Source organism: Bos javanicus, chromosome 6 (genome assembly GCF_032452875.1).
Source record: "Bos javanicus breed banteng chromosome 6, ARS-OSU_banteng_1.0, whole genome shotgun sequence".
Classification (NCBI taxonomy): domain Eukaryota; kingdom Metazoa; phylum Chordata; class Mammalia; order Artiodactyla; family Bovidae; genus Bos; species Bos javanicus.
Window position 1 is genome coordinate 70,017,727 of NC_083873.1, and position 71,531 is coordinate 70,089,257.

Sequence of the window (71,531 nt, forward strand, 5' to 3'; positions counted from 1 at the left end):
CTCCACCCAACGAGAGAATTCGAAATTAGAGAAGGTTGGGAAGGCAAACGCGCTCCCCTCCCCCGCCCTCGCTGGGAAGCCCCACTCTGCCCAGGTCTGGTTCCTGGAGCGTCAGCGCCCCCTTTCCTTCGCGAGCAGGATCGTCCTCCCCCGGCTTAGTCTCCTGCCTGGCGCCCCAGGGCTAGGGTTGGGGGCTCCCCTCTTATCCCTAGTGTACCCGTACGGCCCGACCCACGCGGCGGGAGAAGGTGCGGGGAGAGTCAAAATTGTACGCTTCCCCTGAACGCGGAGGTGGCAGGCTGGTTGTAGAAGATTCCCCAGACGATCAAGTCTGAGCCTTTTTGTGTGCGTGATAGAAGCCAGGACAACCTCGCCCAGATAACCATGAAAACAAAGGCAAGACAAGATAAGTGCTTTAAGAGAGTAAAGGTCGTTCTGTCGGAGAAAGTTCCAAACCTACGGCAGACCCTCGACTCTGTACCCTACTTCAATTCTGTCTTTAGACAAAATCAAACCAAACTAAAGCAAACCCCCTCCCCGCCCAAGAAAAAAACCACCCATCATCTTCATATTAGACTCAACAGCTTGCCTAATCCCATTAAAGGATTAGCAACTATATGGCACTTTCCTTAAAAGACCCCAGGTTCAAAACAACGCAACGGCTCGGAGACCTCTCCCGACGGCCCGGATTCTAGGTGGGTTAGGAGTTTCTACAGAAAGAACACTTCTCGACTCCAGATTTATATTCTCTCTGGGCATTAACTGCAATTTTACGTGTTCCTTTTCTTCCTTTCAAAGAAAATACAAAGCAACGTAGCAGTGTAGGAAACTGTCCCCCGAAATCAAGAGGCAAACTCATTTTGGAAATGATGGGCAGTTTGTATTTTCACGAACCTCTTTCCCGGCAGAGCATCAACACCTCCCCCTCCCCCCCACCCCATCTGGTCGGCTTCTCTCCGCCCCCCAGTTGTTGTCGAAGTCTGGGGGTTGGGGCTGGACCCCCTGATTGCGTAAGAGCGAAAAGCGAAGGCGCAATCTGGAGGCTGGAAGATTCAGAGCGCACGGAGTTCGAGGGAAACTCTTATTTTGAAGAGGCCAAGGGGAGGGGGGGGCTTCATTTCCTGACAGCTATTTACTTAGAGCAAATGATTAGTTTTAGAAGGATGGACTATAACATTGAATCAATTACAAAACGCGGTTTTTGAGCCCATTACAGTTGGAGCTAGAGGGAGAGAAACAGAGGAGGGGACTGCAGGAGAGGGCTGCAGGCCGTGGACACACTTTTTCCTCCTCATGTAGGATTTTCATTGCGAATTGACATTGGAGGAGAAGGTAAGGGAGGAGAAAAAGGATTTTTGTTTCTAAAAGAAATCCCTAATCAGGCTCTTTGGGCTAGAAGTGAAGTAACTTCAAACTTTGGGCGATGAAAAAAAAATTGGAGTCGAATTCTAGTTGTATGTCCAGAGAGTAATTTATTTTGAATAAACTTCACTTGGAGGGAAGATAACCATAGAGTTCGAAAGTCTAGGGGTTTAAAAAAACACATTTTCCAGACCTATTTTTAAAAGCAGTATTTTTCTAACAACTCTATGGCCTCCCAAAGAAATTGTTGAGGCTTACATTTTTGAGGTTTCTTTTGGGGGTTGGGGGTGATATTCCTGTATACTGGGACGAGCACCAAGCAGTGTTGGGAGTGGGGGCAGAGGTGTTTGCCCTCTTCTTGGCATGGAGTCCTGGAAGGCTACAGGTTTTTAATGAGTATTTTCATTCCTCGCCCGCGGTTTGGCGGGACAGCACTGTAGCCGGCGGTGTGGAGCGCGACTGGTGGACCGAGGGAGGTGGGGAGAAACAAGCGCGGAGTGGGGAGCGGAAGAGGTTGAGGGGAGGGGAGGCGTGAAGGGCTCGGCTGGAGAGGGCCGGACCTGGGGTGCCCACCGGGTGCACATGGCGCCGACCCAGGACGAGTAATTACTGGACGGTGCTGCGCCCGGTAAGGGCCAGACTCAGTACAACCGTGGCGGCTGTGAGACGAGCGGAGGGGGCGCCGATTTGGGCGAAGGTTTGGGGATCAGTGGTTTGCGGGAATCAGTGAACTGCGAGGGAGAGAGGGCGCCAGCCCCGCAGCGCGCTCGGGTTGCGCGCTGTAGCGCGGGGGCGACGGCGGCGCGGGCTGGCGGGCAGGCAGGCGGTCTATGGAGTAATGACAAACACATTTGGCCCCGAGTGAAGAAGTCGTCGTCGCCTCGCATTCCAGCAACTGGGATTTGAGGAATTTCGAACTGCGCTCCAAGGGGCCCTCATTGTGCGCGGTGGTCTCCACCCCCAGCAATCTCTGCGCAGCCCCTTCCTCGGTGGAACCGTTTTTGCAAGCCCGGAGCTCTGCTGCTCCCAGTCCCGGCCGCAGGAAGGAAAGAAGGAAGGTCGCCAAAGAAAAAAAGTGGAGAACTTGTTGTGGGGGAAGTTAGGGACAACTCGGAACGGAGAAACTTGGTTCCCAGGTAAGACAGATACATGGGAGGCGAACCGCCCTCACTACTTGCCTCGGGGTACCCGTGCCCCTTTCCACACGGGGGTGCGGGGCACTCGCCTCCTGCACTGGCCCAGCGCTGCTTCACCCTCTCCAGTGTCCCTGTATCTATTTCACTCCCTGTGCCAGCCTCTATTCGCCCCGGAGGGGTCTCCTCGCGCCCCACCTTCTTCCATCGTCTGTCCCCATGGAAATAGGCTTTTATACATGAGATTAACTTCTCCAGATAGCGCCAAGGGAGCGGGCAGCTTCCCCTTGGCTCGGAAACGACTGGGATCAGCGGTTCAGTTCGGAAAGGGTCTCTGTCAGCTCAGAGCGAGAGGGAGTGTGGCTCGACCGCTGCCTAAAGGGACCAGGAACCTCGGCCTCCTGGCCAGGTGTGAAGTAGCCTGGCCAAGCGTCTCAGCCTTGTCTCTTCCGCAGCCAGAGTGCCCTCCCCACACTTTGTTCCCCCAAGCCCTGCTAGGACTCCAGGACGTGCAGAAAGAGTGCTTAGAAGAACTTGCCACTTACTCCATCTCCAAGGGTGAGAGACCAACGGAGGATGGAGAGGGAGCGCGAATGACCCTTATCAGGTCCGGACTGCCCCGCGCCCGGCCCGGCCGCCTAGAAAAGACCCGGGCTGCGCTGTGTGGGAAATGGCTTTTTGGCTCCTCAACCGAATTGCTCAACGTTTTGGACCGACTCGCCTCCGCACTGTCGCTCTCGAACAGAACTAGGCAGCTTTTTAGAGCGGGGAGAGACATCCGGGGCAAACGGGGCACGACAATCAGCCGCCCAGCTCACCAGACTAACACCCCAGAGACCGGCGAGCCTAGGGACCCCTGGAGGGGAGGAAGGGACTCCCCGGACGTGCGCACCTCATTCGGTGACGCGCTGGCTCTGGTTCTAACATTCCCTCCCACCCCCAGCCCCACCTCCATCTGACCCAACCGGGCCCTGATGCTGCTGCTTTGCTCTTTTACTTCTCTCTTTTTTCCTTTCCTTTTCCTTCTCTCTTGGTTTTCTCCTCTTCACAATCCTCTCGGGAAACGGGGCCCTTACTCCACTCCCCAACAGGCTCACTGACACCCTTGTGAGTCCCTGCTGGGGGCTCTTGAACAGTCTTACTTTGGGTTTGACCCAAGTGTAGCTGGACTCCAAAGCGACGGGTCGTGGCGGGTGGAAGACAGAAAGACGAGGTGGGAGAAGGCACCGGGAAGCTCCAGTCTTTAGACCGAGAGGGGCTCGAAACGGAGTCCCGGCTGCCGGCCCCAGGTCCGCTTTCCTCCCAGGGCGCGGACTGGGGAGGGGTGTAGGGGGAGGGGCATCGGGGCCAGGCTTTCCAGCTGCAAACGCGTCTGGCGCCGAGGCGGGCCGGTTTTGTGCCTCCTGGGGACCGGCCGTGGGCGGCGCGCAGTGCCGGGACGCGTTCTGGGGACGTGGTGGCCGGCGCCTTCCTGCAGAGCCCGGTGGGTGGGACTCCCTCTGGCCTCCAGGGAGCCGCGACTGTTACATGTTGTTGGTGGAGAAGTGGCAGTTCTAGGAGGAAAGCTAAAAGCCTGCTTAGTCGCCGAAAGGTGCGGCTCTCAATCTCCCTGGCCTCTAGTCTAATAGGGTCGGCGCGCAGCATCAGCCGTCGGGGTACGAGGGGAGAGGGGAAAGGTCTTGCGATCTTCTCTTCTGTGGGATGCAGAGCTGGGGCAGATTGCGTTTCCCCACAGTGCTCTAGGGCTCTGCTGGTGCTTGTATTTTGCTGAAATGGATCGGTGGCATTTTCCTTTTGTTTTCAGCTGAGCAGTGAACCAGGGGTCCGTTGGAAATATAGATTGAAAGGGATAGAGGACCTCGGAATTCCCCACCTATTGCAGTCTACCCCTTCCCCGCGAAAGAGGAGCGAGAGGCGCAGGCGGAGCGTGTGTGCCCAGGGCAACCCGGGCAAAGCGACCGTCGGGCGAGGGGGACGCAGTGGGTGAGGCTGGGTTCTCTAAAGCGAAGGGAGCGCAGCCTCAGCTCCACGCAGCCTTCTCCGCGCAGCTGTCCGCGGCCGTGGCGCTTTCAGGCCCATAGGAGGCGCTGGCGTGCGACTGTAACCCTAAACCCCTCGATCCTTCTCCCTCCACCCCGTCCGGCCCCCGTCTCAGGTCTCAGTCGAAAACAATGCAAACGCCGAGCGTCGAGTCTAGGGCGCAGCGGCCGCCGCAGCTCTAAACTAGGAGTGCGGCGGATGAGGACGCTAAACCGGGGGGCGGGCGGTCGTTGTCCCCAGCCTCAAGGTGACTGAGCGGCCGAGGGCGTGGACCGCAGCCAGCTCGGGGTCTGTGGGGGCGTGGTGGGGCCGGACCGTGCCAGCGCAGATCCTCCCCTGCGAAGGTGGGCGAGGCGCGGTCCCCGCTGCGCTGTCGGGGACCCGGAGCCAGAGCGACCGGCGGAGGCGAGGAGTGAGCCGGGTAAGATTCGCGCGGCTGCCGCGCCCTCTAGCGGGTGTCCGGCGCGCCGTCCGGCTCCCCGCCAGCCTCGGGAGGTCGGCGCCGCGGCGGGGTCGGAGCGCAGTGCTGGGGACCCAGGACTCGACTAACCTCGGTCACCTTACCCACTCCTGGAGCCTCAAAGTGACGCCTTGCAGGCACTTTGTCTGCCCTGGAGGCGCTGGGTGTGCGAGAGGGGCGGAGGTTCCTGGGTTTGGTGATAAGGGTGGGGGTGTCATAATAGTGAAATGTGGGCGAAGCGGAGGATATAGGGTCCTGGGCACTCCTTTGGAGGGATGGGGCGACTTTTGTTTTCTGGCCCTTCGAAAATCCTTCTGCCGCGCAGGCGGCCTGTTGCTGTTTGTTTGTTTTATGACCCCGCGTTATTGTGCAACGGGAACAGTCGTTTCCAATCAGCCCGCAATTCCCAGGCTGCGTGGCAGTCGCGGCCCCCGCCTCGGGGTTTACGAGGCGGTGACAGTGGCTTGCGAACAGACCCGACAGCTCGCGCCCGGCTGCGGCGTCGGGGACCCCACCTAGCGCGGCCCAGGTGGTCTGTCTCCCCTCAACGGGTGGAGACTGCGAGATGGGGAGAACATTGGCTAAACAAAACCCTGAACCACTCGAGCTACTCCCGAGTGGCTTTTCCTGCTGAACCTTCCAAACCTTTGCGACCTGGAATGGCAGCGCCATTTTCCTGGCTCCCGAAGCTCAGTCGCCCCGGACGACCCGCGGGCAGGGATGATGCTGACGGTGCTGGTGATGATGTCTGGCGAATTCTCTTGGGGCCCAGCGGAACGTTAAGCCTTTTCACCGGCAATTGCCCTGCTTCTATTCTACGGGCTTGGAACAGAGGGCACCACGAAACCCAAACGTGCCACCTAATTAAGTAGGAGATTGGAAGATTTGAGATATGTTAACACAGGACTTGTAGCAGCATTTACGTCCCCGCGAAACCGGAGGACTGCCTGTCTCTTGGACCAATACTGCCACCTGCTGGTTTTATATGAGAACTGCAACGATCCTTTGCTGGCATCGGCTTCGCGGAGATTTTAAGCAAGTCGTGGCATCAGCAAGACGCATTTTTCGGTCCAGTAGGACCAAGTTTTAGTTTTCTGTGAAGCTACAAGAATCACTGGACTGACAGCCCTTGTTTTATGGACTTTTGGGGTAGTCTTTCGCCATAGTTGTTAATCCTTTGTATTTACCTAATAAGCCAAGTGTTGGCCCACCACATCGGGTTATCAGAGCAGACCTGCGAAGAAGATAGGCCAGTTTTTGCGTTTCCTTTTACAGTGAAGCCCTAATGTTGGGGATTTGGTGAGCCTCAAGTGTAGTACAAGCTGCTGCACCTAAGGTTGTCCCATTGGGTGTCACACCAGTTTGGTGACAATCAACAGGAAGTGACATTTTAGACTCCCCTGGTTAAATATCTGGTACAGGGGAGCAGAAAAGTTTATGAGCTCAGATTGTCCCACAAAATGTTCCCATGTAAAAATACTCCAGCTCCCACCCAGCACTGGAATGTCTAATGGAACTCAAGAAGATAAAAACAACAAAACAGGTTCTGGTGAGGTGCAGATCCCAGTAAACACTCCCTCGCTCAAGTTGCCACCAGGGTGAACCAGCATTTGGAACGCTTGGACTGAAGTCACAGGAACGTTTGTCACAGGGAAGAAAAACAGCACATGTAATTTTCACAGTTAGAATTAACTAAGGAGAGCTGAAATTAACTGAACCTCGGAAATCTGAATCTTGAAGTCGTCAGTGGCTTTTGGGACTGTGAGAGAGTCTTCAGTGGCCTCTAATCATGCCAGGGTGGGGTGAAATTCAATATTCAGCGGCTCTGCAGCGGGCTGCATTGAGCAGTTGGTGATCCGGAAGCCAGCCCTCTGGGTTTGTGAGAAGAATGCCATGCTCTCTCTTCTGGAAATAGTGCCCTTGCGTTGCTTGCCGTCTGTTTACTCTCTAGCTTAGCATGTTGGTTTTGATTGTAGAGTCATAGTTAATGGCTCTTCACTTCTGTTTGCAGGGACGGGCATGGCAGTGTGTTAAAGAGAAAGAATAGTGGCTGCAAACAGATTTTTTTCTCTGTTTACATGACTGTATATATATATATATATATATATATATTGGTTCAGCTGGGAACAGTCTTGATAGCTACGTCAGGCTTCCCTGTATCAGAGTTCAGACCCAATTCTCTGCTAACACTGGTGGTGCAGAGCCAGTCAAGTGGCCTCTGGTTCCTGACTCTCTCAGTAAATAGATGTTGAAGTAGCCACTCTGATGTCCCTCTTGGCTAAGACATCTTTGGAACCTATAGAAAAAGAGGCAGCATGAAAACCAACAGCTGCAGTTTCTGCAGCCCTTTTAATTAAACTGTGTGGAATTTAGTCTTTATAATAGTGCATTAAGGCAAGCCAGCAAATGAGGTATTCTTAGTGCTGATTTACAGAGAGAGACTGAGGTTCAGAGAGGTTAGACTGGGTGTCAGATGTGGGATCAGAGCCTAGCCCAATGCCATTTCTATCATATCAGCATCTATTGAGAGAAGATACAAATGAGAATGAGGGGTGGAAGGGGAGGCCACAGCTACTTGCCTCAGAGTGAACACAGCAGAGACCTTTTTTTCTCCGATTGTTTCTCTAACTAGTGGCAGTAAGCTGTGATTATAGAGGATTGTGACAGAAGTCCAACATACAGTTGGCATGAGAGAAATGATTATGATTAAATTTTTTTGGATGAAATCCATCATTCCACCTTGTAAAGTGATTTATTCTTGCTGACTCATAGCATGCCATGTTTGTCTGAATCTGCAACCTCAATTATATTTGCACGTCTGACTTTTGGATGAGCGCTGGGATAGGGGTTATTGATTCTGGAGGAGCATTTATTCCCAGAGTAGAAAAGCAGTGGAAACAGCAATACCACTCCTAGAGATTCTCACTCCAGGGCCAAGAGGCAGGGAAAGCTCCGTTCTTCCCAGTTGTTTTCCATCACCTCCCTGTAGGGCTCACAGTCTGCAATTATTCACGAGTAAATTGTCTGAGTCACAGATGAGTAATGACATGAAACTTCACAACTACGCCTGGGTTTCTAGCCAGGGAACCACTCTTATCAGAGATGGGAGTTTGAAATGGTGAGCAAACACATGTTGATTTTCAGTATTTGCACCGTTATCGCTTGCTCGGAGGTCCTGTTTTCATTGCCCACTTTGTATGTCAGTAAGTAATCCTCTCTGGCATTGGGTCCCCCGTATCTGGATGCACAGAAGGAAGTCTGGTGGGGCCTGGCCAGGGCAAAATGCCCTTCAGAGCCTGCCTTGTAAAAGCAGCGAGCCCCTCTGTCAACCTTGGGAATGCTTTAAAAGTGCATCATTGGCAAGCCCCACTAGAGAAATGCAGCATATAAATGTGATAAAACCCAAGCTGGCTGTGGAGGGCTCCTTTGAAGTTCGCTAAGTGGATTATCAGTGGGAGGCTGATATTTATATGTACAAACACACAGGCCATGTGGTAAATCAGGTTGGCCAGCCTGGCTCTGGGGACCCTGTGCCTGTCATTGCAGCAGTGAGGAAACCCTGAAACCTCCAGCACATGCCAGGATCCTTGGAGACTGTCATCCAGCCAGCATTGTGCAGATTGCTCTCCGGTTCAGAGCGCCTTGTGCTTCTCTCGCTGTGGCAGTGAGCAGAGGAGGAAAGCAGGGCCCCAATTTGCATGAGGAAATAGTTGAGGGTGGGGGAAGCCCACAAGGCTGAAACACTGACCTTCCCTTGAGAGAGACCATATGGTGGCTTGGAGAGAGCGTGGTTTTTGCATTACACAGACTTGGTGTTAGAATCCTGGCTTTACTACCAGCTGTGTGATATTGGGTCATTTGCTAAGCCTCTCTGAGCCTCAAGTGGCACTTTAAAACATCAGATATTTCAAAGAGTTACTGTTAACAAGCATGGCATACACATGACCCTTTTGAGCAAATACTGGTTTCTTGTTCTGCTTTGGAGAAATCAGAATTATCATCATTTTTTTCCTGTCTAACTCCTCCCTCCCCATTATCAGCATTCCATCTTTCCCCTTTCTTCCTCCTCCATTTAACTGGTAGACTTTAATGAGGCAGAAATCTGATGTCTGTGAGTAGGCCAGTTCCCAGATTCAAGCGAAAATAAATGATCAGGCTCTACCCAAAACTACTAGGCTGTTATCTACTGGATCCTCTGCAACCGAAAAAAAAGGAGGAGGAAACAAGGACTAAACACAGGCATACATTGACTGTATTCTTCTGTTTTTTAGACAGTTTACTCAGGAATCATGCACACACATCTTCGTTTCCAGAGTCAGTTGTGGAACAAATTAAGTGCTATGAACTCGTTCCATTGCGTGAACTGGGGTTTTGAGCAACTCAGGGACCCAGTGTATCCCAAGCCCAGGCCTGGGTGATCTTTTTAAGGATCATCTTGTAGCTTGTGCCACTGCCCACGACTCTCAGTGGAGCTTCTTTATTTGAAACTTGGGTGCTCAATGGCCCCAACCCCTGCAGGCTCCTTCAGGTGGACCTCAGTAAGATCATTTTCTCAGTTACTTCGTGTGGGAAGTGAAGGGGGAGATGATAAAATGTGTGAGGTGTACGTGGAAAGAAAAGGATAAAGGGACCTTCTCAGAAGGTGGACCAGAATAGACTTCCATGGTTTTACTTCAGGGCAGCACAGGTCCCTCTTCATTTTTCCCTCCCTTACTTTTCCTTATCCTCTCTTTCTTGGCCACTGCTTTTCCCTGTTTGTGTCTTAGGGACATTCGGTTTCAATCTCTCTCTCCACTGCTCTCCTGTTCCCCAGAATTTGCTGCAGGAGATCAGAGTGGAGAACTTGCTTTCTGAAGGTACAGGGACCTGTGTGATGAATTGTCCAAATTTTATCCTGTGCTTTACTGTATCCCTGAAACAGGAATTTAGCCACACTTTTCTCTCTCATTTCCTCTCACTTCTTCACTTCCTTTACTGTTTCGCCTTCCACGCCTGTGCCCTGGGCTTTCTGTGCCTCGTTTAGCCTGACTCTAAGTGTAGCAGGTCCTGGGAGAGCTTGGACTGGGGCCCCAGGCCTGAGCCTACAGATCGGCGTATGATATCCTCTAAGTGACACTGGGTGAGTGCAGCTTCTGGTACCCTCTGTACAGAATGGCTCTTAAGTATTAAGACATTCGTTGGCAGTCCAAGCATCTTTTCCAAAGGTTGCTGAGGATGCGACCGTGTACTTTCTGTTAGCAAAGCACAAAGCAAATGACAACCCATTTTGAGTGAAAACAGCTCAGGTTTAGAAGTTGAGTAAATACACATGTTTATTTGTTTTTCGCAATCAATTTAAGTGTTTTAAGAGGAACCGTTCTTCTGTACTTTTGGACATATTCCAAGACAATAAAGCGAGACGTTTTGGAATTTGAAAGCTGCAGGCAATCAAAAAGGGTTTCGACTTTAGCTGGCTCCTGTCATGGTCTTGGGCCCACACAAGGCTATATAACTCCTTCTTCTTAGGCATTTTACTGTTTTAACTGTGAATCTTACTTTAACCAGGATGTTGTTGACTGAAATGATGTCGTTAACATTTTCCATAGCACAAAGCACAAAGAGAACTAGGCTCATGACTAGTTGTTTTATTGACTAACATTGTTTCTGTTTGACTTTTTCAGTTTTCCAGAACAATGGGGACTTCCCATTGGGCACTCCTGGTCTTAGGCTGTCTCTTCACAGGTATGGATCTCAAGCCTCTCTGAGTTTGTTGTCGCAGGGGCAATCCCCCCCCCCCCCCCCCCCCGCCCACCTAAGTTCTGTGCTCTGGGGGTGTATCGCCTATATTCCTGCAAACAGTCCAAAAGAGTAAAGAGAAACAAGATGTTATCTAGAAGGACTACACACATTCAGTTCCCCTTGCTGTGTTGCGCTAATGCCAAAAAGAATGTTCTCTGGTGGCAATTTCAGTCTGTGTCATCATGGCATTGACATGCTGTTAGGAATAATAGTTTAAATTTGCCTGCCACCCTCTTCCGTTTCCTGGGTCATGGGTTTCCAGGAGAGGTGGGTCAGAGAAATTAATTTAAGAATGCTCAAAGGAAACAAAGAGAGGAAATTTTCATCCAGGAAATCATACGTGTCTTAAGTTACACCTGCCTTAAATGGAAGATGCTTTAATTGCTGCAAAATCTTTGAGTCACCTTTGGCCTTGAAACTGAATTACTCACTATCTCACGCTTGGGGAAGCTTACTAACTTTTCCACCAGGAGGATGCCAGCAGGGCCACGTGTTGAAATATTTATTGGACTTTCTTAGTTTTCATCCAGATAATCATGAATTGCAGATGTTCACCATGACACCAGTGTTTTTTCTAGTCTGAGGAGTTAACTTAAGCCTATTAGTCTCTTTAGGTCTCACCTGGATGGATATGGCAACATTGAGCATGATCAGTGATTTAGGAGTTCTGAAGTCCACTCTGTATTCCTCACCTGCAGGACAATAGGGACTCAGGTGCACTTTTCACATCCCTCTTAACAAGCTGACCAATCAGAGTGCACACATACTGAAGTTGGGTGATTTCCCGCACCAGGCTTAGAAGGGGATTAGTGATCTTGAGTGTGTAATTTAGTCATAATATCACTTCTACCAGTTTTATAGACAGGGGAAGCTGAACTGACATTTTAGGTTCTAAGATGAACTGAAGAGTTTTCACTCTTGGGCTTGACTTATTCTTTTTGAATTGAAATCCACATCCTCCTACTTTGGTTTTGGAAGTCATTAGAGAGGAGGCACGCCAGAGTATTGTGAGAAACGGAAGACGCATGCTTCTTGAGCACAAAGCTGCCTTGTGCTTTGTTCAGTCCGTTCCTCTGTCCATAGGGAACGCAGACAGTAAAGAGCCCATATGAGCTTGAGCTTATGCCATCTTGTGCTATTTCGTGGTCCCACATAAGCGTCTAAGATATGGAGCTGGAGTGAGAAGTCCTCTGTCCATTGGAGTGTTTGGAGGGGTGAGCCCAGCAGGGGCTGGACAGGGCTATTGAGGCTTTTGGAGCGTTTGCTGCTCTCAGCAGATGCGGTGCTGTTCATAATGGGGGGCCTTTCATGGGCATCCAGGCTAACGAATTTTTGCGTAGAAATGGTCATTGTTCACAGAAGCTGCTCTGGGTGAGACCGTCCTTTCGGGCTGCATCCTGTTCAGAGCGTGTTTCCTTTTACAGGGCCGAGCCTAATCCTCTGCCAGCTTTCATTACCCTCCATCCTGCCCAATGAAAATGAGAGGGTTGTGCAGCTGAATTCATCCTTTTCTCTGAGATGCTTTGGGGAGAGTGAAGTGAGCTGGCAGTACCCCATGTCTGAAGAAGAGTACCCCGATGTGGAAATCAGAAACGAGGAGAACAACAGTGGCCTTTTTGTGACAGTACTGGAAGTGGTCAGCGCCTCGGCGGCCCACACTGGGCTGTACACTTGCTATTACAACCACACGCAGATGGACGAGAACGAGATCGAGGGCAGGCACATTTACATCTACGTGCCAGGTGAGTTGCCTGGGTCCCCCTGGACCAGGCTTGTCCTGTCTTGCCTGTTCATTGCATGAAAGTTTTTAGAAGTAGAAAAATAATAAATATTTATCAGAGAAAATTTGAAAACTACAAACACACAAGCTTAAATCAAGATCATTTGTCCTGTCATCATCCAGAAATATTCATTGTTAACATTTTAGAACTATATTAAGTTTTGAAAACCATTTCATTGTGGCATCTTTTATTGGCATTGTGAGGAAAATCTGAAATGTACTCATTTCTATTCATTTTGATCTCTTACTTGCATGTACTGCGTATCAGGCACTGCTAAGTGTTGGGGACACAAAAATTAGTTAGATAGGCCTTATCTTGGAGTGGCTTATAGTTCATTATAATGGCTTCAAAATAACCATGATATTTTTCAAATTCAAGAAAACATATACAGGCACGCCTCGGAGAGACTGTGGGTTTGGTTCCCGGATCCCAACATGAAGTGAATATTGCAATAAATTGAGTCATACAAATTTTTATTTTTATTTTTGGTTTTCTAGTGCATTGGATGTTTACACTTCTGTAGTCTTTTTTTTTTTTTTTTGGCCATGTCATGTGGCATGCAGGATATTAGTTCCCTGACCAAGGGATCAAACCTGTGCCTCCTGGATTGGGAACATAGAGACTTAACCACTGGGCCACCAGAGAAGTCCCACATTGTAGCCTGTTAAGTGTGCAATAGCATTATGTCTTAAAAAGCAATGTACATACCTTAATTTTAAAATATTTTATTGCTAAAAATACTAACCGTCATCTGAGCCTTCAGTGAGTTGTAATCTTTTTACAATAGTAGCATCAGAGACAGAGAAGGCAATGGCACCCCACTCCAGTATTCTTGCCTGGAAAATCCCATGGATGGAGGAGTCTGGTAGGCTGCAGTCCATGGGGTCTCTACAAGTCGGACACGACTGAGCAACTTCCCTTTCACTTTTCACTTTCATGCATTGGAGAAGGAAATGGCAACCCACTCCAGTGTTCTTGCCTGGAGAATCCCAGGGATGGGGGAGCCTGGTGGGCTTCCATCTATGGGGTCGCACAGAGTCGGACACGACTGAAGTGACTTAGCAGCAGCAGCAGCATCAGAGATCACCAATCACAGATCACTGTAACAAATGTAATGATAATGAAAACATTTGCAGTATTACAAGATTTACCCATATTTGACACAGAGTGAGCAAATGCTGTGGGGAAAATGGCACCAATAGATTTTCTTGATGCAGCATTCACAAACTTTGAATTTGTGAAAAATCCAGTATCCGTGAAGCACAATATAGCAAAGTGTAGTAAACCAAGGTGTGCCTGTATTTAACCTTGATGAGTTGGAATGGATTTTTTTCTTTCTAATAAAAATCTTGGTCAGTGTTGTGTTTTGTCCTCCAAGAAGCAAATGCCAGCATAGGAGTAAGGTGGAGTTAAATATGCAAGGGATATATTAAAGGAGAGGCTTATGAGAGAAGGGCTTCCCTGGTGGCTCAAATGGTAAAGCGTGGGAGACCTGGGTTCAATCCCTGAGTCGGGAAGATCCCCTGGAGAAGGAAATGGCAACCCACTCCAGTACTCTGGCCTGGAAAATTCCATGGATGGAGGAGCCTGGAAGGCTACCGTCCATGGGGTTGCAAAGAGTTGGACACGACTGAGCAACTTCACTGGTTCACTGGTTATGAGAGAAGATGAGGAGGGATCCAGCAGAGGCTGGGGGAGTTGTCTGCCTGCAGTGCAAGTGTGACCCTGAATGAAGGAGAGAAGGAAGGAAGTGGGGGTAGATGAGTCCTAGACCTCTGTGTAAAGAAGGTCTGGGAGTCCTCCAGTCTAGGGAGACCCGGTTCCACACAGTCTTTGTCTGGAAACATCTCTGGAGGGCATGGCTTAAGGTTGGGATGGATTTCAGAGTCAGGCAGAATGTGTGGTGCTTTCTGGCAGCAGCCACCCTAATCAACTAGACTTAGCCATGAGCTTGAGATGCAAGCTCATGCATCTCATTTGCTTTACCACCCACCTAGCATTCTCTGGGCATTCCTTTGTAATGATCTATGTTTATCTCTGTACCTGTGTCTGTATCTGTGAAAAGTGAAAGTCGCTCAGTCGTTGTGTCCAACTCTTTGCGACCCCATGGACTGTAGCCCGTCAGCCTCCTCTGTCCATGGAATTCTCCAGGCAAGAATACTGGAGTGGGTTGCCATTCCCTTCTCCACAGGATCTTCCCAACCCAGGGATAGAACCTGGATCTTGCATTGCATAAGTAGTACTTGATGGTAGGGAAGACTTGAACTTTAAAGGAAACTCTGGCTGATGTGTTATAGATCAAACTGTATATTTTAACCTGAAGTTATTTTGTGGCTTTGTTTTTTGGAATCTTTGCTAATAGAGTTCAGGAATTTGGAACTCTAAAAACAAATTCAAGTCATGGAAATTTTAGTATATAGATGGTTGAATTAAAGGGGAATACAATTAGAATTTTGGTCTTGTCTTATTTAATCGCTAAGTTGTGTAGCCCGCCAGGCTCTGTCCATGGGATTTTCCAGGAAAGAATACTGGAGTGCGTTGCCATTTCCTTCTCCAGGGGATCTTCCCGACCCAGGGATCGAACCCACATCTCCTGCACTGGCAGGCGGATTCTTTACCGCTGAGTCACATGGGAAGCCCCCAAACTAGAATACTTGGCTTCAATAAACAAGCATATAAACCATTTATAGCTCTTGCCATCTGTGTTGTTTTAGCGGACATTGAGTAAGGGAGTTTCAGAAGTATATCTTCCTACCTTTCTGCTTTTTCAAGTTTTTAAAAATGGCTCCTTGGGACTTTCCTGGAGGTCTCTTGGTTAATACTGCGAGCTTCCACTTCTGGGGGCCTGGGTTTGATCCTTGGTCAGGGAACTAAATCCCTTATCTGCATGGAACAGCCAAAAAAAAAAAAAAAAAAAGTTTAAAACTGGCACCTTTCCCTGTCTTCTGTAACTATGGATCTAAACCCTCTTCACTTCTTTTCTGCCATTCTCATCTGTATCAACTTTCTTTCCTAACAATTGAAAAAAAATTGTTTCAAAAGGAATAGATATTTAGTATGTCACCCCTTGTCATTCTCACATAAATGCTCCCCTGCTTTGAAGACAGTGGTAGGAAGGTGGGTTTGTTAAACTGAGTCTTGATCTGCCTAAGATTGTCCAGAGATTTTTCCTATTTCTCCCTTGCCCCAGCACAAACATCATCCGGCTAGGCTCTGCATTGCTAGAGATTTTGTTTGCTGTTATCTAGAGTTGTGTATCCTTTGTGAAACTGATGCTGGAAACTCTCAGTACTTATTACCAAGTAGTTTAAATAGCCGGTTTTCTTTTGAAAAGAAAATTCTCAGGCTATTATATATTTGTGGAATTATACATTTGATTTATTATTTGAGAGGTTATTTTTTAGTAGATTTCTGTACTACTTTTCAAGTAATACAGCTATAGGTCATAGGCATTGTAAAAAGCATTTCATATTCAAAAATTATGAGTATTTTCTCATGTTTTGAGCAGACTTGATGATTTTTTTTCAGACTTGATTATTTTAATATCCATTTTGTTTTGTGTTTTGTAGTTTAAATTTTGACCTCCATTTCTGACAGTATTTATATTTGTTTTCAGTATTTTTTAAGAAGGCACGGGCAATTTGGTATTGTTCATACTTTAAAAAATCACCTTCTAGCTGTTAGGATGACAAATGTCAGTGGGGTGACACTTCTGGATTTATGAGTAAAGGTAAAATTCATACCTAATATGACTAATGCCAAAGAAGTAATTTTTCTGCATATATGTGTGAAGGTGAAATTAATCCTTAATGTGTTTTTCATTTTTTCCCCCAAATGTCAGACCCAGATGTAGCCTTCGTACCTCTAGGAATGACAGATTCCTTGGTCATCGTGGAGGACGAAGATTCAGTCATCATCCCATGCCGCACAACTGATCCTGAGACTCCAGTGACCTTACTCAGCAGTGAGGGGATAGTGCCTGCCTCCTATGACAGCAGACAAGGCTTTAAAGGAACCTTCAGTGTCGGGCTCTATATCTGTGAGGCCATGGTCAGAGGGAAGAAGTTCCAGACCATTCCATTCAATGTTTATGCTTACACAGGTACTTGTGCTCTCTCTTATCTTCTCTAAATAAGAGGTACAGGCAAAGTCATCAAATACATGGAGAATTTTCTTTTAAAATCCTAGTCCCTAGTGATGGAACCCCCAAATTCTGATATGGGGACTTGGCATTAACCTCCTAAAGGTAGATTAACCCCACCTTGAACCTACAATGTTAAACTCATCTCTGTGGCTGTAATAATATGAAGCTTGGCATTACTAAAGGCAAAATCTTTCCTATCCATGTACGATCTCGTGTTTCAACTTCGTGTTTCAACTTCAGTGAAACTGTAAGTGAAACTTACAGTGAAACTTCAGTATACTGTAAGGAATTTTTTTTTCTTGCATAAGCCTCTTACTGTTTTGGTCGCATTCCTGACTACAAAGGCCGTAACTACAAACACACACCTGTGGGGGTTGGACTTCTAGGTTAATTTTTATAACTTCAGAAAAGTGATTTTGAGAAAAGCTGGTAGCTGCCGACTTCATCCCTTTGATGTGAGTGGTTAATGCAAATGGGAATGTATAAACCACGCTTGGGCCAACACATTTATAGAGCACTTACATGCAGTATGGTGTTAGTGAGAGTATACCATTTAACTCTTGTGAAGGGCTTATTTTATGCCAGACTCCATGCTAGGTTGAGAAATGCTGAGAATAACTGGGAAGCAGAATGGGAGAGAAGAGGAGAATAAATAAATGATGGGATAGGAGCTAGTGGCTAGGAAAGTGAAGTCAGTAAAGCCTTGATCGGTCAATAAAAGTGATTGCAGTCATAATGCACCCAAATGCTTGAGGATGCGAATGTGGTCTTCTGGCGAATTGGAATTTATTATTGCTATTGTTATTGTTTTGCATGTGTGTATATGTATATATGTGTATGTGTTTTCAGTTCAGTTCAGTTCAGCCGCTCAGTCATGTCCAACTCTTTGCCACCCATGAACCGCAGCACGCCAGGCCTCCCTGTCCATCACCAACTCCCGGAGTTTACCCAAACTCATGCCATCCAGCCATCTCATCCTCTGTCATCCCCTTCTCCTCCTGCCCCCAATCCTTCCCAGCATCAGGGTCTTTTCCAATGAATCAACTCTTTGTATCGGGTGGCCAAAATACTGGAGTTTCAGCTTCAACATCAGTCCTTCCAATGAACACCCAAGAGTGATCTCCTTTAGAATGGAGTACTTTATACCAAATTATGTATGGCAACGCAGATCAAGGCTTCTGAGATTTTCAAAATTTTGTCTTGATCAAAGTTGTTTGCAAATTATTTTTCAGAATCTTCTTTAAAAATTCAAACCTTGTAAGATCCCGACTATACTTTGGATATTTAGGTTCTTGTGTTTGTTCTTTTTTTAAATAGCAACATCAAAACTTGATCTGGAAATGGAATCTCCTAAGACTGTGTATAAGGCAGGCGAATCAATTGTGGTCACCTGCACCGTCTTTAACAACGAGGTGGTTGACTTTCAGTGGACTTACCCTGGACAAATGGTAGGTACCCTCAAGGCCCCTGGTGGCAGGGAGTGGATCACAGTAGGGCTTCAAAGACCTATCGCTCATGGGGCAAAACACTGACCTCCTCTTGACCTTAGCTTTCCATCTCTGATACACACTCTGACAAGAGGACATTGTGGTTCTTAGAGCAGTGGGAGAGTCTGAGATGATGATAGCTGAACCAGGTCCTTCAGAAAGCATAGAGATTTCACACTGAGTGCTCTTTTTTCATCAGATAGGCAGGTTATATGGCTACAAGATAATGACCAAAAAATTAGCAAAGCAAAACACAAATGAATTTTAAAAGTTTCTGATTGCTGAAAGTCATGAATTCTCCTTTTCTTGCCTCCCATGCCTTTGAATTTTAAGGCATTGGGTAATGTTGTTTGCGTGCTTCCCTGCCTTGTGGACGCCCATGATACTCTGTTTCTTGCCTGCCTGGTCTTGCCTTTGTTTTAATATGAGCCAGAGTCGGACACGACTGAAGCGACTTAGCAGCAGCAGCAGCAGCAGCAGGTCTTAATCTTTTAGTTGTGGCATGCAAACTGTTATTTGAAGCATGTGGGATCTAGCTCCCTGACCAGGATCCAACCTGGGCCCCCTGCATTGGGAGCACAGTCTTAGCCACTGGACCACCAGGGAAATTCCTTTATAAAAAATTCATTTGTTTGTTATTTTGACTGTACCTCGCAGCCGCACTAGGGGTCGAACCCAGGCCCCTGGCAGTGGAAGCACAGATTCCTAACCACTGGACTGCCTGGGAATTCCCTGCCTGGTTTTTCTATGCATAACTTTCCTTCAGTGAACAGGCATAACTTGAATCATTCAGTAAAGATTTAGTGATCTTTGCTGAATCCCAAGCACTCTGGTGGAAGCTGGCCCATCCACAGAAAGAAGAAGAAGGGAGGAGTGGAGGTGGGGAACGGGAGCCACTGTGTCATCTCTGGTCCCTGGGAATTTACACATAGGGTCTCATTCATCCTTTTATTTATTTTATTGATGTATATTTAATTTACAAAGTTGTGTTAGTTTCAGGTGTACAGCAAAGTAATTCAGTTATATAAATATAAAATATATATATTCTTTTTCAGATTCTTTTTATTATAGATTATCATAAAATATTGAGTATAGTTCCCTGTGCTATATAGTAAGTCCTTGTTGTTTTCCTATTTTATATGTATTGGTGTGTGTATGTTACGTCCAGTTCTCATTCATTCTAACCTATCATGGTAAGTGTGTATGAACTGTGTGTGAAAGGCTGTGATGGTCCCACGCAGAAACCATTTAACAGTGTTTAATGCAGTGCCCTTATGGACAGCAAAAACCATCTATGTATAAGTAAATAAATAAATATATATGTATACACACACTCACACGCATATAAACATATATGTGTATATATATATATATGGTCTTTCCCCCTTCACTCCTAGTTTGCAAATTTCTGCTCCTTGCTCTTTTTTTGGCATCTGATAGTATCTCTCCTTTGTTCCATTTCTCTCCCCCATGCATGTGGGATCTAGTTCCCTGACCAAGGATTGAACCCAGGCCCCTGCATTGGTTGCATGGAGTCTTAGCCACTGGACCACCTGGGAAGTCCCTTTAGAGCAGCTTTAAATTCATAGCAAAACTGAGTAAAAAGTACAAAGATTTCCTGCATTGCCCCTTGGGCTCAACACAGGAGCAGCCTCCCCCATCTATATCCCCACAGGGTGGTACACTTGTTACAATCCAGGAAGCCACATTGGTGTATCGTTATCACTGAGTCCATAACTTAGGCAGGGGTTCCCTCTTAGGAAGCATCTTGTTAGAGTCAGTTTTCCTCCTCTTCTGCTGTAGAAAGGCAAAGGCATCACGAGGCTGGAGGAAACCAAGTTCCCGTCCATCAAGTTGGTGTACACTCTGAGGGTTCCCGAGGCCACGGTGAAAGACAGTGGAGATTACGAATGTGCTGCCCACCAGGCCACCAAGGAGGTCAAAAAGATGAGGAACGTCACCATTTCTGTTCACGGTACACTCTGCTTCCTAAATTGCCCGTCAGCCATGCTGCTCGGGATCCACCATGAGGTGATCATTGTTTAATGGAAACTCTTCCCTGTACAGAGAAAGGATTTATTGAAATCAAACCCAACTTTAACCTGTTGGAAGCTGTCAACCTGCATGAAGTCAAGCATTTTGTGGTGGATGTGCAGGCCTATCCCCCTCCCAAGATAACCTGGCTAAAGGACAACCTGACTCTGATTGAGAATCTCACGGAGATCACCACTGACATAGAAAAGATTCAGGAAATAAGGTAAAGAAACACCCTTCTCAGGTTTGCCTTTTCTTTGTATTGTATATTCTTAGATAGACTGAGGTTTGTGTGTGTCTTATGACCCCAAACAAGAGTCAGTATAGAAAATTTAGCAATCAGAAATAGAAGATACCGGAAATCAGGTGCATTTCATGATAATGTTGCAATGCAATAATAGTATGTTGGTAAGTATGTAACAATGAAATGAGAAGAAAGAACTGAAAAATCTCTGCTCCCAATGAAAGACAGGTTCCTGGATTCAGAAAGGGGTGGAGGAAAGAAAGTAAAATTGGACCCACTTGGGTTTCATATATATTCCCTGATATCCATCACCCATATTGCAAGTAGACATGTATGGTGATTCCAGTTCCAGGGCAGTTATCACATAAGCCTACATGAAACACAACATCATTGGCTTAATTTGAAACACATTTGCCCCAGTGAGACTTTCATGGGAAATAAGAGTAGTGTCTGAGTAAATTTGGTCAGGAGAGAACGTACTATGGGTAGTTTGGATCCTTGCTCTCTGAGGAGCTGTAGACTGTTGTCATCTCTTAACTAGTGGTGGAGTTGTGTGTAAGTCACCATTCAGCCTCAGTTTCCTCATCTATAATGTAGGGTTAAGAATACCTTATGTCCTTCAAGATGAGGAACTGGATGATATTTTGAGGTCTCTTGCAGCTTTAAGCCCTGATTAGAATCCAAGAGCAGAAGATCCCTCTTGAAGGGCCCAGCTAATCCAGCCCTGCATCTTTGTTAGAAACCTTTCAAAGGAGACAAAATCCTCTATTTCAAGCCTTCAGGAAAGAGGAGAAGATAGAACCTCTGCCATTAGTTCACTTAATTTCAGGATTTGCTTCCTTCTTTCTGAACTGAATTCCATGTGTAACTGAGAAGCAACATCTGGGAAAATGGAATGTGACTACCTCTGTGGAACAGTGATAGAGATGGAAGTGGGACACTGAATCTGGAAGGCTTTCTAAGACACGAAATGTAGGAACACAGGGAAGTGGACAGGGTCTAACTTTCTACTAGGCTGTGAGGCCAGAGAGAAATAGGGTGATCCCAGCGTAGCCAACACTTGAGACACCAGGATTGTCTGCAAGCTACCATCGGTAGCGATGGTGGTTGTCCACGGAGCAGTCCAGGAGAGCTGTCTCTTAAGGTGTTTTTTGATTTCCTCCAGCACATATTCTGGTCCCCATGGCAGGCCAGGGAATGTAAGGATGCACACGGTGGAGGGGGGTCTGGTTTCCCTAAGACTCGTGAATTCACAGCTTCCTTGGCTGGACACGTGCAAAAAGTGAATGATGGCAGACTGTCTGGTCACTGGCAGCCAGGGGTGCTTAGGGGGCTCTAAAGAAATCCATTCCAGAGGTGTTCAGTTTGGTGCGGCAGAGGCAAGGCCAGCCCAATGTGCTCATCACATCTCCTAGCGTCAGGTGTCTTGGCTAGAAGACTCGACGTTTGCCGGCTATTTTAGAGCCTCTGAAATGCTTTCATATAGATTATTTCATGTAATTAATTCTCAAAATGATACTATGCCTTGCATACAGTTATCCCATGGTGTACCCATAAAGGACCTGAGGCTTGGAGAGTTTCAGTAATGCCCCAGGTCTCTCCTTCCATGACCAGTGCTCTTCCTCTCACTCCGCTTGCTCTTCCACACTGTTGTAAAGGACAGTCAGATGGGCAATTACTTTATTGATGCACACACACACACACACATGACTAAATGTCATTTATTATACGTGTAAGCATCTTTTGGAGAAATTTCTCTTTAATGAGGTATGAAAGCATATGTTTCTCTATTTTTTTTTTAAGATGCATCTTGCACTTTAAAAATATTCACACCTAAAGACAGTGCATTGTAAGAAGCCTCACTCCTCTTCTGTCCTCGTATGCGTTGGTACCCTCGCCTCCCCACCCACAAGGAATACTTTTATTAGTTTTGTTAGGAAGGTTTCTTATGAAACCTTCCAGAGTTTTTTAAGCAAATACAAGCAAGCAAGAGTTTTTTACCCCAGTGACCTCCCTGTATTAATACAGAGACAGTGTCTTTATTATTTCTTCCAAGGTTGTTCCAATATTTGGCTGAATCACTCATATGATGGATGTTAAGAGGAATCAAGTATTTGTTTTTATTTTGTATTGGCGTATAGTTGCTTAACAGTGTTGGCAAGTATTTTTTTCTTAAATATAAAAATCCAGGATTCAAATAAAAGGAAAGCTGGTAAGATTTGTTTTTTCCCATTTAGAAGTCAGGCCTTAGCAGAGCTGACTGCTCTTGTAGCCACATAAGCCATTGTTCATCTCTGGTCTCCTGTTTAAGAATAAAATGTCTACAACTCAGACCTTCAGTGCATAGACAGTATAAGGGAAATCCCAGGAAAGTGATCATATGGACAAGATATTTTTTAACAACATTTGAATTGAAAATGGTAACTGCTTAACGACTGGAATTTATTGGGCTACTCCTTGCTGAAACACAGTCCTTTTCTTTTAAGTTATCGAAGCAAATTAAAGCTGATCCGAGCAAAGGAAGAAGACAGCGGCCATTATACTATTGTAGTTCAAAATGAAGATGATGTGAAGAGCTATACTTTTGAACTCTTGACTCAAGGTTTGTAAGAGCCAGATAAAGATACCTTCAGCTCGGTGGGTGGGTGACTGAGAGTCTCCCGAGGAGAGCCTAGCCCTGTCCCCCCAGGTCATGGAGGGAAAAGCAACCCTTTCAGGGAGAAGCAGGGGGTGTGGGTGTCAGGTGTAGCTCTGTTGGACTTACGAATTTACATAATTCTGAAAAGTTCCAGGCTAGTCTGGAACTGTCTGACTTGGAATTCCTAGGCTTCAATCGCTTCCTTACCACCTGTTTCTCAATTAGGTACTTCCAGTTCTGGAAAGAGTGAGATGATATGTTTTGGCCCGGATGACATTAGGTCGTTCCAGAGTGCTTTGGCTTTTTGTGCCTAGCTTTCTTTATAGACCTCTGGAGAAGCCCCTCCCAGAACGGAGTGCCCGAGTCTGTGTATACTCCAGTTAAGCACCTAGTCACTGAGTACCTACCATGGGCCATGTTAGGCTCTTTTGACCCTCAGAGTCAATCTGTGATACAAGTATTAGCATATTTCTAACATTTGATCACTGGTTACAAAAAAGAATCTTTAAAATGTAATACTATTGCACTTTGGTAAATGCTGCTTTAGGCCCTAGCATTTAGATGAATCTATAAGCTGATTCCCAAGCTATAATTCCAAGAGCCTCTTTGTCTTTCAAGTCAAATCAACACAGGGGCTTTTTGCTTTCTTTACACCAGATTTAAAACACCACAGGGCACAAATGCCGTAAGCATGCTCTTAACCAGTTGGATCTGTGCAAACTGGAGTGTTGTTATGCATAAGACTGGTCTCAGCTCCCTGCTGGGTGGTTGGTTGATTTATAGGTTCAAATGTTATGTGGACAAGTTTTGAACTCATATTCCACTTGGTAGTTCCCCAAAGTTCTGGTATGCCAGCCATCCAGTTCTGATTTCTTTTCACCTCCTGCAGTTCCATCCTCCATACTGGACTTGGTTGACGACCACCATGGCTCTAATGGGGGCCAGACTGTGAGATGCACAGCCGAAGGGACCCCTCTTCCTGATATCGAGTGGATGGTTTGCAAGGATATTAAGAAGTATGGAACACATTCCTTTCTCTTTTGTGGTCAGGATGTTTCTGCCTTAGCACAGAGACCCTCAAATGTATTTTATTTCTTTGGCTGGCTCTGTTTTTGGAATTTGTGATTCTTATTTAGCCTGGTCTCACAAACTACAAGATAGGGTTCTAAACATGGACCTTGTGTGTGTGTGTGCATGTGTAGGTATGCACGTGTGCTTTTGTGTTCTGAATAGCTGTAAGAAGAAGGTCTACAGCCTTCAGCATATTCTCAAAGGGTCTGCATTCTGAAAAGAGCATGAATTTAAAGACCTGCTCTAAGAGGCTCTTTCCTACCCTGGCCCACATTTTCATTTCACATTTCGTCTTTGATGAACTTTATTTGGTGGCTAGACTGGAGTGTGAACATGCATGAAGATACTGCCCAGGGGGCTTCTCTCTACCTGCTGTGTGGTGGGAGGTAACTCTCCAGTTCCTCCTTCACTGCTCATTCCTCGACCTTCTCCGTGGGCGTCTCCAGAGTACAGTGTTCTTGCACTCCTTCCCGGGGTGCCTGCTGTGCTCCGAAGCCTCTGAGCTTTTCTTGGAGGCTGAGACTCCTCCCCCCGGCACCCAAGGCCAAAAGGCACTGGACTTGGATCTAGACGGGCTGGATTCTAGGTCCAGTCCTAGTTACACCTGAGGGGGTCCCCACAGCGGGGGTGGAGAAAAGGGAGGGGACCAGGCCTCTTTTGGAGGGGTGGGACGTTGGCATACTTAAAACATTCTTGAAGTCCAGTTTGCTCAGGGGTTCAAGGCTTGTGATGGGTAGTTCTGTTGGATTGAACTTGTTTATCTCTGCCTTGCCTTCAAAAACAGTTAACTTAAACAATTTTTTAAATTTATTTGGCTGTGCTGGGTCATGTGCATGCGGCATGCAGGATCTTTAGATGCCAACTCTTAGTTGGGGCATGTGGGATCTAGTTCCCTAACCAGGGATCAAACCCAGGCCTCTTGCATTGGGAACTCAGAGTCTTAGCCACTGGACCCACAGGCAGGTCCCAACAGTTAACTTTTAATTACCCACATGTAGTTTATTCTCTAGGAGAACAAGTTTTAAGGTTAATCTGCACCTAAAATATCCATCTGTAGCCTTGCAAATGCAGACAGGGTCAGCACTGCTTGCTGTCTTAAATGATTCTCACTGCTCCACCCCCATGACTCCCCACAGTGGGCTCTATATCTGTGCCTTTTACTCTCTCCAGATGTAACAATGAAACTTCATGGACAGTTTTGGCCAACAACGTTTCAAACATCATCACAGGGGTCCACCCCCGAGACAGGAGCACAGTGGAAGGCCAGGTGACGTTTGCCAAAGTGGAGGAGACCATTGCAGTCCGGTGTCTGGCCAAGAACCTCCTTGGGGTGGAAAGCCGAGAGCTGAAGCTGGTGGCTCCCAGTGAGTAGCTCATGGGTTAGGACAACTAAGTCTTCAGCTGAGCCCTTCCTCCCTTCGGTGGGACTTTGAATCCCAGATGGGATCCTATAGGACTGAAGGTCCAGAGGCTCTTAAAGGATCTTCTCTGGGCACCTGTGTAGGAGCCTTGTCTTTTAGTTTCAGATCTCAAACTGCATCTTTCTGAGGCCCCTTGGTATTTTGTTTGTCTATAAGCATATAGCTACCTAGTCTCTTTGGTCTGGTATGGTGATGGAGGATGGGGAAGGAGGATCTTCTGCCTCGTTGGTCCTTGTAACAGTTGAGACAGGTTGACTTCTTAAAAAAGAAAAAATTAGTGAAGCCAAAAGCAATATAAGTATACAGTAACCTTTCAAAATATACTGCACTTAACTTTCTGAACTAATGGCATCGCTCAGCCTCATTTATCAGTCTTTATAGTCCAGTTCACACCTTTGGAGAAAGGATTGTGTTCCCAGCCAAATTTTGTCCCTTGCCCATCCAAGGGGAGAGTTGGAGTAGTTTCATGTATGTAAATAATTGAGAGATGATCTTGTCCATTCCCCAAATGAGCCAGGCAGCCCTTATGCTTCTCACCAGTAGAGAGAGATTTCCAGCCCAGAAATGGCCACCCTGCCTTCCTGCCCTCCTGCGAATTTGTGCAAGTTCTCCACCATGCCCCATCTCTTGTCCTCTAGCTCTGCGCTCTGAGCTCACTGTGGCGGCTGCTGTCCTGGTGTTGTTGGTGATTGTGATCATCTCACTCATTGTCCTGGTCGTCATTTGGAAACAGGTAGATATTTTTTAAAGAACTAAAAATCCTTACTGATAAGAACAAGAAGAGCAACCTAGCTCAGTGCTTGGCACAGAGAAGGAGCTCAGTAACTAGATGATGAGTGAATGTTGCTGAATCCTTCCATGTCAGTCACTTTGCTGCTGTGGTTAAGCTTTGGTATCTTTGGACGTTGATAATTTGCCAGTTACCTGTCCTCATCATTTATAGAAACCAAGGTATGAAATCCGTTGGAGGGTCATTGAATCAATCAGCCCTGATGGACATGAATACATTTATGTGGACCCGATGCAGCTGCCTTACGACTCGAGATGGGAGTTTCCAAGAGATGGACTCGTGCTTGGTAAGCTCCTGCCCTGCTGGGTGATCTCCCAGGACTCCTTTTGCTTTGTCCACAACTTTACTCTTCACAGGCCTGTGGAGGAACAAAGGATCTGAACCTGTGCTTACTAAGAGTGAGGCGTTAGAAATTGGCTTTTTTGGAAATATTTTTCTGCCTTTGAAAGTGAGTCAATCAGATCACTGCAATGATTTTTTTTTTAAACCTCCTTCCATAGCAAATTACAGGTTAAGAAAATTTTACAAAAGAAGAAGCGACTATAGGGAAACACCCATCAGAGTGGCTTTGTTTTGGAAATGATACCCATTGGAAATGAGATGAATTTCTGTGATGAAAAAGGAGCAGATGAAAAATGAATGAAGACAATTCAAAAATATGTTTTGACCCAGTACCTTCTGAGGATGTAGTAGATACTTCTTTAAAAATAGAATGTAAAAATATAAGTTTTTACATTTTAAAGCAAAACATGAAAAACTTTTCAAATATTTTTGTCTTGGGTTGAGACCAAGTACAGGAAACTTTAGTCAAGATATATATATATATATATTTTTTAATTACATTCTAAATGAATGAAAATAGGACAAAGACAAATGAAGGTGAGAGCTAGAGGTTGTGTCATCATGAATATTCTAACAGTAGGTACTTTGGAGGACGCCGAAGGCATTTTTAAATTATCTACTTGTCTCATTCCAGAAAGCAGCCAAATTAGGTCTTCCTAGAAAGTTACTTAAACTGAGATCAAACAAGACACCCTAGCCTCTCTCATTCAAATACCTATGTCTGAGAACTAAGCTTGCTTTATTATATTTTCTCCCTTGTTTTACAAAAGGTGAGGAGCTTAGGGAAGTTAAAAAGTAATAAAATAAGGAGAAAAAGGGGCAACATTCATTGCTAAGAGGTGTTCCTGTGTCTCTCTGCTTCTGTGTACTGTCGAGCTGCTGGGGAAGTGGTACCTTTGCAGGAATAAGTTCTAGTCAAGCAGACGTGCAGTCAGTGGCACTATGGGCTCCCAGTGCCCGTTAGGAGCCAAGGCTTCCCCTGGTTTGATGGAAACGTCTGTTTTAGACTGCAGACTCTTTAAGAGTGGGCAACACACGGGAAGAAATACTTAGGGAGTTTGGGATGGACAGGTGCACACTGATATTTTAAAATGGATAACCAACAAGGACCTACTGTAGAGCACAGGGAACTCTGCTCAATGTTATGTGGCAGCCTGGATGGGAGGAGAGTTTGGGGGAAAACGGATACATGTATAGGTATGCCTGAGTCAGTCCCTTCTCTGTTCTCCTGAAACTTTCACAACATTGTTAATTGGCTGTACCCCAATACAAAATAAAAAGTTAAAAAAAAAATAGTGGGCACGAGAGCCTCCATTTCCTTTTGTATCTCCCAACGCGTGGCAAAGTGTTGTACTCCTGGGCATGTTTAGCCTTCTCTCTTCCTGGTCCTCCTAACAGACAGACAACAGGAGGGCCAGCCTGAAGTTTGCTTCATCACTACTTGGAATTGATAATGTCCTGAATAGGGAAGTATTTCCAGTGGAGAAGCTTCCCTGGTGGCTCAGATGGTAAAGCATCTGCCTGCAATGTGGGAAACCTGGGTTCGATCCCTGGGTTGGGAAGATCCCCTGGAGAAGGAAATGGCAACCCACCTCTGTACCCTCGCCTGGAAAATCCCATGGACGGAGGAGCCTGGTAGGCTGTAGTCCATGGGGCCGCAAAGGGTCAGACAAGACTGAGCAACTTCATGTTCACTTTCACTTCCAGTGGAGAAAGGCTTTTTGTTGCAAAAGGTGCCCCTGTTTGTGTGGGGAAAACAGAAGGGTAGAGAGCCAGGAGGTTTGGGCCAGAGCCACAGAGAACACGTGCCATAGAGCCCAGGCTTTGGCTCAGCTCTCCAGCCTGTAGATGAGTGCTCACACTAGGGAGGGCTGTACCTCCTTTCTTCCCGTCTGTGTTTTCCCTTTCCTTTGCAAATGTTATGTGACAAAAGCAATTATACTAATTTCCTTCCCTGTGGGCTCAATTCTGGTTTTGACATGATGACTTGGAGGAGTTATTATGCTTTCTCCATATGGGAAAAACACCACCCAGCTGTGCACCCATGATCGCTGGCCATGGTATATGAATTGGATGAGATGCCTGATTCTGTGTGTGTTGATGGTTCTGGTTGCCCACAGGTCGGATCCTGGGGTCTGGTGCATTTGGGAAAGTGGTTGAAGGAACTGCTTATGGATTAAGTCGGTCTCAACCTGTCATGAAAGTAGCAGTGAAGATGCTAAAACGTAAGTGCCCCTTTTCTGGAGATTTCTTGAACATGGAAATATTAAACTCAAAAATCACACAGCCAGTAAATGTCAAATTTAGGACTAGATCTTAGTTATTTCAACTCTAGGTTTTTTGCGTATTTAGACTCTTGTCAGTGAGGTTTATTTAGAACATTCTTGTCACTTATATGTTGGAAAATCACGAGTTATTTTTAGTAGCTTCTTTTTACCTTGCAGACTTGGGATAAGTTGTTAGTGTGTAGACTGAGTAACTAGCCATTTCCCCTTGAGACTGTTAGTAAATAAAATGATACCTAGTTGTAGGGTTAGCCATGCTTTTGGCTTTTTCTGGGAAATAAATAATTCAGTTGAACCGATGTATGATTTATTTCTTCAACAGCCACAGCCAGATCCAGTGAAAAACAAGCTCTCATGTCTGAACTGAAGATAATGACCCACCTGGGGCCGCATTTAAACATCGTGAACTTGCTGGGCGCCTGCACCAAGTCAGGTAGGCTCGCTCACCTGAGAGTGAGGATTTTCCTAGAACACCTACCATTGCGAAGACTGTCCAAGCTTTTTAATCCCCCCACACTGTACCTCCAGACACGCCAGCAAATGTCAGTCTGTTGAATGGGGTTGTGGACTGAGTTCCACTGAGGGAAGCTCCCTGTTCTTGAGCAGTGTCTTTTACCACTGTAGATACAGTAGGTTCATGGCTTCTCTGTTCTTCACGCTCATCTCCAACTGGTTTTGGACCCCACAGGCCCCATTTACATCATCACTGAGTACTGCTTCTATGGGGATTTGGTCAACTATTTGCATAAGAATAGGGACAGCTTCCTGAGCCACCATCCAGAGAAGCCAAAGAAAGAGCTGGACATTTTTGGATTGAACCCGGCTGACGAAAGCACAAGAAGGTAGGTGCAGAGACAGACGCTGCTGTGAATCACTGTCTTATGCGTGCGTGCGTGCGTGCTCGGTCGCTTCAGTTATGTCCGACTCTTCTGGACCCCAGGGACTGTGGTCCACCAGGCTCCTCTGTTCATGGGATTTTCCAGGCAAAGATACTGGAGTGGATTGCCATTTCCTCCTCTAGGGAGGAAATGTCTTATGAGCCTCACCAATGTAGACAACCTGTGTCCTGATGGAGGTCGTGTCTACAGATTTAGGGCCAGGAGGTAGCAAGACTTGAAGTCAACTACCCTGCTCCATCACCCTGTGACATGGTGCTGAGAGATACCCCATGTCTGTAGGTGTCTTAGACAGGATATCATGTTGGGGAAAGCTTTGCTGATAGGTTTGAATGAGAGGAAGAGTCGAAATCATCCTGGGAGCCAGTTGCTGTTTATGTGTGGTCCACTTCAGACTTCCAGATGTGTCTCTGGCCAGGGAAGCCTTGGTGCTCATATCTTGTGAGAAACTATCTGAGGATTTACAAGTTTCAGACACTGGTCCTTGCTGAACCTGGGCATACCAGTCAGGCCAATGAAGTGATGACTGCCACTATCGATATCTAAAGTGACTGAAAAGATCGCTGTAGATAAGACGTTCTGCAAGATCAGAATGTGTGTGAATTCACTTCATATTAAATTACTCGATGGATACCAAATTGGTGTTAAATTTATTGGGTGGAAGGAATCGTCTGTCCAAGCCACTTGGTCACGTGGTGAAGCTCTCTGGCCTGTGACTGAAAAACAGAATAAAGAGAGTTGAGCTGAGGTGGTCTGTGTGTGATCCTTGATTAACGCGCATCTGCCCGACTAGACCGCCCACGAGAAGGATGCGGGGGTTGTGCTGTTGATTCCCCTGCCGCCTCTGTGCCCACCACTGCCTCACACATGGTGGGTACCTGGTCTTCACCTACTGAGTTACGGGTGATCACTCCAGAGGGACACCCTGGCTAAGGTTCCTTTTTTCTGTTTTTACAGTTACGTTATCTTATCTTTTGAAAATAATGGTGACTACATGGACATGAAGCAAGCTGACACGACACAGTATGTCCCCATGCTGGAGAGAAAAGAGGTTTCTAAATACTCGGACATCCAGAGAGCGCTGTATGATCGCCCAGCCTCGTATAAGAAGAAATCCATGTTAGGTAAAGGTGTCTTTGCTTGTGCTTGGGGTGCTGAGATCTCCCAGTGGTTTAATATGATACTTGGAATACTCAAAAGGTGGTGAGCAGGCCTGGTAAGCTGGACTGTCAGGCCACATGGTCCCTAACTGCAGATCTGCACAGCTGGGTCTGTGACACGTTTTTGCGGGTCTGGCCTGTAATTTTTTTAACTAGAACTCATACTAGTTAAACTCTTTTTATTTATTTATCTGTGTTTGGCTGGGCTGGGTCTTCATTGCTGTGTGTGGGCTTTCTCTAGTTGTGGCGACCGAGGGCTGCTCTGCTGCGGTGTGCGGGTTTCTCGTTGTGGTAGCTTCTCTTGTTACGGAGTACAGTCTCTAGATGTGCAGGGTTCTGTAGTTGGGCACAGGGGCTTAGTTGCTCCGAGGCATGTGGAATTTTCCCAGACCTATGTCCTCTGCATTTGCAGGCAGATTCTTAATCGCTGTAACACCAGAGAAGTCCTGGCTTGTGAGCTGAAAAAAGGAAAAGAATAAAGACAGAACTAATATAATGAATTTTTCAGATTTTAAGTGTAATTTTATTTTATTTTATTTTGTCTGACTATATTGATATATTGAGATATGATTGACATACAGGGCTGTATACATTTAAGGTGTACAGTGTAATGATTCGACTTACAAACATTGTGAATGATTACCACGATAAATTTAGTGAACATCCATTTTCTCACATAGATACAAAATAAAACAAAAAGAAAAAATTTTTCCCTTGCAATGAGAACTTTTAGGATTTAGCCTCTTAAATTTCATATATAAAATGTAGAAGTATTAATTATATTAATAATGTTGTACATTGCATCCCTGAATTGTACATTTTAAAGTGTAATCATTTTAAAGAATTATTTATTCTGACATAATAGTATTCATTTTTTGGTTTAACATACCTTTTTTGCTTTAAATGAAGGTATGGTGGTAATTATTTTTTCTCAGTGCCCTTACTTGGTAACATTAAAATCTGGCAATCTTTTATTGATTCCTAATATTATTTTTAAAAATTCAATTATATAAATCTCTGATATCTGTGTTTAATCGCCCTAGCTGTTAGCTTTGCTAATGACCAATTTGTGATAGAAACTGAAAAGTGGACAGTTTGAGGTATTTTATCTGACAAGGGTGTTGGGTGTTTCTACTCAATGTTGTTTGAAGGAAGATCCGTTTGTTTTCAAAGCAGATGAGCATGTGGCAGGGTTGATTGATTTATAAACTCCAGGGAGCCTAGCTGATGCCCATACCAGATGGACCATCACACATCTGGTGGGGGGTGGCCCCTGCAGGGTTCTAGTCTAATCACAGGCCTGGAGCTGGGAGGAGGCTTCGGGAGAGATCTGACCATGCTTTGTCACATAATTTTGTATTCCTGGGTCTGAGACCTCCCCTAGGTCCTGCCTGAAAAGGGTTGTGCTGCCATGGAAATTGTTTTGAAAATCACTGATGTACTCTGGATGGTTTCAGGGTTCTTGAATGAAAGGTATAATCATAAAAAAAAAAAAAAAGAATGTGCTTGTTTTGCAAAGCGTAGTACATAATAATATTTTCCACTGCTGCAGCTCCAAGTTCCATTCACCTCTCAGTGCCAGCTGGGTAAACTTCCAAGCCCTTTTAAAAGGTTGGCCAACGAGACTTGTCGGAACCAACACTTCCGCTCCCCTGCTGTATTGTTAAAAATAGTTTCCATTGCTTCCCAGGCCGGACCTGGCTCCAGATGTCAGGAGAACCTGATTCATGCTCAGCCCGAGCCCGGTTGGCAGGCAGACCATTGCTTTCTGGCTGGAAAAATGTGAATGGCTGCAGCTACTCTGTACTTGCCTGAGCTTTTTCAAAAAGTGCTGAGAGCTGCTGGCCTAGATTGCCTCCTTCCTCGAAAACCCTGGGACCCTTCCAGGCAGGACCAACTGGGGAAAGTGGGCAAGTTACAGAGAAAGGAACTACATGCAAAGTCTTTGGCACTGAGCTTCAAGATTGCTACTCTAGCCTGATTGGTGGCTAATTTCATTCATAAAGTAAGCCAAGTACTATGAAGGTGGCTTTAAAAAGAAAAACAAAAGCAATTCCTAGAAGCTGCTTTTTCATAGAGGCTTCCTGTACATTCATCATAGAAGATGTGTGGGTGTCGTTGTGGGTGTGGGTGGGTGTGGATATGTGTTTTAAAGGTGGCTGAGGTGATTTGCTAAAGGAAAATTTGGGAGCCAAACAAGAACAAAAATATGTGTGAGAACCTATTAGACTAGTCATTATGGAGATATATATTTAAACCAAGTATATGTATTTATGGATATATTTCTTTTTATTTATTTTTGAAATTAAAAAAATTATTTATCTATGGCTGCACTGGCTTTCTCAACTTGCAGCGAGTGGGGCTACTCTTCTTCGTGGTGCTTGGGCTTCTCATTGCGGTAGCTTCTCTCTTGTTGTGGAGCATGGGCTGTAGAGCACATGGGCTTCACTAGCTGTGGATCTAGGGCTCTAGAGCAAGAACTCAGTAGTTGTGGCTCACGGGCTTAGTTGTTCCATGGCACGTGGAATCTTTCTGGACCAGAGATGGAACCTGTGTCTCTTGCATTGGCAGGCGGATTCTTTACCACGGAGCCACCAGGGAAGTCCGTATTTCTTTTTAAAGAGGACATTTCTGCATAGTGTATACTCATCTGTGAGGTCTAGACACTATGAGAACATGATCGTAGGTATGTTCTCTGGACAAGCCTCTGCAGCCTAATGAGTGGCCCAGCCTTGAGAGAGTGTCAAGGTGGCTGATGTTTCATGCTGTTCACTAGCGCCAACACATTTAATTTTTTTCCTGCAGACTCAGAAGTCAAAAACCTCCTTTCAGATGATAACTCAGAAGGCCTGACTTTGTTGGATTTGTTGAGCTTTACCTATCAAGTTGCCCGAGGAATGGAGTTTTTGGCTTCAAAAAATGTAAGTGTGTTCAGACAACAGAGACCTCTTTAGACCCAGGCCTTGCTCTGGGTGAGGTGAGCATGGAAGGAGAGTTGTGGAGGAGCCAGTTGCCACGTTGCTTCTTGATACCCCTTCCCGGAAGGTGAGTGGGCCCTCCGGCAGGATCAGGTGTCCACTTTTCTCCAGAGCTTTCTCCCTCTTGGGAGGCACTGGGTTGAAAGCCTGGGCGGGGTGAGCTCTGTGGGCCAGGACAGCCTTCCTGAGGTGTCCGGGCACCTCCATGTCCCTGTTAAGTGGCCAGTCTTGCAAGGGGCGTGCTATCCAGTGGCAGGTGGATTGACCCCCATCCTGTCTTCCCTTTCTGTGCAGTGTGTCCATCGGGACCTGGCGGCTCGCAACGTCCTCCTGGCGCAAGGGAAAATCGTGAAGATCTGTGACTTTGGCCTGGCCAGAGACATCATGCATGATTCGAACTACGTTTCCAAAGGCAGTGTACGTGCCCCTAGCTCATTTGGCATGCTTGCCCTCCCTTACTTGAATCTTTGAAAGCAGATGTTGCTTCTAGCCATTCACAGCCTGGACTTTTAACATGGAGTCCATGACATTCATGAATGGGGTCCAGGGGTCAGTAGGCAAACCACAAGCTCTGCAGACAGACTGCCTGGGTGTGAGCACCGGCTCGGCATCTACTAGCGTAGGGACTCGGGGCAAGTGTCTTGCTATTCTGTACCGTGGTTTCCCTAACTGTATCGGGGGAGTGTTATCAGTACCTATCTTCTGAGTTGCCGTGGAGCATTAGATCAGTGGATTTGTGTAAAATGCTGAGGACAGTGCCTGGCACTTACAAAGCAGGAAAGTGTTAGCTATTAATATGTAAATTGTGCATTCATTTCCAAGGAGCACACCTTTGGAGATTATCAAATTTTCAGATGGTGTCTGTGACCCTGAAATGTTAAAGCCATTTGAGTTAATACATCTTAGAGGCACAATTTCCTTAAAGATAGTCATTCTGTTCTACATTTGAACCTTCTTCCCATTGTTTCTTTCTTTTTTTTTTTTTCAATGCTATTCTCCCAAATCTCCCCACCCTCTCCCTCTCCCACAGAGTCCATAAGACTGATCTATACATCGGTGTCTCTTTTGCAGTCTCGTACACAGGGTTATTGTTACCATCTTTCTAACATCTTCCCATTGTTTCTTACAGTTCAAAAATGTAATTGGCTCTCAGTTCACTGGGTCTGTTCTTAATTTTGTTCCTACGAACACCTGAAAATAGGGGACAGGTCCACTTAAGGCTCATACCTTTGGGATAAAAATTCAGGATTAAATATCTTTGGATGTTACTCCTTGGAAGGGCATAAGAGACAAGAGTGAGCACCCATCATTCATAAGATATGTATATAGAGCACCTAGTGCTCTAGAAGGTGCCAGGCACTCTTCTAGTCCTGGGAGTACAGATGCTCATGCAGAGTGAAGTTCCTGGCGCAAGTTGTTATTAGCTCCAAGAGAAGCCCTTCCTATTTTTGCTGCTGTAGATTATTGTTGCACATGCTGGGTTTAATGTCCTTCCCCTTCCCTGCAGACCTTTCTCCCCGTGAAGTGGATGGCTCCTGAGAGCATCTTTGACAACCTGTACACCACGCTGAGTGACGTCTGGTCCTATGGCATCCTGCTCTGGGAGATCTTTTCCCTTGGTATGAGCCTAATAGCTCCGCTTGTTTGGGTTGTTCTGGACAACACTGGAAGGAAGACGCTGTGTTTTTCAAGCTTTGGGATGTACATAATGTTAAAATACCTGGTGTTAGTCAAGTGAATGTAGCTGATTAACATGTTGTGCACTTAACGATGGCTAGTGTGTGTCCAAGCGGTCTGAGAAGGGGTCTTGGGGGGCTGAGCCCTTGCTCCTGGCTTTTGCCTCCCTCTTTCCTTTGGGTTACATCAGAGGAACTTTCTCCTACTGGAGATGCACCTGATGACACCCACTCACCAGTCGCTTCTTCACCTTGGACTTTGGGTTAAGTGGGTTCACCAGGAGAGAGTCCCCCTCCCTGACTCCCATCACTCATGGTGATGGATATGCAGAAAAGTAGTGCAGTGAGGGAAAGGGGATGGGGACTCCCTTCCTGGTCGTCAGTCTGGAGGGGAGAAACTTTCCAGTCAGTCAGGCACCAGGTACTGAACAACACAGCTGTCCCGTGCTACCAGTTAAGGGCCTTATAAGGGGATGACTGATGACCCTGACCTTGGACAGTTCAGCTGGGGAGATAAAACTTACACATTTAGTGATAATCTATGTGGTCCTGATTTTAAGTTGAAATAGAAGCCCAGGGAAAAGAGAAAGGAGTCCTGGAGTAGTTTTAGAAGGAGATTAAACTTGACCTGGTCTTGGCCGGTAAAGTGTGAAATGTTTCATGAACCCACTATTGTCCTGATGTGATAGTAAAGGACTTTTCCTGCTTGTTGCCTTTTTCTATTTTGGTTCATCCCTCCATGGATGTCACTGTGGTTCATCCCAGTGTGTGGCTTAACTGAGAGTCTCATATTCTGTTAAAAGCAGAGAATTAGCTAGACATCCCAAGACTTCTGCCTTAATTATTTGGACATTTCTGATGAAAATGACTTTTTTGGCCTCAGTGATTCAGAATTTCTCTGGATTTCTATTTTGCTTTGTATTCATAGACCCAGTACTCAGAAACGTTGAAGAACACTTCTGTGCTTTTTCTAGATGTGTAGAATTTTTGCTAGGGTTCTAGACTTGATCAACCTAGAAGTCTCGGTTAAATTTTTTTTTAATGATTTATAGGTTACATTTACTTTAGAAATAGGGTTATAAATGAAATACATACGCAATAACTTAAAGAGTTGTTAAATGAATCCATGAATACATGAATGCTTGTCTCTAATCACAGCAAAGTTGAAAGTAGGCATTCTCTTTCAGTTCCTGCTAACTTTTAAAAACATTTTGCATAGAATTCCTTTGAGTAATAGCGGTTCATTTTGGCTTCCCTAGATAGACCTGAATTGCTTACAACATTTCCTTAAAGTAGCTCAGCCTTGTGGTTTGTTTGGGAGGGTGGACTATTAAGTGGTGTGATGCAAGCAAGGCTTTGGTGTGTCCCTCTATGTCTGTTTGGACTTTCCCTTTTGGTTAAATTTAAGATTTGGGCAGGGCTGTGAAATCAAGCAGATGGTAACACTTGATTTCCTTGAAAGAACCGATACTTCAAAGTGGGGATCCCCAAACGTTTTCTAGAGGTGCTGTATCGCCCCAGGTGTTTCAACAGTGTACCACATACTTGTCAACCCTGGTTGTCTTCTTCCTGGCCTCTCAGGTGGCACACCCTACCCTGGCATGATGGTGGACTCTACATTCTACAATAAGATCAAGAGTGGATACCGGATGGCCAAGCCTGACCATGCCACCAGTGAAGTGTGAGCCTCTCCCCATCCTGTGGGCCTGTGTTCATGCCTGATGGGTCTGTGGGGGTGCGGGTGCCCTGATCATCCTCTCCGTGCCCACTCTGAGTCCTGTGCTTCTCCAGCTACGAGATCATGGTGAAGTGCTGGAACAGTGAGCCGGAGAAGAGACCCTCCTTTTACCACCTGAGTGAAATTGTGGAGAATCTGCTGCCTGGACAATATAAAAAGGTTTGTGTGGGCCTCTTAAGATGGGTGGGTGGCAAGGGATGGACAAGGGGAGGAGACAACAGCTGGTTATGTGAGCGAGCAGTATTGTTTTAATGGAACACTTTCAATGGAGGAAAAAGATTGTGTGATCCAGTGGCTGCGGCTTCATGCAGTGCTCCCCAGGCCCTTGGTAGCAGTGATGAATGAAAACCCTCCCCTTCCTGCACGGCTCCCATTCATCCTAAGTGTGCAACACCTGTAAGCACTTTATTCTCCAGATGTTTTAGTATCTGAAGCTACTGTGCAGTTAGAAGTCTCAGGGCATCCACAGCCATTAAATCGCTAATTTGAATGCACTTAAATCCATGCAAAATTGGCTTTTGCCAGCTGACTGGAAGGAACAACCTCAGCTGTTATCTGTGGTTCCAGCTGGTTTTTTGTGGAATAGGAAGCATTGTTCAAAGGAACAAATGTAATTTCATGGAACCAAGCAGGATATGATAATAAATGAAGCAACTTTCTGCTGAGATGCTGAGAAGGAAACCCAGGCACAATTTCTTAGATTCAGATTAGTTGCCATGTAGACTTTCCATACTTACTGCTTCTCTTCCTTCTTCTCAAGGAAGAGCCGTGTGAGCTGAACTGGAAGTTAAATACTTTTGTTTATTGATTATCTCACTGCCCATTACAATTGCCTTAAGTGAGGCAGCAGGAACGCAGAAGGAAGGAAGGAGATTAACCATAGGAAAGTCAAAGACACTCTGGTTGGTGAAGATGCATTGATGGGAACAGACTGGAGCGCTTGTTTATGGAACCTTTTTAGATCAATGGTCCCTAACTTTTTAATTAGATTTCTTCAGTGTATAGGGATCAAGAAAGTTTCAGGTATGTTGCTCCCAGGGGAAGCCCTAGTCAACTCTTATGGGAACCCATCAAAGCCCAAGAGAGACTATCTGATGGGGACCAGAAGGCTCGATGCTAACTCCAGAGAAGGGAATGTGTATGGGGACACAGTAGTAGCTCCAGACTTGCAGAATGGGTTCCTGGTATCTCAAGACCTACCAGCAGGAGATCTCTGGCAATGGTGGCCCTTTCTTCATGTTCCATATCTCTGGGGACAGTTGACATCTGATTCTCCTTCAGTGGTCCAAACCCCACATCTGTGAGGTTGTTTGAAAGCACAGTTAAACAATAGTAAGTTCTGAGTGGCTGTATTAATTTGCAGTTCTGTCAGTAACCCTTGAGTAACTGTGAAATCAATGTTTGCAGAGTTATGAAAAGATCCACCTGGACTTTCTGAAGAGTGACCATCCCGCTGTGGCACGCATGCGCGTGGACTCCGACAACGCCTACATTGGCGTCACCTACAAAAATGAGGAAGACAAGCTGAAGGACTGGGAGGGTGGCCTTGACGAGCAGAGGCTGAGTGCAGATAGCGGCTACATCATCCCTCTGCCCGACATCGACCCTGTTCCTGAGGAGGAAGACCTGGGCAAGAGGAACAGACACAGGTAGGAGCTCCCAATGCCAACTTCCGCCGACACCCGAAGGGAAGGAGCCATTGCCCCCAGGAAGCCCTCCCAGTGGTCTGGTCAGTCTGTTTTGGGGGAGCCAGTGGCAGAACCCCAAGGGGTCTGTGAGTTTTGAAAATGTTTCCCAGATGATTCTTGAAAAATGTTTTGTTCTTTTAAATTTACTCAAGTGTAGTTGACTTACAGTATTTATTAGTGTCAGGGTACAACATAGTGATTCAATATTTTTATAGATTACATGCTATATGAAGTTAGTATAAATATTGACTGTATTCCCTGTGCTGTCCATTGTATCCCTGTGACTTATGTATTTTATAACTGGGAGTTGGTACCTCCTAATCCTATTCACCTCCTTTGCCCCTCCCCCCACCCCTCTCCCCTCTGGTAGCCGCCAGTTTGTTCTCTGTATCAGTGAGTCTATTTCTGTTTCATTTGTTCTGTTTTTTAGATTGTGTATACAAGTGAAAATATATGGTGTTTGTCTCTGTCTAATTTATTTCACTGAGCAAAATACCTTCCAGGTCTATTTGTTTTGCTGCATATGGCAAGATTTCACTCTTATGGCTGAGTCATGTTTCATTGTGTGTATTTATATTACTGTATCTTCTTTATCCATTCATCTGTTGATGGGCATTTAGCTTACTTTCATATCATGACTATCATAAATAATGCTCTTGTGAACATTGAGGTGCATGTCTTTTTGAATGAGTGTTTTCATTTTCTTTGGATAAATACCCAGAAGTGGAATTTCTGGACTATATGGTAGTTTTGGGGGGCTTCCTTGGTGGCGCTAGTGGTAAAGAATCCACCTGCCAGTGCAGGAGACATAAGAGACATGAGTTCGATCCCTGGGTCAGGAAGGTCCCCTAAAGGAGGGCATGGCAACCCACCCTAGTATTGTTGCCTGGAGAATCCCATGGACAGAGGAGTCTGGTGGGCTACAGTCCATAGGGTTGTAGAGTCAGACATAACTGGAGTGACTTAGCACACACCTAAGAGTTCTATTTTTAATTTTTTGAGGAACCTCCATAATGTTTTCCATAGTGGCTGTATTAATTTACATTCCCACCAACAGTGTACTGCTAGGGTTCTCTTTTTCCCATATCCTTGCCAGGCTTATTCTTTTTTGTCTTTTTAATGATAGCCATTCTGACAGGCATGAGGCGAGAGCTCATGGTTTTGATGTGCATTCCTCTGATTAGTGATGTGGACCATCTTTTCATGTGCTTGTTGGCCATCTGTATGCCTTTGAAAAGATCCCTATTCAGGTTCTGGGTCTATTTTTTAATTGTACTGTGTTTTTGATGTTGAGTTGTATGAGTTCTTTATTTATTTTGGTTATTAATCCCTTATCAGACATATTTTTTGCAAATATCTTCTTTCATTCAGTAGGTTGCCTTTTTATTTTATTGATGGTTTCCTTTGCTATGCAAAAGGTTTTCAGTTTGATCAAGTCCCGTTTTTTAATTTTGTTTTTGTTGCTTTTGGCTGAGGAGACAGATCCAAAAAAATATTGTTAAGACCAATGTCGGCCTATATTTGCCCCCTTGAGCTGGTGGAGGTATAGGACAGGGAGGAACGTGCTTCCCTGATGGAGAACCTTTGACCTAAATCCTCAGGTAATTTGATCAAACTGACACAGCAGTTGTGATTATTGAAGTAATATAAGCCTCTCTTGCTGGTTTCTTTATTAGTCACTGGAACTGAGGAACAAGTGGAGAGACTGGTTGTTCTGGGCTATCTGATGCTGTGTCAGTGGTTCTTAATCCTAGTTGCACACTGGGACCACCTGGGGAGATTTGAAAACTGCTGCTATACAAGCCTCGCCTGGACCAACATATTGTAATCTCAGTGAGGCCCAAGTACTCTCTGGCTGATTTGTGTTTTTTTTCCTGTCTAACTTTGTATTATGGAAAATTTCTAACATGCATGATTCAAGTAAAGTCGGGAACTGTGAGCTGCCCATCATTCAACTTCAACATTTTTGAACTCATGACCAGTCTGCTTGTATAACTTCCATAGCCGTACCTACTCCATCACTTTAAAGCAGATCCTAGACATCATATCATTCCATCTGTAATATTTCAGCATATATCTAAAAAAAAATGAGGGCTCTGTTTTTTAAAATAACTATAGTTATTAGAGACAGCTCCAGTACCATCATATCACCCCTCCAAATTGACAGTAAATAGTGAAGAGCATCAGATATTCAGTCTGTGTTCAAATTCCCTTGATTCTCACAAATATTGTTTTACATTTGGTTTGTCCTATTCAAGACCCAAATAAGAGTCACACAACACATTGCCATTGGTTGATAGAGCTATATACATTCGTCCTGCCTCTTTTTGCCCCCTTGAATATTATTTGTGTAAAAACCGGAGCATTTGCCTGAAGAATTCCCACTCCCACATTCAGAATTTTTCTGCTTGCTTTACTGTGTGTGTTTTATCATATGCTTCTGTCTCCTATATTTGTTGTAATTTGGTAGTAGTCTAGAGGCTTGATCTGACTCAGTAGATTTTTGCCAAGTGTCCTGCAAAGGTGGTGCTGTGTACAGGAGGTACATACTGTATGGCTGTCTCTCTTTTTGGGACAATAGCAGCCATTGGTGATTGTACCTAGACCTATTCATTCATTACCAAAGTGATACTAATGCACAGCCATGACCAGAACCATTGGTTCACATGGTCCAGATGGAGGGGCCATGCTCTAATTCCTTTCTCTCTTTCCATAACCCTTGGACAGAGGCAGGAGAAGGTGGTGATATTGGCCCTTGGATCAAGGTCCAAGTTGCTTATGAGTTTCTCTCTTTCTCTCTATTCCCTTCTTCATTCAGGATATTTCTGTCTCTTCCACATTCAGTTGACTACATAAAAATATTTAAGCAGAAGCACATAGCATCGGAGAAGGCAATGGCATCCTACTCCAGTACTCTTGCTTGGAAAATCCCATGGATGGAGGAGCCTGGAAGGCTGCAGTCCATGGGGTTGCTAAGAGTCAGACACGACTGAGCGACTTCACTTTCACCTTTCACTTTCATGCATTGGAGAAGGAAATGGCAACCCACTCCGGTGTTCTTGCCTGGAGAATCCCATGGATGGCGGAGCCTGGCGGGCTGCCGTCTGTGGGGTCGCACAGAGTCGGACACGAATGAAGCGACTTAGCAGCAGCACATAGCATTATTATTTTGGAAGCTTACAATTGTGAGTTCTTAACCAATTTAGATGTAAGATATAGACAACCTTGTTTATTTGTATGCACCAGGTAATTTTAAAAGTCTAAAATTATTTTTGTTTTTGACACATGAGATTTGGAGATGGGGGGAAAGTGGCCTATCAGACTTACCTTTCTGTTTATCCTCTGCTTAGAACAATTTTTAAATGTGTTTGTATTCCTTTAGCAAGCAGTGCTTCTCCAAATTTTGGGTAGCTTTTGTTGAATTTCATGGGGATAGAAAGGAGGGTCTTGGAGCACTTTACCCCAGATCTGTCATCTATTTGGTTACACTGAGTTTGAGGGATCTGAATAGTTCAACTATAAAAAAGGGTTCTGCTTCTAAACAAAGTTAGAAACTTGCATTGGGATAAATAACATTAGAAAGATGCCAGGAACTGTCCTGGGGCGGGGGCGGGGCGGGGGGGTGTACACAAAGCTGGACTTAAGAATTTAGCACCTATTCCTATTGGTCTTCTTTGAATCACACAAAGTATGTCCCAAATGACTGCACCAGGCCAGTGAGACCAGTCCTGACAGGTGGGCTGAGATGGTGAATATCTTAGTTTGGGCTGCCATAACACAGTACCACAGACGAAGGGGCTTGAACAACAGGAATTTATTTCTCCCGCTCTTGGAGGCTAGAATTTCAAAATCAAGGTGTTTGCAGGTTTGGTTTTTCCTGAAGCCTCTCTCCTCGGCTTGCACATGGCCACCTTATCACTGTCTTCACAAGGGCTTTTCCTGTGTGTGCATCTCTGGTGTCTCTTCCTCTTTTTAAGACACCAATCCTACCGGGCTAGAGTCCCATCCTTATGACTTCATTTAGCTTTAAGTATCTCCATAAAGGCTTTGTCTCCACATATGGTCACATTTGAGGGTTGGGACTTCAACATAGGAATTTGGCAGGATACAATTCAACCTGTAAAAGCTGGGATGCTCTCTGTGTAGGCTGGCAGGAGTGAGCATGGTGGTCTTGTGGAAGTCCTTCCCCAGGCACAGGAGGCTTGGCCTTGGTTGGTGAGTGAGCCTGAGGAAGACAGGGCCTTGCTTCAAAGGACTTGGGGGTGCTAGGTCAGAGCCTATCAGGAGCCAGGCCCTACAAGGTGGATATTGTGACTCAGGAATCAGAAATAAATGCAGTCATCAGCATCAGGACCACCCTGAAGCCCAGTGAGCAGCAAGGATGATGTGGTGCTCAGTCTCAGTAGAAGAATGTGCCCGCACTCCAGCCACTGGCTGAGGTCCCAGGAACTGGGTCTGGTTTCCTGGGGGGAGAGGCTGCCAGGACTGGATAGTTATTAAGACCAGCCAAGGGGACTGGGGTTCACAGTGAGGTTCTAGAACCAAGGTGGGAGTGGGGGTGGGGAGGATGAAGTACAGACTGGGAACTGAGCTAAAGCTCAGTCTTGAGGAAGGGCCCGTGTTGGGGTTTGTGAAGGGGAACCTCAGTCCAGTAGCGCCGTCGGTTCTAAGAACTCTCTGGGCCACAGGGGCCCGGGGGTAGAGGGCAGCAGGCCGTTTCCTGTGGGCTTCTATTGGCCAGTCTTAGTTCTCTGCTTGGAAACTGATATGAAAAGGAGGGGAGAGAGAATGAGGGTCCAGCCTGGCCTGTCAGGCAGGAAACAGTGGAAAGGGTCGAGAGCCCCGGTTTGGTGTGCGTATGGGGGACTCCATCCTGTGGTGTGGCTGCCCAGCCAGTGGTAGGGCTTTTGTAACGTGTGGAGTGCGGTGCTATATAGCCCCACCATGAGGAGGGGAAGCCACAGTCCTGCCTGTCAGCAGACGAAAATCTGCTAGAGCTAAGTGAACGTGTCAGTTGCTCAGTTGTGTCCGACTCTTTGTGGCCCCATGGACTGTGGCCCGCCAGGTTCCTCTGTTCATGGGATTTTCCAGGCAAGAATACTGGAGTGAGTTGCCATTCCCTTCTCTAGGGTATCTTCCTGACCCAGGGATTGAACCCAGGTCTCCTGAATTGCAGGCAGATTCTTTACCTCCTGAGCCACCAGGAAAGCCCACTTGAAGCTAAAAGAGATACATAAAAATTTAGCAATACAAGGCAGGATACCGATAAGATAGTAAGAGTTCAGAGAAGGCAAGGCGCCAGGTGACAGTGACAGTCTGGAGGCCCTAAAGAATATTTTCTAAAAGTTTTGTGAAAAATTTTAAATATCCATAAAAATTGAAAGATTATTTCTACCACTTAGATTTAGCTGTTGTTAACATTTTATCACATTTGCTTTACATATATATGATATGTATACATACATGTGGGCTTCCTCAATGGCTCAGTGGTAAAGTGCAGTGCAGGAGACACAAGAAATGTGGGTTCAATTTTTTTTAAAATATTTATTTATTTATTTACGGCTGTGCTGAGTCTTCACTGCTACGTGCAGGCTTTCTCCAGTTTCAGGGAGCGGGGGGCACTCTGTAGTTGAGGAGCATAGGCTTCTCACTGCAGTGGCCTCTCCTTGTGGCGGAGAACAGGCTCTAGGGTGCTCGGGCTTTGGTAGGTGAGGCACACGGGCTCAGCTGCCCCACAGCATATGGGATCCTCCTGGACCAGGGATCGAACCAGTATCTCCTGCCTTGCAAGGCAAGCTCTCAACCACTGGACCACCAGGGAAGCCCCCAGGTTCAGTTCTTGAGTTGGAAAGATCTCCTGGAGAAAGAAATGGCAATCTGCTGCAGTGTTCTTGGCTGGGGTATCCCATAGACAGAGGAGCCTGGTGGGCTGCAGTCCATGCGGTTGCATATGTGTGTGTGTGTGCATTCAGTCACTGAGTCGTGTCCGACTCATGCTTTCTGACTCTAAAACTCCCCTCTCAGATGCTCCTCTAGTAAGTAAAGAGCCTTCACCTGGACTCAAGGGGGTTGGATGTATGAGGAGGACATTCCTGGGTCATGGGCTGAGATCCTGAGATCACAGTTTGGACATTCAGGAGGCTGCAGGGCTAGTAAGTGACTAACTCAGCTGAACTTTGCCCCTGATTTCATCCCTCTGCTTTTTCTTCCCCAGGCCTTTTGCTCAGGCAGTGCTTGTTTTCTCTTCCACTGGAGTTGAGTAGGGAGAGTAGAAACGGTCACAGCTTGTTAGCAACTCGGAAGATTTGGCAGAAGAGAAGGGAAGTTGAAATGACCATGTAGCCCACTGCAGTGGTGGGGGCTGCTTCTGGCTTGGTGGAAGAATCATGCCTGGCTGAGCAGCCTGGATCTGAAAGCCAAAGGATGTCACAGGAAGAGCTCCTTTGCCTTTGGGAGGCCACCTTGGAACCACCACTGTATTCTAGTTGGTCTGATCATGATTTTTCCTATTCTTTTCCTCTTCCAGCTCACAGACCTCTGAAGAGAGTGCCATTGAGACAGGTTCCAGCAGTTCTACGTTCATCAAGAGAGAGGATGAGACCATCGAGGACATCGACATGATGGACGACATTGGCATAGACTCCTCGGATCTGGTGGAGGACAGCTTCCTGTAACTGGCAGATTCGGGGAGGGGGCGGGACTTCCACTCCTGGACCTACCTTGGATCCTTTTAAGAAAACCACTTTATTGCAATGCAAAGTTTGAGAGGAGGACTTGGATGGTGTGTAAAGAGAAGTTCCCAGCCAATGGCCTCTGGGAGCCTTCTAAAGATGAATGATTGGGATATTTTGAAATGAACTTTTTTGGCGTTGCCTCTGGCAGTGTTTCAGTAGCATCTCATTGGTGTGTGAAGTTTGGAGGTAGATGGACAAGGAAATCATGGGCCATGGAAGATGGACTTTGTGTTTCAAGGGCATTGGTGAGATTCCAACGGACACAACTTTTACTGCAACAAAACTCCAGCATTGTAATTATGTAAATAACTCTAACCAAGGATGTGTTTTGATTTGTATTAACTTCTCTGGACTTCTGGAGAGACCACTCAGTCCATCCATGTACTTCCTGCTTGAAACCTGGTATCAGCTGCTGTTGAACTTTCTTGTGAAGTACATGCAAAACCACTTTTGAACCTTAAAAGGTACTGGTACTATAGCATTTTGCTTTTTTTTTTTTTTTTTTTAGTGTTGAGGAGATAAAGAATAATTAACCAACTTTGTTTATTAGATTTGGGTCATTTATAAGCCCAACAACTCATATTGTAATCTACGTTTATAATAATACTACTGTTATCAGTAATTCTAAATGTGTAATATGTAACATGTTTTCCCTACAGAAAAAGCACAATTTAAAAAAAATCCTTACTAAATAGGTGACAAGTCTGACAGTTTTTGACATTCTATTAAATAACATGTTTCTCTATAAAATATGGTTATAGCTTTAGTGGAGGAAATTTAGTTGAACAAAATAAAAGTAGTGTCTTCTGAAGTCAGAGTTTTTAATTGTACTGAGTAGGTTCCCTAATCCATTGTACTAAAAACAATTAACTGCCCTTTAAAGTAATGAGATTTGAAATAAATAAATAAAACCCCTAGATCCTAAGGTCCTCAATATTAAGGCAGGAGTCTGTGCCTAACATGACTTCTCATGTTATTGTCCAGTGGAAAAGGTATTTATCAGCAAAAAGACTGGATTTGCAGAGGTTTGTTCATGCCTTGTGATAATTCTGGTGCATCTCAACACATGTATATATTTTTCATTTTGTGAATTTTTCAGGAAAAATTCAGAAGGATGCCCTGAACTGGAGCTCCCTTCCTTTGTCTCTTACCCTCAGGAGAAACAGTTTGAAAGTCTGAGACAGTAAAGGCATTGTTCAGTGAAGGTGCTGTGTGCCTTAGCCCGGACCCTTGGTCACCATTTGTAACTGGCAACCAGAATTACCAGATTCTACATCCCCATCCCAGAGATTCTGAATTGTCAGTTCTAGGGGAGCAGAGACCTGTGTTTTTATAAACATCCTGGCTGTTCTGCTCAGCCAGATCTGGGGAACACCGGCATAGATGGCAGGAAGTTGCCATGGGAAGAAATAATTTGAAATTAGGAACTGGGCTAGAGATCAAACATGTAAGAAGCCTACTATTTAAATCTTTGCCTTTGGGTCAGTGACATTTAATGCCACATATCTAGTAATTGCTACCCTTAATTTTACTTTCCAGTCCTTGCTGAGACTCAGCAAGCCAAATCTTGGTTTGGCAGATCTTCTCCCTGCTTAGGGGGAACTGAACTCTCTTCCCACCAACTTCCCCTCAAAAGGCATGTACAAAAATGATGCAATTCAGTGTACCAAGTCTCTGTATGATCAAGTCAATATTTTGGTGAAATTTTTTTTTAAGTGTTACTGATATTTCGGGGTTAGATGGGAGGACAAATCGTCACATCCATCCAAACTGTCAAACTGGTCATCATGGGTTCATCAGCATTTTTTGCGATACCACTTAATTGCTGACACCCTATGAATGAAACATGGACTGTGATTACCGCAATCACTGTGTGCGCTCCTGGCAGGTGATGCTTTGGGAGATGTAGAAGCAATAACAAGGTACTTGACTACCTACTGGTGTAATCTCAATGCAAGCCCCACCTTTTTCACGGTAAGCGTGAAGACTGAGCCAGATGGGCCGATTAAAAAACAAAACCTGATGAGGTTCTGTAGAGCCACTTAGACTTGAAATACATTTGTGTTTCTAGAATCACAGCTCAAGCACTCCGCTGATCACTCCCTTTCCTCTTCCTCAAACAGCCTCCTTTTATTGGTGCTTTGCATTTTGATGTCCTCTGAATCTTGCATGATATCATGGGGCTGGATGAAAATTCTCAGACCAGCAGGTTCTAGTCCTAATGAATGCTCTCACCTTAGTTTTTATATGGCAGCATTTTTTTTTCTTAAGTAATGTTTTCAGTGTATCACAGATTTGTTTCCTTTTTGGCCTCCTGCAAAGACCCCAGATGAAAATTTGTCAATCCTTCCTGCTCTCTATTTTTATGAAGACAATCAAAGTTGGCCTGAGAAACACAATTTGTGATTTTTAAAAAAAATGATTGATGATGTCCTTAAAATGTGGTCTGCCAATCTGTACAAAATGGTCCTATTTTTGTGAAGAGGGACGTGAGATAAAGTGATGTTATACATCAATATGTATATATGTATTTCTATATAGACTTGGAGAATACTGCCAAAACATTTATGACAAGCTGTATCACTGCCTTTGTTTATATTTTTTTAACTGTGATATTCCCCACAGGCACATTAACTGTTGCACTTTTGAATGTCCAAAATTTATATTTTAGAAATAATAAAGAGAAAAATACCTAAACGTTCCCAAAACAGTGGTGTGGTGAATGTTCAAGAACTAACTCGGTAGGAAGGGTCTACCAATACAATTGTATTACAAATGCCCCTGTTCATTGTTTTTGTTTTAAAACATGTAAATGAAGATCTTTATATTTCAATAAATGAGATATATATAATTTAAAGTTATGCTAAGGTTTTAGCATTTTTGTCTTTAGTTTAACAGTATAAATGAAAGCAATCCTGTTTAATTTACTTTCTCAGTGACATCGCAATAGGACTCTGTATTATGGTTTTAGTGAAATTAGTAGAAAAGTGTAAACATTATTTGAGTTAGCTCTCAGACCCAGCGTTTAACCTAAAGTTGACTGGCCCTTGGCTCATCTTTGACCTTGTCTTGTGTTTGTTATAGAAGCATTGTAGCATTTTGTGCATTTTTGCCTGTACATGGGATACGGGACTGCATTGACTCTGGACACCATTCAAACACTGTAGATGTGCATAAAATAAAAGATTAAAGTCTTTTTTGACCATATCTACTTCCCTGTCCCTTCCCCATTTCTCAGAGGCAGAATTGTAGTTTTGTGTGTCTTCTTTTATCCTTTCAGTTCCCTTTTTGTGTATCTGCTTATATACATACACATGTACCCATCTGCTTTATATTTTACCTAAATGGGATTGTACTTTACATAATGCTTTGTAATGTGTTTTATTCTTTTTCCTTCTTTTTTTTTAAATACCTTTCATTTTTTAAAACAGCATTTTAAAATTCATAGCAAAATTGAGCAGGAGTACAGATTTCCTTCATACTCCCTCCCTCAACACATGCTTGACTTAGCTTCCCCTAGCTTCCCCCACCGCTATCCTCCCCCACAGAGTGGCACATTTGTTACAATTGATGAACCTACACTGACACATCTTTATCAGAGTCCATGGTGTGTTTTTATTTTTTTAATATTTATTTATTTTGGCTACACTGGATCTTAGCTGTGGCATGTGAACTTCTTAGTTGCAAGTATGGGATCAAGTTCCCTGACTAGGGATCAAACCCGGAGCCCCCTACATTGGGAGCTCAGAGTCTTACCCACTGGACCACCAGGGAAGTCCCAGTGTTTTTTCTCTAAGTGCCATCTTTTAGAGAGCTCTGTCAGAAGTATATATAGATAGGCCTCCCTCATTCTTTATCAACTGCATAGTATCCCATGGTGTACATGTACCATAATTTATGCAATCATTTTCTGTAGATAGATTTATAGTTTCTAATCCTTTGCTATTTAAATGACTTCACAGACATCCTTGCACATACATCCTTGTGGACATATAGTAGTGTTTTGTAGATGAGATTCCTGAAAACAAATGGCTATGCTAAAGAGTGCAGGAGTTTGAGGTTGAGCCCAAGCCTTCATATGATTGTCACAGTAAATGCTTGAACGTCTGCATGTGAATCACCTGCTTTACTGATTACCTGCAGTTTGCTCGGGTTTCCTCTGCCTCACATGGCTCGCTGTGATGTGATACGTGTGGGAAGATGTGGGTTTTGTATTGTGAAGCACATGGAAACAAAAGACTTTAGGGATTAAAAAAAGGTGCAACTCACTGTATTTTCAACTCATGGATACTGGAAATTGATTATGTTGTTAATAATTGGAATATACTTGTTATGCCAACATAAATCCTTATTGCCTGCATTCAGGTAGCCTGCAGACTAAAGCCCACCTCCTTGGAGTTAAAGCTGAAAGGAGCTTGGCTGCAGGTTAGGTGTTGGCTCCGCCTCTGGTTTCAGCCCCAGGAGGGAAACAGAGCTTCAAGAACAATAATTCCGCTGATTAAACAATAGCTGGCTAATCTAGCATCAAATCAGTGCTCCAAGCCTGCCCAGAGATCTTTTTGTTCTCCTTCTCAGTGTATAATTCTATCTCTTAATTTAATGCAGGCAATTCTGTCTACTTGATACAGTCATGATAATAAAAGTGACTTTTACTGTCGGAAGGTTTTAAAACTTTTCAGAGATCCTTGTCACCTTTACTTATGCTGAATCTTACAGTAGTGCTTTGAAGCAGGAAAGGCTTATAGCTGAGGAAACCACGTGATTTCTAAAAATCATACAGCTCAGTAATAAGAACACTGGGATTAGGAATTCCAAATATACCAATTCCAGTGTTGTTTGCAATGAACCGTGGAAAAGAAACAGTTACCGAGAAATGTCTGTATTCAGAAGTAGGTTGCTTTGCTTCTTGAAATGTTTCAAAGGACAAGTGAACTAAGCTGGCCTATAGAACTCTTCAGCGCATTTATATAAAAGTTTCTTTCAGGCTGTACTACAGTTCTGATAATGGACATTATGATTTTAATAGCTATGTGCTTCATAAAATACAGCTCAGGAAAATGGCTTAGACTATCCAAAGCCATCATAAACTAGGCAATTTCCCTGGGATAACAAGGCGATAGAAATGCTTCATTATCTCTGACTCCAAATACACATAAGGATTAAGTCCAACCACGGTTACAGCAAAATTAATATACTGTGTTTATAACAATTTTTTGCCCTCATCATTAAAATATATGTGAAAATATGTATGTGGCTTTAATTAGCAGATTACAACATTCTGTTCCACCCAGTTACATAAATAGCATCCGTGCCCTAAAGAATAATGCACATATACTTCAAAAAGTATTCATATATGGATAATGTTTCCATCACTCACATTCTTGTCTACATATAAAGCGATGGAGACGTCAAGGACACATGATCTCACATGGCCAGGGGAGCATATTTGTACCCTGTTTCTGGTTTATAGGCTAATTGGAATTTTAAAAAGATTTGCTACATTATCCTGGCAGATGGTATTTTGCTTTATCATTATTCATGGGTATTAATGACTTCCCTCTGGAGCATGTGTATCCTGTCTATTTTGAATTTCATTACATTTCATGCTGACTGCTCCAAACAGAATCAGATCCAGTATTTTCTGTGCGGTGCTTAAGCTGCCAATTGTTCGGATGGTCAAAGTTTTAGACTTGATTAGGAATTAAGTAACTCTTTGAAATGAAGCAAAAGCTTTTCCGTCTCTGTCCTGAATGTTGCATCACATTTCTTATTTTGTTGAGCTTGCTCTCCTACTGGATGGTGTGTGATATCTGGTGTATATGAAGACAGTGCCAGAGTGGATGCATCTTTCATTAGCCTGAGATGATTAGACATCCTTTCTTTGCAGAAAGGTTGGGGTTTGGTTTCCTAGTTGGAGAAAATACATGAGACCATGATGCAAATGATCCGTTTCCAGAAAGTCACTTTTTGATTAATTCCTTCAACAAATATATATTAGAGGACAGCCTTTTCTGTGTTTTGTTGATCTCTAGAATCAGTTCAGTTCAGATTATTTCATTCACTCAGTTGTGTCTGACTGTTTGTGACCCCATGGAGTATAGCACACCAGGCTTCCCTGTGCATCACCAACTCCCAGAGCTTGCTCAAACTCATGTCCATCGAGTTGGTAATGCCATCCAACCATCTCATCCTCTGTTGTCCCGTTCTCCTCCTGCCTTCAATCTTTCCCAGCATGAGGGTCTTTTCCAATGAATCAGTTCTTCACATCAGGTGGCCAAAGTATTGAAGCTTCAGCTTCAGCATCAATCCTTCCAATGAATATTCAGGACTAATCTCCTTTAGGATTGACTGGTTTGATCTTCTTGCTGTCCAAGAGATCTCTAGAATGCTTACACCTAAATGAGGCAGCTGGCAGACTTGATTCCAACCAGCTAATTTACTCAAGGGGGATGTTGTGTGATGGTAGAGCAGCTCAGAGCAGAAAACTGGTAGGTGGAGGCCACAGTCCTTACCTGGGAGTAACAAAAGCCAGAGGAGTAGGATATAGATGGAGCCGTCTGACAGAACAAAAGCTTTTCTGCAACCAGAGGACACAGGTGTTTTTGGAACATTTAAAAATGGGAGCTGGGGCAGGGTTAGCCAGACCTGGGGGCCTTGCTTCCTGCAATTCTTGTCTTTGCCTGATTCCAGACACCATGGCCACCTTCGCACCCATCCTTCCAAACTCCATCCTTCTATTCTTTGATGCTGTTGAGCTAGACTCTGTTTTAAGCCCTGAAATTCAAAAACTGATACAAGTGATGAGATCTCTGTATCATGGAAGACAGAGTATAGCTGATTTACAATGTTGTGTTAGTAAAAATACAATCATTCTTACTAGGAGTAGGAAATTGCCATTATTTTCTTACTGTTTTCTATACAGTTAAGGTGCAATGGTTGGGTTGAACATGTATAAGAATAGAGAATAATCCTAATTTATTAATATCCCATAACTCCACTAGAGAAGAGGGCAGATTTTTGGATGGCCAGTACTCTGTCTCTTTCTGGGACAAAGGTTGGTCAGATTTGCTTGCAGTCCATTATAAGAGACTGGTATTACCTAAACTTAGGTTTCTTCAGCTGTGACACAAACCTGTTGCCCATGTGCCACCCATCCAGGCCACTTTGCATTGCCCCTGTAGGGCTTGGGGGACAGGGAGAGCTGACATAAATGCAAGGTTCACGCTATTTACTGTATTATGACTAGGAAAGCTTTTTTTTTTTTTTTGGCTGCACCATGAAGCTTGCAGGATCTCAGTTCCCTGTCTAGGGATTAAACTCAGGCCATGGCAATAAAAGCCCAGAATCCTAACCACTGGGCCACCAGGAAACTCCCACAAAGTCCTTTGTTTCTGACACAAGAGTCTTGTGTCTTCGGCAGCATCCATGAAACTGTGGGGGGCTAACTTGTTAGCTTGCAAATAGGATAAACTGTCAGACACTTCATAGTCTTGACACTAACTCAGCATAGTACCAGTCATGTTAAGATCTCTCTCATCTTCTTTATTTCTTCCCCAGATGATACCCTTCATCCAAACCTGGAGAGTCCAGAGGCAAGTGAGTAGAGGAGGAATAAAAAAGCTCTAGCTGAGGAAAATAGAGAAGACATTGATCATACTCATCTCTTTACTACTACAGCCTTTACTTCTTCAGGAGGTTGAAGGTGGAGAAGTAGAAATTAAAGCTGCATATGAAGTTCAGAGTTTATGGTTACTGTACTGGTGGAAGTAGAGAATATTTTATTATCTAAACATGACAAGGAGTATCAATGAGTTGACTAAATCTAAAGGGACAGAAAGAAGGAACTCTACAGAATAGGTATTTAGGGGGAGTTATGGGACATTAATAAATTAAGGTTATTTTCTGTTCTTATACATATTCAACCCAACCATCATACCTCAACTCTATAGAAAACAAAGAAACTAATGACAATTTCCCACTCCTAGCAAGAACAATTGTATTCTAGTGCCGGCGAAGGCAATGGCACCCCACTCCAGTACTCTTGCCTGGAAAATCCCATGGACGGAGGAGCCTGGTAGGCTGTAGTCCATGGGGTCGCTGAGTCGGGCACGACTGAGCGACTTCACTTTCACTTTTCACTTTCATGAATTGGAGAAGGAAATGGCAACCCACTCCAGTGTTCTTGCCTGGAGAATCCCAGCGACGGGGAGCCTGGTGGGCTGCCGTCTCTGGGGTCGCACAGAGTCGGACACGACTGAAGTGACTTAGCAGCAGCAGCAGCTGTCATTCAGCTGCTACTGTAACTCCTTTTGCAACCAGAGTGAGACTATAGCGATGGTAGAGTTTAAGAGATGTGGATGAAGTAGTGTCATCCCTGTCTGGTGAGGCTATGACTCTAGTTACGATTCTGGAAAAGCAGAGCCTTTCAAGCTGAAACATAAAGCATAAAAGGACATTATTTAGTGATCATTCAAAAGCCATTTTCCATGTATTATATTAAGTCCTAAGGATACTAATACCACTAATGTTCAGTGAACACTGTGGTAAATCAAATTATACTTTGGAACTATATTCCTCCCCGCCATCCTCATAGGAGTAGATATTCTCACTTCATTGATGTTGGCCTTGAGACCACCTTAGACTAACAGGATGTTAACAGACATCATACAGTAGATACCTGAAGTCTGCTTGTGTCGAGGAACTTTGCTCTTGATATCTCAACGCTTTTAGTCTTCCAATCTGTTATCATGCTCTCTCTCTGCATTTACTTAGGCTTTCTTTATTTTATCTCAGTTATATTTTGTAGTTTCTATGTACTTATATATATTTTATTGTTATTTCTAAATATTTCATTTTTGATGCTATTATAAATGGCAGTTTTTCTATTGCTATCTATAGCTATTTTGTAGAAATGTAATTGACTTCATATTATGCAATGTTATCTGTAAGTAAAGATGATTTTACCTCTTACTTTCTGGTTTGGATAACTAATAACTATTCATAATTAAGAGACTTAGTACAAAGTTGAATGCAAATGGCTAGAGCTGATCATTTTTCTGCATTTGTTGATCATATTTTTATTATCATTCTTTTTACATTTGTTGATATCAAATTGACTGATTACCAAAAGCCCAACAACGTTGCATCTCTGGGTTAAAAGTATCCGAATTTGTTCATGATAATGATGATCTGTGTGTTCTCTTTTTATTGATGATGTTGACTAGAAGTCTATCAATTTTAGTGATAGTTTCAAAGCTTCCCTGGTGGCTCAGATTGCAAAGACTCTGCCTACAATGCAGGAGACATGGGTTTAATCTCTGGGTCAGAAAGGTTCCCTGAAGAAGGGAATGGCTACCCACTCCAGTACTCTTGCCTGGAAAATTCCAAGGACAGAGGAGCCTGGCGGGCTACAGTCCAGGGGGTCACAAGAGTCGGACATGACTGAGTGAGTAACACACTTTTTCAAAGAGTTCGCTTTTGTTTTCATTGTTTGTCTCTTCTCTACTGTTTGTCGTATTTCTACATTTCTGTTCCGTTGATTTTATTTTCACTCATCTTTATTGCTTTTTCCTTCTGCTTACTTTAGGTTTAATTTGTTCTTTTCTCATTTCTTAAGGTAGAAGCATATATAATTTATTTGAGATCTTAATATTTACTAATGTAAAAAATTTAATGCTATAGCATTATTTTAGATGCATTCTGCAAATTTTGATAAAATGCAGTATGATATATAATTCAAAGTATTATCAGAGTACAGAGAAAAGAGCCTTTAATCAAACTAGGGAATGCTGCAGAGAAAGAAGCATTTGAGTTAGATTTTTTTTTTCCCCACCAGACAGAGAAGGTAGGAGCATTCAAGCCAAAATAACAGTCCACCAGGATTCATGAATTGGTCTTTCCTTTTTTTGTTTTTTTTTGGCCTCACTGGCATGAAGGATCTTAGTTCCCTGATCAGGGGTCAAGCCTGTGCCCCCTACATTGGAAGCATGGAGTCTTAACCACTGGACTGCCAGGGAAGTCCTGACCTTTCCTTTATAAAGTGTGCTCATGAATATTTAATAACTGTAGTCTACAGATAGAACATGTCTTTGAGGGAGGGACAGATCCTGGCATTTCCATAAACTAAAAGTGATTAAGGGACTGAATGTTTGGCTCTTGAAGTCATCTTAGTTGATACCAGTTTAAATGAGAATGGTATTGGTCCAATACAAGGTCAAGCAAAGGGCTGTCATGTGTGAAATTCTTTGGCAGTGCTGAGAATAAAGGTAAAAAGAGATACAAATGGAAGCAATAGAGCAGTCTGTTTGCAACACTTTAGATATGAATACAGAGTCATTAAGATGCATTTATTTATCAGAGAGACATTATTTTGGAAGCTCCAACTTCTACAGCTATGAGATCTTTATCTCTATACAATTTCTTACCCTGTGCAGCCGGTACAAACTGGTTCACTCAATCTTTTTTTCTATACAGTGTTTTTATTGCTTTTTTCTAATACAAAATTGGAAAGCAAAAATACTCAAATTCTTTTTGCAGCTAGGATTTGGCCATGTGACATGATTCTGGTCCATAAGATGTAGGTGTCATTTCTGAGGAGGTCTTCCATATTGCATTAAAAAAGGAAAGACTTAAGAAAAAAAACTTTTCATCTTTCTCACTTAGTCCTTCCCATATCTTCCTGCTTGGAACTTGAGGACACTGACTGGAGTTGCAGCAGCCATTTTTTGGACCATGAAATTAAAAGTCACACAGTAAAACAGGGCAGTCCACGAGACAAAGCCAGGCTCCTCGATAACATTCTTGTTCGGGTACATTAACTCTGACCTACTTACTTCCAGATTCCTTTTGTGCATGAGAAAAACACACGTTTAAATGACCAATTTCATGTTTTCCATCACTTGCAACAAATGCTTTCTTAAGTCATGCAACCTCTTTGCAACAAATGAAAATATTGTATAGACATGTTTGTAATTCCAATCTTTGATACACTTTCTTCACTGAGCTTCTAAGACATCAGTGTCTCTTGGTTTTCCTCCTGTACTACTGGTGGCTTTTTGTCAGTCTCTTTGCTGCTTCTTCTCTTCTCCTGGCCTCTATTTATGTTGGAGTGGCCTAAGTCTGTTGGAGTGGCCTAAGGCTAAATCCTTGAGTTCATTTTTTTTGGTCTCATCTATCCTTATGGCTTCAAATAGGATCTATATGCTAGCAACTCCTAAATGTATGTTTCCAACCAAGTCCTCTCTTCCAAATTACAGATTCATATATCCAACTACCTGCTCAACATCATCATTTGTATATCAGAGTTGACCTCTGAATTTCAGAACTTGACTCCTACTTCTTCCCTCTAGCTGATCCACCTGCAAGCTCCCTCATTTCTGTTGATGGCAACTTGATAATCTCCCAGTGGCTTATACCCTTAAATCTCAGAGTCATCCTTGACAATTCTTTTTCTTTCTCACACTCTGCCTCTAATCTGTCAAGACTTTGGTTCTACCTTAAGAATATTCAAGATATATTTAGGATCTGACCACTTCTTACTACCTTCATGGCTACCACCCTGGGCCAAGCCACCATCACTTTTCACCCAGACTACTGCAGTAACTTCCTAAAATGTGTACCTTGCTTTGCTCTCTGCTCTCTACAACAGACACTTTTTTAATGTTTTTTTTTTAAGTCTTCTAAAAATTTTGCTTATTTATTTTTGGCTGTTCTGGGTCTTTGTGGCTGTGTGTGGGCTTTCTCTAGTTGGGGTGAGTAGGAGGTGGTGGGTGGCTGGGGTGGCTGTGTTTGCGGTGTGCAGGCTTTTCATTGTGGTGGTTTCTCTTCTTGTGGAGCATGGGCTTTTGCCGGGCTTAGTAGTTCTGTTGTACAGGCTTAGTTGCCCCAGGGCATGTGGAATCTTCCTGGACCAGGGATCGAACCTATGTCCCCTTGCATTGGAAGGAGGATTCATTTTATATTTTTATAACTTTTTATTTTATATAATAGTATAGCTGATTAATGGGGCTTCCCTGGTGGCTCAGACAGTAAAGAGTCTTCCTGCAGTGCGGGAGGCCTGGGTTCAATCCCTGGGTTGGGAAGATCCCCTGGAGAAGGAAATGGCAATCCACTCCAGTATTCTTGCCTGGAAAATCCCATGGATGGAGGAGCCTGGAAGGCACAGCCCACTGGGTCGCAAAGAATAGGACACAACTAAGCGACTTCACTTTTTACTTTATAGCTGGTTAATAGTGCTGTGATAACTTCAGGTGGACAGCAAAGGGATTCAGCCATACATATACATGTACCCCTTCTCCCCCATACTCTCCTACCATCCAGACTGGCAGGCAGATTCTTAACCACTGGAAAGTCCCAGACTGTTCAATACAGCGTCCAGATTGAACCTTTGAAATGAAGTAGGATCATGGTCACCTCTTTGCTCGAAATCCTGCAGTGACTTCCCATTTTACTTGAAGTAAAACATAAAGTGTTTAAGTTCAGTTCAGTTCAGTCACTCAGTCATGTCTGACTCTTTAAGACCCCATGGACTGCAGCACGCCAGGCTTCCCTGTCCATCACCAACTTCTGGAACTTCCCTGTCCATCACTAACTCCTGAAGCTTACTCAAACTCACATCCATCGGGTCGGTGATGCCATCCAACCTTCTCATCCTCTGTCGTCCCCTTCAATCTTTCTCAGCATCAGGGTCTTTTCCAATGAGTCAGTTCTTCACATCAGGTGGCCAAACTACTGGAGTTTCAGCTTCAGCATCAATCCTTCTAATGAATGTTCAGGACTGGTTTCCTTTAGGATGGACTGGTTGGATCTCTTGTTGTCCAAGGGACTCTTAAGAATCTTCTCCAACACCACAGCTCAAAAGCATCAGTTCTTCAGTGCTCAGCTTTCTTTATAGTCCAACTCTCACATCCATACATGACCACTGGAAAAATCATAGTGTTTAAAATAACTGTGAAAGCCTTTTAAGATCTAGCCTCTGCTGTCCCTCTAACTTCTCCCATTTTCTCATTTGCTTACTCCCTTCCAACTTCACTGGCCTCATTGTTGTTTCAAGAACACAGCAACGGTTTACCCTTGTTATGGCCTTTGGCTGACCTGCCCATGTGCATCAATCCAAAATGCCTGTGACATAAGGACTGTGTTCTTCTCTAGTGAAAAAGGGACAGCAAACGTGATAGTGAAAGTACGGGAGGTTTTTAGGGGCGACATATCTGAAAAGTCCTGGAAAAGTGTTTCAATAGAGCTACTCTTGAGTCCGGAAGACATAAACCCTCCATTGAGAGCCATTTACCACCATGATATCCTATTTGGACTAAGGGGAAGAATTATATTCATATTTTAAATAAAACCCAGAGTTTTGCTGATAACCTGTTCAAGCCTGGAGTGAAGCAAAAGCAAGAAGAGCCAGAGACGGAAGAATTTCTGATCCCAAGCACTATAGGAATTAGGTATGTGGGTGGTCTTGGGTGGTGGCTATTTTCATAAGAAATACACTCAGGTATTTGTAGAACTTGAGGTGAGTTTCTCAGAAACACTGACTTTTACCTCACGAGGACTGAGAATTTGTTCCACTTCAGGTATGAATAAGCAAACATTGTTCGCTCTCAATTCCTCTTCAAGTTCAGGACTCTGGTTAGGTTTCAATGGGGGCTACTTGGCAAGGAACCCAGACCGTTCGCAGAGGCAGGCTTCAGTGTGGAGTACAACACACAACAGTCTACATTAAGATTATGCTACACGAGGGCTAGCCACCTGAGGGAACTCCTCTGTGTGAATGCCACTACAGTGGAAATGCTTTTTCCTAAAGGGTGAGTGAAGGCCAGGAGGCTCTCACAGAGCTGAGAATTCCAAGTGCCTCCTTAAAGTGTGTACCCTAAGCATCTCGCCTGCTTGCCCTTGTCATCAGAAGCCTACTGTAATCAATTCTTATTCCAAAGCTATTGAAATCGAAATAAAATGCTCCAGGAAATCTAGAATTTCCTCAAGCAGAGGAAATTTTCTTTAAATAGTGTCACCATTCTCGATTCTGATTGTCTCTGGTCTAGGACAAGCGTTTCCTTGTTAGCATCTTGAAACTGTGGAGAGCTCTCTGTGGAAACTGCTGTTTCTTGGAATAATAGTAATACTATTTTCTGTTGGAAAAGGGCATTTTCCTCCTATTTCCCTCTTTTCCCCCCAAACAGATTGTCTTTCCTTTCCCCCCAAAACATCATTTATTCCATTTCTGTTGCCAAATAATTGTGTTTACAACAACACTAATTAAGAATCTGATGGAAAGTTGTTTTTTTTTTTTTTTAAATAAACTAGCAATTGGGTTTAGACAAAGGCTTAAGGGTCAAGTTCTGTTAAGATGGACTGCTGAAAAAGTTCTAACTAGAATGATGATAAATCCAGTTTTTAAAAATATATACATTAAGGGAGTCATTTACTGATTTTGTCTTTTTAAATGCAGACTTCTGATATGATATAGCATTAAGAAAGACCAATCAATTCAGCCCCATGAAGCTCTATATCTGTTGCTTTGGTCAGATCACACGAAATTACTCAGGTTATGATAAGAAACTCTGTACCTGCACAGGGATGATGCTCCTCGAATACGAGTCATTGATCTACTCTATTGTCAGAAAAAAACTCAGAAGTTAGTTTTGCTGGGGAAAGTTTCTAGCAGATCAGAGTCTTGAAGGCTGATGATAATAGTTATTTGCATGTAATATGGAAAGGCTGCTATCACATATCTTAAATAAGCTTCACAATAATCCCATGAACTAACTCATTAGGATTATTTTTATATGGTTGGACCTTCGAACAATTCAAGGGTTGGGGTGTGGACCTTTCACACAGCTGAAAATCTGCACATAACTTATGTGTGTGTGTGTGTGTGTGTGTATATATATATATATATACATACATATATATGGGCTTCCCTGGTGGCTCAGATAGTAGAAAATCTGCCTATAATGCTGGAGACCTGGGTTTGATCCCTGCAGAAGGAAATGGCAACCCATTCTAGTATTCTTGCCTGGAGAATTCCATGGACAGAGGAGCCTGGCAGGCTACAGTCCATGGAGTTGCAAAGAGTCGGACACAAGTTGATCACCTATACCTGAGGTTCCTCTAAATTCACAGTTCCACATCCACAGACTAAATCGACTTTGGATTGTGTTGTGTTGTAGTATTTACTACTGGTAAAGGTCTGCGTATAAGTGGAAACCTGAAGTTCAAACCCATGTTGTTCCAGGGTCAACATTATTTTAGTTGAGTACAGAAAATTCAAAAAATGTAGTAATGTCTAGAATAACAAAGGAAGAGGTGGCCAGGTGAGACCCAGGTTCAATCCCTGGAAGGGGAAGATCCTCTGGAGAAGAAAATGGCAATCCACTCCAGTATTCTTGCCTGGAAAAATCTCAGAGACAGAGGAGCCTGGTGGGCTACAGCCCATGGGGTCACAAAGAGTCGGACATGACTTCTCGACTAAACCACTGCCTTACTTTATAAAAGGGACAGAGAAGTTAATGCCATTGAAAAAAGATTTTTATTACTTACATTTCCTGAGAGGAGAGAAACACCATGCCATGTAGGACTGTATGGGAAAGTACCAGAGTTGATCAATAGGCAGGAGGAAAAGGGAAATGCATAGGTACAATCTTATTGAGGTTTCTGCCAGAAAGGCAAGACAAGCAGGTTAAGTACTTTGGGATTGGCTAGTTTATTTATTTAATCTTTGGTTGTGCTGGGTCTTTGTTGCTGCACAGCTTTTCCTCTAGTTGCGATGGGTGGAAGTGACTCACTAGTTGTGGTGCACAGGCTTCTCTCTGTGATGGCTTCGCTGTTGCAGGGCACACAGGCTCAGGACTCAGCAGTTGCAGCTCCTGGGCTCTAGAGCACAGGCTCAGTAGTTGTGACCCACATGCTTAGTTGCTCCGCTGCATGTGGGGTCTTCCCAGACCAGGAATCAAACCTGATCTCCTGCATTGGCAGGCAGATTCCTCACCACTGAGCCATCAGGGAAGCCCTGGGATTGGCTAGTTTAAATAATTCCAGCAAGTTGTGGGGCTTAGGGGCTGTCTAGAGATGTCTGACCCTGGGTTGATTTATGACAGGGGGATTTGATGTGTGTGAATGAGATAAAGGAGGTGGTTAAAGTCTGGGCTTGAGATTTGTTGGAGAGTTTGTAATGTAATTTTTGTGCATCTGATAAAACTGGATTGCAGGGGAGTTGTAAACAAATTTGGTCATTAGTTTGGCCCTGTGATGAATGAATGACAAATATAGTCCAAGAAAATACAATTAGAACAAAATGCATTAGAGCAAGAGTTTGACTCCAGATGTAAAGTTCTTCCCACAAAGCCATCTAAACTCATCAAATTCTCCCCCTTCTAGTCTCTGCATCTCTTGTTGTTGGTGTTCAGTTGCTCAGTCATGTCTGACTCTTTGAAGCCCCATGGACTGCAGCACTCCAGTCTTCCCTGTCCTTTACCATCTCCTGAAATTTGCTCAAACTCATATCCATTGAGTCGGTGATTCCATCCAACCATCTCATCCTCTATTGTCCCCTTATCCTGCCTTCAATCTTTCCCAGCATTAGGCTCCACTTCAAACCTCCCAGTTTGCAATATTAGTTAATCAGCCACTTGGTTGCTTTAGTTAGAAACCTAACCCCTCAGCTACATCCTTCAGTTCTACTCCCCAATATCTCTTCAGTTTGTCCTCTTCTTTCTTTCTGCCTTTTGGGTCAGTCTGCCTTGATTTCTCAGTCTCATCATCCTATGCCCACACCCAACTCAGCTTTCATCCTGTTTCCAGAATGACCTTTTGCAGATGACACATTTGATTTGATTGATCACTTCCTTGCTTACATTCTACATATATTCCTATCTCCTTCAAATTTCTCAGCAGAATATAAAGAGTGGTGATTCACTCATCTGCTACTTATCTGTCCTACAAAAGTATGATATTGTGTCCATCTACTGACCTGAGCCACCAGCCTAGGGCTGATGTATAATGGGACCATCTTAGATGTTTGAAGAATGAAGATAGATAGATGATAGAGAGAGAGACAGGGAGACAGAGAAAGAGAGAGCTTGAAATTCTTAACCAAATTGGTTTTCTTAAAGAATTGAGTTTTATTAGTGTACAGGAATGGACTCGGGCTTCACAGGTGGCTCAGTGGTAGAGAATCCGTGTGCCAATTCAAGAGATGCAGGTTCGATCCCTGGTTCAGGAAGATTTCCTGGAGAAAGAAATGGCAACCCACTCCAGTATGCTTGCCTGGGAAATCCCATGAGCAAATCCCAGAGGAGCCTGGTGGGCTACAGTCCACGGGGTCACGAGAGTCAGACAGCATTTAGTGACTAAATAATAGCACAACAACAGGAATGGACTCATCGCTAATTTTATTTTGGTTACTGTTAACTTCTTCTCATGAGGTCAAGATCCTTGTGCCTAGGATAGGAGTATAATGCGTTCAAGGTCTCAGTTTCTTATAGTTCAAATACCTTGCAGCTAACAACTGGAGGTGGAATAGAGGCAGTGGGCTGCAGATTGTTTCGAGTACCACAAGGGGTTGCTAGAGAGCAACAGAAGTTCTAAGAAACTTATTCAAAATTTCTCCTTTTGGCCACATCCTCATTTCTTTTGTCTTGGTAGGAATTAAGCTATTTTCTTCTGTTTGGGATTACATTTATTCAGTGGATACAGCTCTTCTGTGGATTACCCATATTTTTCTGCATGTAATGAGTTTCTTTGTGCCAATCCCTCAAAGAATTTTTTGTCTTCTCTGCTGCGTGGAGAGACTCCTAATATGCTTTCCTAGTCCTCAACTTCTTGAATGCAATCTAAATCGACTTGGTTTTCAGAAGAAAGGAAAGGAATGAGGTTGGCCCATACATCTACCAGGGAACCAACTAGCACAACAAACATCTTTGTATCAATTGCTAAAAGATACCTCCTCTGGATAACAAATTATGAAGAGCGCGACTGCTTCCAGGATGCCAGGCATGATGACGCCATGATAGATTTTTGGAAGTTAAGTTCAGGCTGAATTTCAACCCTCACTCACTCCTTTGGTCAGGCAATCTGGAGACAGAAGTCTAGAAGAATTAGTGGGACAGAGGGAACCAAGAATAACATAAGTTTTATATAAGTATTTTTAAAAATTTTGTGCAGAATGAATGTACACCCCCTGCACTTTCCAAATTGTCTGAAATATTCTAAACATTGCAATTATTTAGTTAGGTCTTAGTCACAATGAGCACTATTTCTGTATTTCTTTCCCATACATGGAATTAACATTCCCTTATGATTCAAAGTTGCTCAATAACTAATAAAGTCCCATAGGGAGAAATTTAGGATGAGCTACTTTGGCTATTCCACTGCCAGTTCAAGACATTGTAGGAAACATGGAAATTTTCTCTGATGATGTATGAAAGAGCATTTTATTCCTTCATGCACCAGCCTAACCTGATTTATTCTTTCCTGTGCTTTCCTACACAGTCTCCTTCTTGAATTCACTCTCTTGTCTGATTATCACAAGAATGATCTATCAGTTAAATTACATTTGACTGCATAAATCACAAAATCCAAATACCAGTAGTTTATACAGTATAGACATTCATTTTTGTTTTTTAGTCATTCAGCTGTGTCTGACTCTTTGTAACCTCATAGACTGCAGAACACCAGGGTTCCCTGTCCTTCACTGTCTCATGGAGTTTGTTCAAACTCTTGTCCATTGAATTGGTGATGCCATCCAACCGTCTCATCCTCTGTCGTCCCCTTCTCCTCCTGCCCTCAGTCTTTCCCAGCATCAGGGGTTCATTTTTAATTTCAATTCAGAGCAACCTGGAAGTCATCCAGACTGGTGTAGTAGCTCCACAGTCATCAGAGACCCAGAAACAATTTTTCTGTCCATTCTTTCACCTTTTGTGTGTGGCTTTTATCTTTAAAGTTACCTCATGGTCTAAGACGGCCCCTGGAGCCTCAGTCATCAGGCCCAAGTGCCAGGGAGAAAATAAAAGAAGTTAGAAGAGCAAAAGGTATAAGCCTCTTTGTTGAGTCAGCCCTCTTAGGAGTCTTATTCCACAACTTTCATATGTAACACATTAGTCATTGCTGCAAGGAGATCAAATAAGTCAATCTTAAATGAAATCAACCTCGACTATTCACTGGAGGGACTGATCCTGAGGCTGAAGCGCCAGTATTTGGCCACTTGATGCAAAGAGCCAACTCATTGGAAAAGACCCTGATGCTGGGAAAGATTGAAGGTAGGAGAAGAAGTGGGTGACAGAGGATGGGATGGTTAGATTAGCATCACCAAACACAACAGACATGAATTGAAGCAAACTCCAGGAGATAGTGAAGGACAAGGAAGCCTGGCGTGCTGCAGTCCATGGGGTCTCAAAGAGACAGACAGGACTTAGCAACTGAACAACAACAACAATGTCGTTCCTGTCTGCAGAGGATGCTGGGAAATGTAGTTTTCTAGCTGGGCACACTGAGATTCTTGACAATAATAGGAGTCTGTTATAAAGAGAAAATGGGTATGGGGTAGGCAGCCTCTACCGTGTATGAGAATTCAACTGTCTGTTGCCCAGGAGAATACAGAGATTAGAAAACAAAATGCAAGCGGAGTTACGCAAAGGAGTGTTAGTCGCTAAAGTCGTGTCTGACTCTTGAGATTCCATGGATTGTAGCCCACCAGTCTCCTTCCTCTGTCCATGGAATTTTCTAGCCAAGAATACTGGAGTGGGTAGCCATTTCCTTCTCTAGGGGATCTTCCCCACCCAGGGACTGAACCCAGGTCTCCTGCATTGTGGGCCGATTCTTCACCCTCTGAGCCACCAGGGAAGCCCCAAAGTGAAAGTGTTAGTAGCTCAGTCGTGTCTAACTCTTTGTGATCCCAAACTGTAGCCCACTAGGCTCCTCTGTCCATGGACTTCTCCAGGCAAAAATACTAGAATGGGTAGCCATTCCCAAGTCCAGGGGATCTTCCTGACCCAGGGCTTGAACTTGGGTCTCCTGCACTGCAGGCAGATGTGTTTTTACCATCTGAGCTACCAGGAAGCCACACAAAGGAAAGTTGCTGCCAAATGTCCCTCTACTAAGTGGCTGCTGGGTGGAGTCAGTCCCTCCACCTTTCTTATCTTGAACTTACGTAGCTTCCCTTACCATCAGTATATTCTCTACTTCCAGTGCTGCCATCTCTTCTGGGCTCCAGACGCACATAGACAATTACCCTGGGAAACAGGACCTTCAAGTTCAAAAGGTCCCTAAATGAGCCTGGAGCCCTGCTCCTCCTCCAAGTACTGACTGCTCAAGTCCCAGACCTGAAAGTCACCTGGACTCCTTCTGAATCTCCTAGTTCTTCTCCTAAGTGACTCCTGAATCCTCTGCCTACTCCATCTCCATCTCCAAGATCAAGCCTGCATCACTTGTCACCTGCATAGCCTCCACAGTCTCTTGACTAGTCTACTTCGTCCACTCTTCCTCCATTCAATCCACACTCCACACAGCAGCCAGATAAATTATTATTTTTTAAAAACCCACAAACCCAATTATGTCACTCCTTCAGTTCAGTTCAGTTTAGTTAAGTTGCTCAGTTGTGTCTGACTCCTTTCGACCCCATGAATTGCAGCACGCCAGGCCTCCCTGTCCATCACCAACTCCCAGAGTTCATCCAAACTCACGTCCATCGAGTCGGTGATGCCATCCAGCCATCTCATCCTCTGTTGTCCCCTTCTCCTCCTGCCCCCAGTCCCTCCCAGCATCAGAGTCTTTTCCAATGAGTCAACTCTTCGCATCAGGTGGCCAAAGTACTGGAGTTTCAGCTTTAGCATCAGTCCTTCCAATGAATAACCAGGACTGATCTCCTTTAGACTGGTTGGATCTCCTGGCAGTCAAAGGGACTCTCAAGAGTCTTCTCCAAAACCACAGTTCAAAAGCATCAATTCTTCGGCGCTCAGTCTTCTTCACAGTCCAACTCTCACATCAATACAAGACCACTGGAAAAACCATAGCCTTGACTAGACGGACATTTGTTGGCAAAGTAATGTCTCTGCTTTTCAATATGCTATCTAGGTTGGTCATAACTTTCCTTCCAAGGAGTAAGCGTCTTTTAATTTCATGGCTGCAGTCACCATCTGCAGTGATTTTGGAGCACCCCCAAAATAAAGTCTGACACCGTTTCCACTGTTTCCCCATCTATTTCCCATGAAGTGATGGGACCGGATGCCATGATCTTCGTTTTCTGAATGTTGAGTTTTAAGCCAACTTTTCCACTCTCCTCTTTCACTTTCATCAAGAGGCTTTTTAGTTCCTCTTCACTTTCTGCCATAAGGGTGGTGTCATCTGCATATCTGAGGTTGTTGGTATTTCTCCCGGCAATCTTAATTCCAGCTTGTGCTTCTTCCTGCCCAGCGTTTCTCATAGCTTCCTGCCAATCAGTGGCTTCTAGTTGCACTTAGGGAGAACTCTAGGTCCAAACAAGGACTAAAAGGCCCTGAGTGATCGCATCACTTTGCGTAATTCTCCCTTTCACTCTGGCCCAGCCTTGCTGGTCCCTGTCTCAGGCCTTGGCATGAAAGTTCTCACTGGTTGGAGTCTTCTTTCCTGTCCTCATTTACAGTTTTTGGTGGTGGGAAAACACTTAGTAAAATAAGTAGTCAAATAGTTACTTCATAAGAGTTTTGATCAGCACTGTAAATAGAAAGATAGGGCATTATGAAGGTACATAAAAGGGGCCTCTGGTCTTAGAGGGACAAGGAGAAGAAGGAAAAGTGGATTTTCTGTCAAGCACATAAATGGGAATGTTTTTGCCATCTCAACTTTAACTCTCCTCTGCATTCCTATCCCTAGCCTTACATTGGACCAACAGATGAAAACCCAGAGTGAGACAAGTTCAATTGAAACCTTTTTTAACCCATCAGTTACCATAATGCTATCTTCTCAAAGCTTCTGATTTCAGAAAAACAACACAGGAATTTGATGCTAATCTCTCTGCCTCTACCTCCACCATTTTCCTGCCCACGTTTCGATGCTCAGACTCTCTCTGCCATCTTAGGCTGGTTCTACTCTTGTCGGAAACTGTGTAGAGATAGGCTCTATACACCAAGCTAAACATGCCCCTGTATTCCCCATCCCCTAGGTTCCTGGACTGGGTCACCATGGATAAGTGAGATTGTGGTGGCCCTTATGAGTTTTCAGTCCGTCGTGGCCCGCAGATAATGAACAGTCTGTCAGTCAGTTCAGTTGCTCAGTCTTGTCCGACTCTTTGCAACCCTGTGGACTGCAGCACGCCAGGCCTCCCTGTCCATCACCAACTCCCAGAGTTTACTCAAACTCGTGTCCATTGAATTGATGATGAACAAGAGGGTCTTAAAGATGGCAAGGGAGATGGCAGGGGGTCCTAAGGAACTGACCTTAGAGCTGTCTTTATAGAAATAAAAATAAGAGTTTCCCAAGATACTTTTATTGAAGTTTATATAAAATTGGAGGAATATATACATAATGAAGGAATAAGAACACCAAGGAGGGTTTGAGGGCAGCTCTGATGAAGGTTATAGAATAGTTAATTGTCAACTAGTTCTCCTTGAGGCTATCTATATATTGTCACTTTGCTTATTTAACTTATATGCAGAGTACATTATGCGAAATGCCAGGCTGGATGACTCATAAACTGGAATCAGGATTGCCGGGAGAAATATCAACAATCTCAGATATGCGGATAATACTACTCTAATGCAGAAAGCAAAGAGGAACTAAAGAGCCTCTTGATGAGGGTGAAAGAGGAAAGTGAAAAAGCTGGCTTAAAACAATATTCAAAAAACAAAGATCATGGTATCTGGTCCCATCAATTCATGGCAAATAGATGGAGAAAAAGTGAAAACAGTGACAGATTTTCTTTTCTTGGATTCCAAAATCACTGCAGACAGTGACTGCACCCATGAAATTAAAAGACACTTGCTCCTTGGAAGAAAAGCTATGATAAACCTAGACAGCATAATAAAAAGCAGAGACGTCACTTTGCCAAAATGTCCCTATGAAAGTAAAAGTGTAGTTGCTAAGTTGTGTCTGATTCTTTGTGACCCCCATGGACTATAGCCCGCTACACTCTTCTGTCCATGAATTTTCTAGGCAAGAACACTGGAGTAGATTGCCATTTCCTTCTCTAAGGGGTCTTCCTTACCCAGGGATCAAACCTGGGTCCTCTGCATTGCAGGCAGATTCTTTACCTAAAGGTCCATATAGTCAAAGCTATGGTTTTTCCAGTAGTCATGTACAGATGTGAGAGTTGGACCATAAAGAAGACTGAGTGCCAAAGAATTGATGCTTTTGAATTATGATGCTGGAGAAGACTCTTGAGAGTCCCTTGGTGAGCAAGGAGATCAAACCAGTTTATCCTAAAGGAAACCAATCTTGAGTATTCATTGGAAGAACTGATGCTGAAGCTGAAGCTCCAATACTTTGACCACCTGATGCGAAGAACTGACTCACTGGATAAGACCCTGAAGCTGGGAAAGATTGAGGGCAAGAGGAGAAGATGGTGGCAGAGGATGAGATGGTTGGATGGCATCACCAATTCAATGGAAATGAGTTTGAGTAAACTCCAGGAGATAGTCAAGGACAGGGAAGCCTGGCCTGCTGCCATCATGGGGTCATAAAGAGTTGAACAGGACTTAGCGACTGAATAATAATTCTCTACACAAGCCATCCTTTGACATCAGCTGTTGTTTATAATCTACTGACAGCCTTGAGATGTGATGTGCCTTTGTTGGCAGCCAAGTGCTGCTGTGTCTTAGAAGTCAGCTCAGGAACAAGGATAAAATTTGTAGATGGAATTTGTAGGTCAGTTTGAAGGTCAGAGATTTCACTTTGTGCATGTTAATCTTTGGACATCCAGATTTCTTGTGTGCAAGACTCCACCTTCCTTATTCACAGGGTAGGAATTTCATGTGAAATCTTTGGGCATGGGTCTGGAGGAGCCCATGGCACTTACCTTCAGAAAGAGCCCAGGCTTCTTACCTGAGTGGTAAGCAATCCCCAGGTATGGAAAATCTTTGGAGAATTCTTTACTTCCTGTCCAAGGCAGTGACTTGGCCACAAGGGGGAAGCATCACACAGAGATAGCACTCAGGCTGGACCTGCTCTTTGTTCTGGCTTTCTCATTGTCATCCGCAAAAGGAAGGCAGGTGAGGGCCACTGCAGGCGGCTGCTCTTCAGCTATGACCGTGCCCAGCTGTGGTCTTATCTTGGCCATACAGTGAATGGACATTCAATTCACACCCATGAATATGCAGGATTTAATTTATTAATGAAATTAAGCAAATCACTGAAAAAGATAAATATAGGTGGCAAATTCATGCGTTCCAAAGATTCATCATGTGCTGAAAACAATCAGACAATCTGGTCCCGTAGTACACTCACAGGTCATGTGCTTTCAGGCACGTCTCTCAACCTCATCTTTCATATGGTCCGTCTTTCTGTCTGTATTATGGGGCCGATATGAGGATGGAGCAAGAAAGCATGGGTGAAAGTACTTAGAAAAATGGTAAAGCAGGATTGGAAATCTACTAGCACTACTTTGGTAAGCAAAGAAAATGCAGCTGGTTATTTCTCTCTACTGATGAGGTGAGTAGAGCTTGTGTTTGTGTGTGTGTGACAAGTTGGTGCAACAAAGTTGAAATCTTTAGCTCAATTTAATCTTTGAGACCATCTTCAGACTTGGATGCCAATCATTCTGGTTCACCAGGATTTTGCCAGTTTTAAAACTCAAAGTCATCTGCTTGGGACCCCCTGTCAGTCTCAGGAAAAGCAGAACTCAGTCTCTTTGGAACTACTGCTCAGGCTTTCCAATCTTCCTGCTCCCCTCTCTTCTCCAGGAAGGCTCTGGCATGATGGGGAAGTGGTTCACCTGACTCAGAGCAGCTAAGAGAAGCCTGGGTCTTTGGATCCCTGTGGAATTCTCTGGATCCTGTTTTGACGGACTGGGCAGCTTCAGAGACTGTTTATGTTCCCATCATGGCTCTCTTTGGGCCCTTTGGTCCTCAATTTTTCATCTACTCCTTTCCCCAAGCTTTGTCCTCAGGCCAGGTCCCCAGCTCTCCATGACCCAGCAGGCATCGCTCTAGACTTGCGTACTTCTGGTCACCTTCTCGCTGTGGGGAAGGACTTGGAGAAACGGAAGTGCTGCCTCAGGTTCATTCGATTATTGCCCTCTGCCACAATGTCCTTCACTGTCTTTATCATATTAGAAGTGACAGAGTGCCAGGGGAATTGCTCAGCAGCTCAGATATTTTCAGTCTTCCTGGTTCCTCAGTCTTCAGTCAGTCAATCAGTTAAGTCACTCAGTCGAGTCCGACTCTTTGTGACCCCATGGACTGCAGCACGCCAGGCTTCCCTGTCCTCACCAACTCCCAGAGCTTGCTCAAACTCATGTTCATCGAGTTGGTGATGCCATCCAACCATCTCATCCTCTTGTTGTCCCCTTCTCCTCCTGCCTTCAATCTTTCCCAGCATCAGGGTCTTTTCCAACGAGTCAGTTCTTCGCATCAGGTGGCCAAAGTATCAGAGTTTCAGCTTCAGCATCAGTCCTTCCAATGAATATTCAGGACCGATTTCCTTCAGAATGGACTGGTTGGATCTCCTTGCAGTCCAAGGGACT

The 71,531-nt window shown here is 44.3% G+C and overlaps 1 protein-coding gene across 6 annotated transcripts; it reads left to right on the plus strand.

The window, feature by feature from the left end:
* Nucleotides 1-1,068: 1,068 nt before the first annotated feature.
* On the plus strand, nt 1,069-49,087 carry PDGFRA (platelet derived growth factor receptor alpha). Of its 6 annotated transcripts, none has more exons than XM_061420159.1 (23): nt 1,069-1,332; nt 10,656-10,716; nt 12,198-12,515; nt 16,396-16,656; nt 18,016-18,146; nt 19,989-20,160; nt 20,253-20,442; nt 22,950-23,065; nt 23,991-24,117; nt 25,343-25,536; nt 26,232-26,326; nt 26,537-26,669; nt 28,846-28,950; nt 29,333-29,443; nt 29,699-29,852; nt 30,864-31,030; nt 33,872-33,987; nt 34,339-34,461; nt 35,552-35,663; nt 37,302-37,401; nt 37,512-37,617; nt 38,866-39,107; nt 45,673-49,087. In XM_061420159.1, exons 2-23 carry the CDS (start codon nt 10,668-10,670, stop codon nt 45,818-45,820), a joined length of 3,270 nt encoding a protein of 1,089 aa, XP_061276143.1. In that variant the 5' UTR covers nt 1,069-1,332; nt 10,656-10,667; the 3' UTR covers nt 45,821-49,087. The 6 variants fall into 6 exon arrangements, with proteins under 6 accessions (XP_061276143.1, XP_061276139.1, XP_061276144.1 ...); XM_061420155.1 differs by lacking the exon at nt 45,673-49,087 and adding an exon at nt 41,965-42,731 and having other exon boundaries at nt 1,143-1,332; XM_061420160.1 differs by lacking the exon at nt 1,069-1,332 and adding an exon at nt 1,908-2,498.
* The last annotated feature ends 22,444 nt before the right edge of the window (nt 49,088-71,531 follow it).

Coding starts and splice junctions, on each gene's coding strand:
- PDGFRA (XM_061420155.1), top strand. CDS start 10,668: ATGGGGACTTCCCATTGGGCACTCCTGGTCTTAGGCTGTCTCTTCACA. Junction 20,161..20,252: donor CGTCACCATTTCTGTTCACG/GTACACTCTGCT, acceptor TTCCCTGTACAG/AGAAAGGATTTATTGAAATC. Junction 37,618..38,865: donor TGCCTGGACAATATAAAAAG/GTTTGTGTGGGC, acceptor CAATGTTTGCAG/AGTTATGAAAAGATCCACCT.